The sequence below is a fragment of the Megalops cyprinoides genome, chromosome 5 (genome assembly GCF_013368585.1).
Source record: "Megalops cyprinoides isolate fMegCyp1 chromosome 5, fMegCyp1.pri, whole genome shotgun sequence".
In the NCBI taxonomy this organism is placed as follows: domain Eukaryota; kingdom Metazoa; phylum Chordata; class Actinopteri; order Elopiformes; family Megalopidae; genus Megalops; species Megalops cyprinoides.
The window spans coordinates 19071706-19132057 of NC_050587.1; the positions used below are offsets into that span (position 1 = coordinate 19071706).

At 44.6% G+C, this 60352-nt stretch overlaps 2 protein-coding genes across 5 annotated transcripts; both read left to right on the top strand.

Moving 5' to 3' along the window:
• Positions 1-514: 514 nt before the first annotated feature.
• map3k1 (mitogen-activated protein kinase kinase kinase 1, E3 ubiquitin protein ligase) lies at positions 515-45076 on the top strand. 3 transcript variants are annotated; one of them, XM_036529280.1, is made up of 20 exons: positions 515-1005; positions 24848-24998; positions 25697-25909; positions 26186-26386; positions 27332-27448; positions 27908-28056; positions 28571-28695; positions 29991-30072; positions 32482-32650; positions 32880-33134; positions 35886-36007; positions 36454-36545; positions 36793-36985; positions 37946-39221; positions 39434-39586; positions 39917-40079; positions 40386-40517; positions 40846-40988; positions 42348-42479; positions 43156-45076. In XM_036529280.1, exons 1-20 carry the CDS (start codon positions 515-517, stop codon positions 43303-43305), a joined length of 4509 nt encoding a protein of 1502 aa, XP_036385173.1. In that variant the 3' UTR covers positions 43306-45076. The 3 variants fall into 3 exon arrangements, with proteins under 3 accessions (XP_036385173.1, XP_036385174.1, XP_036385175.1); XM_036529281.1 differs by having other exon boundaries at positions 28574-28695; XM_036529282.1 differs by lacking the exon at positions 515-1005 and adding an exon at positions 22768-22988.
• A 4473-nt stretch (positions 45077-49549) lies between these two features.
• On the top strand, positions 49550-58094 carry hmgcs1 (3-hydroxy-3-methylglutaryl-CoA synthase 1 (soluble)). Of its 2 annotated transcripts, none has more exons than XM_036529582.1 (10): positions 49550-49645; positions 52304-52761; positions 53040-53165; positions 53449-53613; positions 53939-54107; positions 54579-54749; positions 55340-55446; positions 55550-55675; positions 56808-56942; positions 57103-58094. In XM_036529582.1, the coding sequence occupies exons 2-10, from the start codon at positions 52314-52316 to the stop codon at positions 57156-57158; spliced, it is 1503 nt and encodes a 500-aa protein (XP_036385475.1). In that variant the 5' UTR covers positions 49550-49645; positions 52304-52313; the 3' UTR covers positions 57159-58094. The 2 variants fall into 2 exon arrangements, with proteins under 2 accessions (XP_036385475.1, XP_036385474.1); XM_036529581.1 differs by lacking the exon at positions 49550-49645 and adding an exon at positions 50484-50597.
• The last annotated feature ends 2258 nt before the right edge of the window (positions 58095-60352 follow it).

Consider the following 60352-nt stretch of genomic DNA (forward strand, 5'->3'; position numbering starts at 1 on the left):
ACCGCTGCCTCTTACATATTAAACCTATATGGCAATACGCAGAATGATTGTGGGTCTCCTGTGATTTTACACATTGTAACAGCAGAACCTTCCAGAGCAATACTCTTTATATGCCAACTTTTATTTGCTCAGGTTTGCGAACTAGTGATAGTTCAGATGTATTTTTCGACTGACTACCGGCAAAATACCTGCAGAATAGCTGCAAAATAAAAATGCAAAATGAATGACTGTTAACATCCATCTTTAGCTGTGGGGAGACAAAGTAACTTTTTAACGTACTAATGGTGTACTGCTGTGAGGTGACATCTGATCATTTATAACATAACTTACAACAGTCCCCCTTTCGATCAGTCACTTATGAAAAATCTACGCAAAACACGTGTCTTAATTTGCGCTGTTTGCGGTCATATGTAAACACTACCAGGCTCTCTCGCTCCTCCCCTCTGCCCCTCCCCCAATTCCATCCACTCCCTCCTCCATAGAGGCTAATAAGTGATAAACTCCGGGACAGAAAATGGCGACGGCGGGGAGCCGGACCTCGTCGTCGGGAATATCCGAGTCGAATAACGGCATAAATGTTGGAAGCGCTTCTCAGGGCAATTCAGGTTCCCCTGGTCTTCCTAGCAGTCCCGGCACGGCGAAGAGCAGGAGCGGGGAAAACGCGCAATGGAGACGTAAAGACCTGCGGAAAGTGAGAAGTGTGGATCTGGATAAACCTGAGTCGCTGCTCCTATCGCCAGAGACCGGGACGCCTCCGATATCAGCGCAGCTGCACTTCTTGTCCGTTTCATCGCCTGGTGCAGTTCCGGCGACCCTGCTGCAACAATCTCGCCACATTCAACAGAGCAACTCAATAACCGATCACCCGCTTTCAGACAATACGAGTAATAGTTTATCTATAGCCGCTCAGGAATTGTTGAATACTTTTAAAAACAGCAGCGACCATCTCGGTGTCGATTATGGTGCCAGCGGAACTTCTGTGGAAGTAATCGCCACACAAAATAGGTAAGATTACTTTGCAGTAATCAATTTTTTGGCGCTGTTAGACTGTTGCCCTTTGATCACGCATTTTGTGTCTTTCCGAAATTGATTTGGATTTGTTACTTCTAACTTGTTATCTACTAGTAACTTTGCAGCTGCAGCAGCTTGATAACTATGTAGTATTAGTATCATGGTTAACAGTCGATCTTTGAAAACGGGTGAGAGAAGTGGATTATACATTTCATTCCCAGTAATGCAAACTTTCTCCAACTTCCAAAATGTGGAGAACTGTTGGAGCAGTTGGTGTCTAACTGTGTGGTGGTTTAAACTGAAATGCAGTGAAGTGTCTTGCTTTTAAAACGATTTCCCTATAGCTTCAGCTTCTACAAAAAACGGAGCCATGCAGGCGTGAAAATATTATTCTTAAAATAATCATGAACGAGATTTTGTGCTCAGAAGTGGATCGTCCGGTATATAATTTATCTGATTTATCGTTATAAATAAGATTAGGAGTTACTGCGTCAGTTAATACATTTATGGAAAACAGTTGCTATATGAGTAAAAACGAATAACCTTCCATGACATTTAAATATCATGCCTTATCATAATCAGTCCAATAACGTTTTTGTTATTAGATGAGTTTTGTACATAATTTTTGCTTTCACTGGCCTTTTACAAGATCAAACGCACTGCTTTTATTAAAACCATGTTTACATTTAAAACTGGTCACTTACATGAACTCTCTCAGGGCCATTTCCCTGAACTGCTTAGTTTGGCTGCTTCTAGATTATAGCGTCGGAAAATAAAGCAGGCAAAACTGTAAAAAAAAAAATCTTGGATCAAAATGGTGTCGTGTTTAAGATTCCTATGGATTATGCGGCAATAAAAGGAAAGGAAGGCAGGGAAATTGCATGTTAACACGTTGATCGTTTGTATTATTTCATGGTTTAATCTGGGCAGTTATGTGATGGCACGTAAATGTCAATTGTGTATATCAGATATTATTAAGTCGACTGCGACTTTCCTTGCCGTTACTAGTCATACTGCTAGGTATTAGAAACTGAGTGGAACGTTTACACTTTTTGTGTGTGCCTATCGAAATTCCCTGGGAGTTTTTTCAAGTCTTTGGAGACCAAATATACGCGTTGGGTACTCTGTGAGATTCAATTTCGAGGGTGATCATGCATGTATTATTATAGTATCTGAGATCACTGCTGTCTAGTGTGAGTCTTCCTCTCTTTCTTAAGCGTGTCTGTGATTACAGAATGATTAATCTTCTTCAAAAATAAAGGCTCACAACATCTTTTAAAACATCCACCTGATTTAAGCCCCCCACAAAGGACTAGATTTTGAATATTTATTTACATGAACTTTTATATGCCTAAACAGCTGCAGTAGTGAAGGAGTCTTCAAACTTAGTCCATGAAATTAAGCTTCCATTACTCCATTTTAACAATTAGAGCCGTTAAACTTTGGTTTGATTTTCTATAATGTAGTTTATGTGTTCAGAGATCTACACTGTGGCATCAAATGATGAGTTTTCACAGTGCCTTTGGCTGAAATAAGACTACTATAGTGTTGTGAAAAATATTTTTAAGAGGCTTGAAAGAAACAAATGTTTGCAGTTATCATTAAGAGAAATTGATTTATTGATGCCTTGTATGTTTATTAAATAACTTCAAAATGGCTTTCAATGTTTACACATGTTCACTGTATACTTTTTTATTAGTTTCGAAAGAGTAGGTGATTTAAATTGATGGGACAGAAATTATTTGCCTTTATGAACAGAAGTCAGTAAATGTTGACAGATGTAGCATTCAAATGGCAATTGTATTTTTATGCTCAGTCATCAGCAAGAACAAGATTTGCTGGAATGTTACATGCTCAGACTCAATTTCAGCTTCTACATAAAGAACACCTCCTAAGCCAGTATACTGGGGTATAGTGAAGAGATAACCAAACATCATTATGTGAGAAAGTACAGAGTCAGTTGGCATGAGTGACATCTTTAAGAAAAGAAAGACTGCAATCAGATAATTCGTTGCAATATGAGATGTTGGCTTTAGAACTGTACAGATAATGAATGGTGAATAGGCTGTTGAAAGAGAAAGGGTTGAAGGGAAAAAGAGCTGCATTCCATTGTGGTGTTACTTGTCCTGGATAAATGGCATAAGGCAAATCACCAGTGTCCCCTCTCAGCACAAAGGTAGCGAACAACTGACCCTACTTCACACATGAGCAGTTATGGCAGTAAACTTTCCAGACCCAAAGTCCTTCTATACGCAGTAGCTTACCAATTTTTCTTAATAACATAGGCAACACAGATTGTTTCCTTATTTTTTTTTTTAGAAAAGTCCATTATAAACAGGCTACTGGTGTTATGGTGTTAAATTATATTTAAAAAAAGAGCATATAACAGCAGCTATGACTTATTGGGTGGCGTTATGCCCTCTAGTGGTAAAATGTCATTACAGCAGATACTTTCAGTGGGAGCTATGGACTTAAATGAGGGATGTGTGTAAAAGTCTGTTTTGCACAGTAACATGTAGCATATTTTAGCTATCTACCAGCAACATACTTGTCTTTTGCTGGCTAGCTGTCATTAGTATAGATGTTTCCTACCTATCTTCCATCGTATAACTTCATAAAGTAAAAAGCACAAGTTGAACAATGAATCTGGGGCTAAAACGTTCCTGTATTTTCCTCATTACTGAGCTTTTTTGTCATGTACGCTAGTCTAAAATTAAGTTTGGTAGCATGTATAGATGTTCTAGATTGACCTGTCACAAACATTATTTTTTTGTTTAGCTTGTTATAGCCAGGTTTCAGATGTATGTGCATGATTATATGGCAGTGTGAATTTGAAGTGATGGAGTCTCACATATTGTCCAGGTGCTGCTGACCCCAGAGTGTCTTTGCATTCAAACTTTTCTGGTATTGCATTTCCCGCATTTTATGACTAACTGAATGGGATCTCTTGTAAAATATATGAGATTGCTTGCTAGTTCATGAGGTAAGAAGATGTTCTGCTGCATGTGCTGTTTTATCGCTGTTTTGGAGAGATCATAAAAATCACTATGAATAAAGCTGATTACATGCATATCTGGGACACAGTTTGGGAAGTCAGATGTTTTTGTTCATTTTCTAGCAAGGGCTGTCAATAGTATGTGAACAAGACCATGTAATCTAACAAAGAGTAGACACTTAAAAAATTCTTTGGGGCTGTGGTATTTTACTCAGGATAAGCACGCCCACTGCTTCTTGATTCATCTGGGCCTCAGGCCAACCAGTTATTGTATCTGGGCTTGCCCAGTGTACTGCCACTCAAGGTCAGTTTGCTGTGGAAACGCCTCCAGCTCACCTTAGGTAAATCTTACCTGCAGGTAAGGTTGGTCGGTGAAAACATGGTTTATGCTTCACCAGTGCCTGTGCACCAAAGACAGTTTATTTATAAAGTGCTCCATGACAGTATGATTGTAAATGGTGCTATACCATTGCAAATTTGTGCTTGAGATTTTTTTACCTGAGGGATTGATTACCTCAGCCAAACCATAGCATGCCAGTCATGGTGCAGTACTCAGGAGTGAAATGTCTTCTCAGTGTAACTGAGCTCAAAAATAATTACCTCACTGTTGGATTTCCAAAAATTTCCATAATCGAAATAAACTGTTCCATAGACACTTCTGCAGAGGTCAGTCCAACAGACCTCTAAGGCCAGTACCTTATCTGTGTATCTCAGACTGACATGCACTTTGTGGCAGAGCATTCTACTCGTTTGATTTCTCAAGATGTCCTCATTGTGGTGCTCTAGACTGAAATGGCTGGGGTATTATGGATTAGAAGGAATGGTTACTCTTTATTCTACCACCTACCATAGTTTTACAGTTACATAGGGTTATTGAATCAAACATAGCAAACGCCTCTTTTACGTCAGTAACCTGAATCACTGGATGAACTGTCCCCTCAGGTGTGAAGCAAAGATCATCACGCACTTTTGTAGCCTTTCTTTTTTTTGCTGTTGTTGATGACTGTTTTCCCACAAATATTACTACATCACAGGTAATGCCAGCTGACAAATGTTGAAGACATGCAGAAAGCAGATGTTCTTTTTTTGTAGGTGTTCACAACCTCACCTAAAGGTAAATCCGCTGTTGTCCACCTGATGAAAGATCAAAAGGAAATGTGCAAAATCAGATGTTTCCCTTGGCAGCTGCAGTTTTTCAGGGGTTAACTTATTCAGTGTGCTGGCACTTTGTTACATTTTTTTTCCAAGGCTGTCTCCTTTATCTACAGAGTAATGGTTACACATTGAGGTCAGGGGATTCTTTAATCTCAGTGTTTGCATTAAGTCTCTTAAAAGGAAGATTGATTCTTCAAATATTATGGTTTCATATGTTTCACTGTTTTTCTTTATTAAACTTGCTGCTATAGGTAATTTTATCAGAGCAAAAAATATTTTTGAGTTGGTTCTGCAGTATTGCAGTGCTAAGTGATCCATGCCTCTTGAAATGTACATTTATATGGGTCTGGGGTTAAATGGGTTTTTATTGTGTATGGCTACAGTATTTTTTCCTTGTGTTTGCTCTATGCCATGGCATTTGCATTACCTTTGGATCATAAGCTTGAACAGTGGCACGAGTAAATCTGGGTATCAAGGTTCTCTAATAATGAGATTGTAACCCTTTTATGGTACACTTTCTTTGCTTTGTTAAGCTCTTGACCTCCTTGTTTTTTAGCAACCATCTGCTTTACCAGAAGATGTGTGAATTTTCTGTCCAGTGACATTGTGTCATTTATGTAAAGTGTGATCATTCCACTGCTACACATTGGTTTTCTGAATCAATTCGCATAAGGTTGCCTCTTTAACATCTCAGAATGTCCTCCTTGTTAGATTAAATTGAGGAGTTGTCAGTTTAAACAGCTGAAATGCATTCTGGTAATAAGGGTAAAGTAAGTTTGGAGACTTGGGCCTATATCAAAAGTATGCCGTGTAAACATTCTGAGTTTTTATTTACTTTGTTATATTTGTGATCAGCTGCCAGCTGGCCTGTTGTGGTGCAGAGCCAAACGATAATAATCAGTATTTCCTGTCCAGCTCTTTTTTTGACTTGTCAGTGACTTCTTGGAGTTTCACCATGTCTTGTCACATCAGTACACCATTATTGTGTTTCATTTCTCTACTCAGAGACCTAGCGTGTAATTAACACAAACAGCATTTTCTCCATGGCTAAGACGTGGGAAAATTTACAGGACCCATACTAGAGTGACAGAGTTCTTCACACAGAAATACAGTTAGAAATTAGGGTTGCATTCTGATTGGTTGTTGGTTGAAGTCACTAAAACTTTTTAGTTGGTGTTGGTGTTGCTCAGTTGTCCGTTTGTCATATTATGTGCTCTTACTTTCACAGGCGGTTATTTTTGGATTGTTTACCTGCATTAAAGCATAGTTTTCTAAAGACTCTTATGATGCATAACAGAAAGTTCATCCTTAAATTAGACTAAATTCTTGTACCTGTTTGTCAACCCAAAATGGATAATTACTGGCTAGCTGTGGAAACTGATAATGTTAGCGGCAATTCTGCGGTGTACCTGCTATTGTGCGCTAGGCTATGTGGACAGAAGTTTCCTTTGAAACAGAAGAAGCGTGGGACGTCTCCAGTGGGTGTTCCCCGGCCCACAGGGCTGCACTTAATTTGTGTTTGCATTTCCAGCGGATGTGGCGGGAGTTCTGACATTTGGGTTTGAAGTGCGCCGTTGGTCCTGATGCATGATAAGAGCATTTTCCAGGAGGGGTATGTGCCCAGCCTGTTTGTCAAGAGGGAATGGGGGCACATTAAGCAGCTAAAACAGTGTTTTTAGCATTGCTTGAAGTGATTTATTTTTTACCATATTGTATATATGGGTAACCAATCAATAAATGAATAAGCACAGCACTGGGCCATCTGTCTGTTCAATGCATTTTCCACATGAGCGCAGTATGTTTCGCCAGACTGCACTAGGAATGTCAGATATTTGATTGAGTGGTGGGCCTGGAGGCTGGACCGATATATTGTGCGGTTTAGGGGCTCATGAATTTAAGTGCGTAGGTGTCATTCCAGTGCCATTAACAATATCAGCTTATCATCTAAATGGGACTGTGGTTGCATCTGAAGCACTTTTTTGGCACAAATGTTAAGATCCAAAAGCTATGGTTGAAAGGGAGATTGATGTGCCCGTTCAGAAAAATGTTCAGTGAATCCACTTATGCCTAGTTATTCAGTGACTTCTCTTGAGCCATTTAGGATTTCTTATCTATTCAAAGACGGCCTCTTGATGGAGTACTTTGTGATATTTTTTTTCATGACTGTCACAACTGTGAGGATGCTTATGCACGTATGGAGGTTATTTTTGGATGTCCATGTTCAAACAGTAGCTGCTCTGCACACCCAAGCAGGAAAAGAGAAGTTAGAGGAAGTGCAGTGTATGGTCAGTGAGGTTAAAGTTGGTTTGGGTTTGGGGTGTTCATGAAGGGGAAATTTTGTCTGTTGCCCCTTTCAACAGTGCATTGGATGGACGTTCAGGGACAAGACGGCCAATTAGCTGTACATAATTTTTGAGACTGTGTTTGTAGTTCATGTAGTTCAAGTCATGTTTTGGTTTGTCAAACAGATGTGTGGTGTAGTTTATCCACCTTTTCATCTGGTGGTGTTAAAATACATGTCTGCTTTGTCTTATCTGGACCTTCATCTTTATAGCTCTGTCTGAGTGGCCCTTGCATTGTTCTTTCTCAGCAGGTATCATTTGCTTAGCTTCAGGCTGCAGGAACCCTTCACTGAACCTTACTCGGTTCTGACCAGTCCCCCATCCTTGTCCTCTTATTACAGCTAATTTTGGCACTATGATCAGATTAGACTTTATTTGTGTTAACTCACTTCCCTGGAACTGTACCCACCCACTAATAGCAAAATGTGAATTACCGGTTTGTTTTTGGAAGCAAGAAGAAAAAGCCCCAGCATAATGTGTATGTTTGATTCACCTTTGTAAAACATGTTCTTTGACTTTCATTATTTTGGAGTAGATCCTACATTTTAATCCTGAAACTCCTAAATTCCCTTTTTACTGTTGGTTTAGGCTTTGATGTCATGTTAAACCAGAATGAGTAGCCTTATTTATTCTTGAGTTGATTTATATAGATGAAAGTGTAGTGATTTTAAAAAGTGGATATTCCTAATGGAAAGTTCTTCCATTTATCACGATTGGTTTGAATTGTTATCTGTGTCTGTGGAGGACTAACGGAAATAGTTGAATAATCGAAAAACTTTATTGGTTGTTATTTATTTATGTTGCGCCTAGATTGCTTTTCTTCATAGGTTGCAGTTGTGTAGTTCATTGGCTATTAGGGTTCACACAAAATGGTGATACTGAGAAACTCTCATTGTCTCACTGTATTGAGGATGTCAAATTGAACAAATACTTTAAAAAGCTAGCTATCAAACCAATCTGACATCTGTGGTCTTGTCATGAAAGGACTCCACACAAATTTCTGTTATGTTCAAAGTTTATTGTGCCCCCATATATTCATTAGTCCCGTTCTGTTTTACTAGTATTTGTTGGTGCAGTGGTAGTGTTATCCTCACGTCAATTAGTCAGAACATGCATGTCTCTCTAATATTGTTAAACTACCTCTTCAAACTGTAGTGGTTCATTTCCTCTGTAAATGACTGTCCAGTCTGTTTACAACAAAAGCAGACTCTAAGAATGTTGGTGGTGAGTATGTTCAGAAATGGGAAAGTACCAGGATGGAACTGTGACACCTGAGAAAGTAACGCAGCGCGAGAACGAGGGCGTGTCACAGTTGACTTTGGCGAGGTGAGCAGGGACAAGTGGTGTTGCTCAGGTATGTCCTGCCTCATTAAAAACTCTGCTGGCACAAATACGGGCTCGGCACTGCGGCTCTCATGCTCCTGAGGCTCGCCTCTACGTATGGCGGGTGGCTGTTGCAGGTTGCGGCACGTGAAACCTCATCCGGCGCTCAAATGCGCGGGTGTAGCCGTGAGAGGACTTCAGAGAGCGGCGCTGTCCCATGCCTGGGTGTCGGGTCCCTGCCGTACGTGCTCTGTAAGCGGCGCGAGGTGTGGGTGGGGGCGAGCTGGTGTGTCAGTGCGGAATGTGACATTCAGGCTGGCGGGGATAAAACGGATCCCCCCCCCCTCGGAGAGCGGAGGCGGTGTGAGCCGTTTGTCTCATTGCCCCCCCATGTAGGGTCACATGACCAGGCCGCGCTCGGTGAAGGCCATGTTTTACAGGTTCTCGTGTTCAGGTGCCCCCCATAAAACGTGTTTTGACTTTAACTGGCGTGTGTGTGTGTGTATGTATGCGTGTGTGCGCAAACCCTCCCCTGGCTTAAGCAAGCATGAAACAGATGTTGGGATATCTTGTATCGTTGTTTCCATTTATGTATTATGGTAGTGCCGTGATGAGCACCGACTTATTGTTGGCTTGGTGCGTGATTTACATTGCTGTTGGTAAAAAAAAAAAAAGATATTTAGCAGATATTTTTGTCCATTTCAAGAACTTGCATGGCTGCATGCTTTCAGCTGTGCTGTACTGAGATACACTGAAGTCCAGGTAAGCTCTGCTGGATTAGAATAGGGTGCCAGTGTTGTCCTCTGGTCCATTTATTTCTCCATGACCCAGCAAATGTGCAAAGTGCTGTTTTAGCATAGTTGTTAATGGTCTGGTCAACCACTGCATGTTTATTTCCCGTGCGGTGTACTGCTGCTGTACCCTTGAGAAAGGTCCCTGAATTGCATCAATGAATGTTCAGCTGTCTAAATGGATATAAAAAATGTTAGCAAAATGTAAGTTAGCCTGCCCAAGCACAAAAACTGAATTTAGCTCTCTAATATTACAAAAGTTGATATTTTATGATTTGCTTGTCATGCAGGAGTGTTGCCTGGATAATAGCACAGGTTTGACTTTGCCACAGGAACCATTCAAATGCTCAGGTTTTGCCAGATGACCTGTCTTTCCCATAGCATGGTTACCACCAAAATCACAGTGCCCATTTATTATCCTGTGTGCCTTCAATAGGCTAGGCCTAGTAAAAATTGCTTTTGTTTTTCTCATACCACACAAATCCTTGGATGATTTAAAAAAAAAAAAAAACGTATTTTAGGGGACAAGGGGGGGAGCTGTAATCCTTTGAAAGTATTATGAAGAAGGTAAGAGGCTAATGTTTATAATGAGCAGTTGCTTAGGGTTGCCTGAGTTTGAAGTATTTTGAAATGCCCGGTTGCTAGGCAGGCAGGGGGAAGAATGCTCTCAAATGGAATTCCTCACACTGAGGTCAAAAGCCACCCTCTTTGTCTCTCACCGCTCTCCACCTAGTTTTAGAAAAAGAACTAAATGCTCTATGTGGTAATTGGTTCATGGCTAACGGGGTAGAATCTACATGGAATTAACTGGTCCCTTTGTTTCTTTGAGCCACACCATAATTTTTTTTCTTGATTACATACATAGACCTAAGTAAAATGTTTGTGTGAATGGAGGCAATTGAATATAAAATGGCTGCAGTAGAGGGGAAAGAACATTATTGAAGAAAAAATATATTTTATAATTGTGTTATCTTGTATAACAATTTAAAATGTAGTGCCACTTTGTTTTAGATGTGGAAGATTGGTTTGACTTAAATTGCTAATTTCACAATGTTTTGGTAATCGATTCAATTGAAGTAATTGAAAGAGGTGCTTTAAGCCTTAGTTGTGCTTACCTAGAGTTATGCTATTGACCAGTGCATTGTTTAACCACATGTGCATAGTTGGTATGATACACTTAATGTTGCTAGCTAAAGTTTAATAAAATCCTTCACTAGATCAAGTACTGTGAAATATGGCAATATACTGCAATCAAAAATTTGTGTGCTGGCCTCCAGTGTAGTTAGCTTTGAGCTCACTACATGGCAGTGGTTTTCTCTACTGAATTAATGTAATCAAGCTACCTAGCTAGATCACATACTTGCAGCTCAGAGGATGTGGACCATGTGCTATATAGCTAATGGGCATATTAACTAGAAAGGAAGCTGTGTAGCTAGTCTTCTATATAGCTAAACATTCAGAAACTGACATTTTAAGGCAGTAAGTTCACCCGGCTAACTGTCAGCTATCTTTAGCTAGCTTATTCATAGCTCAAGGTATGTATCTGATGGCTACGTTAGTTAATTAGCTGGCTAACATGTTTCTTCCCTCATTGGTAGTCTTTTCTCATATACTGTGATGAGAATATAACACTGGATTAAGACAGATTAACAGTTGTTCCAGGTGAATAAAGCTCAAAGCAAATATGTTAAAATAGAAGGTCAAAAGCAGAAGGAAATCCGCATATTTAAAAATAGAGGGTTAATGGAAAGTCAGAAATAAGAAGTAAGTGGGAAGAAGAGGGCTCATGCCAGGTTGCATCATGTCTTTTCATTCATTTTTTGTGTCCATTTCTTGCTGTCTCCATGCGATCAAAATTTTGCATGTTTTAAAGCCCCCGTCCCTAAAAAAAAAAAAAAAAAAAATCTGTGAGAGCACGGCGTTCCTGAGGCATGGGGAGGGGCATCCAGTGTTTTGTCTAACCAGTCTGCCTGGGCCTCCCCACGGTCACCAGAACTGGCTGTTTAAAGCCCCGGGTGAGCTGATTGCTCATGGCTGGACATCGCCAACAAAGGCCCGGATATTTCCATACCCATTAGCCGTGTCGGCAGGCGTAGGGGTCCCTACCCCCCCGGTTACTGTTTAGTTAGTGGCAGGACGGGGCAAGCTGGAGATTACATGTGAAAAGTAAACACAGGGGTCCCTGCTTAATCAGGCCCAGATTACTAGTTAAAACAACGTGTCTTGCGCAGGACTTGGGGCAGATGCGTTTCACACGTAACGTGCACACTCAACGCGCAGAATGCACTCTTACGGATGCAGTGTGCGCAGACGGTCCAAACCTCACTCTTGGTAACCTGGGAAATGTATTTCCTTGAAACACAACTGGAGACCCACATCATGTTCATGTAGAGGGCAGAGTAAAGAGGCATAAACACACAAAATATGGCAACTGATAACAGCAGAAGGAAGGACATTGTGAACAAACTGACTGTTGTACTCCGCTTTCATATCGCTTTAGGCAGTAGAGGTTGAAAGTGGCACGGGAGTGGAGACGGGCATTATTCAGTGTTCTATTGCACAATCCCTACTATAAAACCTTGTTGGAAATGAAGGGATGAGAGTCCTGCACTTTCCACAGCTGTTTCTGACTAGTGAAAGGACGGCTGATAACCCAGCAAGACAGATAGGGCCATCTCAAGGACTCTTGACTGTTGACTTGGTGTTGCTTGGCTAGCTTGCCGCTCTCGGCGTGGCTCACAGCGTAGGAAGCTTTTTGGCTCCTCCTGTGACCTGCTCTGTTATCTTGGTTACAGCATTGTTTTCTAATGCTTTTTTAATCTTGGAAATTTGCTGACGCACTACAGGAATTTTGGGAGACAAAACAAACAATGCAGTGTAGACCAAAGGAATATCATTGTAAAATGGCTATGGGGGCTATCCTGTGGACTGTACCAGCCCCTCTGCCGGGGGGGCTTATGTTGGGAGGGGAGGGTAAGGGGGAGTATCATTGCTGGCTGAAGTGAAGTGGGTCAGCTCAGAAAAGGACCTTTAGAAAAATTGAGAGTCTTGAAAGTAAAGGCATTTTGAAATTAAAACCCAGGTAAAGTGCTTGGTTGAACATCCCTTGCATTATTAATTTACTGTCTTACAAGGCGTGACTCCCTACTGGCCTGGTATGTGTCATTAAACAATTTCCTTTGTGTTTGTTTTCAGGAGTCCGTTTTCAAAAATTTATTGCCTGCTGCAGGTAAATGTAGTTATTAAATGATAATTGTAAGGTCAAGTACTGAACGCATTTTAGACACATTCGGGTCAATGGCTGAGATGTTGGATTAATGTATTATAATTGAGTATCAACAATAGATTGTGCCATGTGTTCAGTAGGAAAGGCCCTTAAACTTATGTAGGACCGAATTGTAAAAGGAAGTGTGCATTTCCTGCATTTAGGCTAAACACTGGAACAGTTTTGGTACTTGGAGCATTCCGATTGTGTTGTGAGTTCTCTTTTTTCCTGACACACTTATCCTGCAAGACTCCATTGATGTTATGAAAATGAATGGGAAGAGACTTAGAGAAAACTTAAAAATTGGAACGGGTTGTGTGATGAGTAACACAGAAGAAAAGCCTACAAAAAATTCCCCTCCATAAAGGTGAGATTAATTAATTGGATTAAATGGGTGGAAATGGATGGAATGCAATTCAGCCCTCAGTCTACTCCTTCCCCCGTTCCTCTGACTGTACAACAACCACAGACTAGCGTGCAAGGGCAGTGTGTTCCTTACCAGGTGATGCAGTGGGGCAATTCCCTCCTTTATTGTGCATTCAGTGGAAGAATCTGTTCAGGTTACTGCACCCCCCAGTGGGGGAATCAAAACTACAGGAGACAACCAGAATAATTGGATATTCTTGGTGGCGTTATCCTCCCTACCTGTTTATAGCAGCCCTATGAATCATATCATGCAATGTTGTGTGGATCTGTGTTTCATAGGAATTGCAGGTACAGTGTTCATTGAGAGGGGAAGATGCATTGTCTTCAGTCCCCCCAGAAGTACAGTCTGTGGCGTGCTCACGACATCGCCTCCTGCCCGAGCCTTTCTCCAGGCTGTGAGGCCTCCTCGAGAGGCACTCGCGCCGTGTATGAGCGAACATGGGAAAATGACAGATCAAGGGCCGCACAAAAGCCTGCTTTGTGAGTCCCTGACAGAAACAGCGTGGTTCGGTTTCTATCTCCAGTGTCACAGCGAGAAGGATCCCTTGACACAGTTTAACACAGAAACAAAAAGGCAACAAAGGGAACGGTGGACTATCCCACAGGCCGCCCTCGGGTCCCGCTGCCCTCATTAGCTACAGTAGGATCTGTTTTTGGAAGGGCTTGGAAATGTTTACTTAGCCACGCCTTTCTTCCACGGTCGGCTCGTCCGGGCAGCTGGCCCGGAGTCCCAGGGGGTCACTGCTCAGGCAGTTGTTTTCCTTGCGTCCTTGTCTCGCCCTGCGCTTTTGAGGTTAAGGTTTCCTTTTAATGGACTTCTCCTCAAGACAGTTGTCTGAGGAGAGCTCAAGCTCTCCACGACCTCGTTTCTCGTTTTCTCCTCGTTGAAGCCGGCTTGGTACTTTTTCGAGGTACAATTGTTCCGGAGACGGGAACTCGATCCGGCAGCAACGACAATGAGGGGAGAAAGGCTTTGAATTGGCTCTGCTCCTCGGGGGAGGTGGGGGCTGGGAAGTGTAGCAGCCCGTGTGCATACCCTGCTGACACTCCCAAAACTCCCATTGAATTTGCAGCCTCTGTGTGTCCACCTACCTGCTTCAGCAGTTACCTGGCTGCTGTCTCACCAGCCTTTTTCCAAATGGGGCTGTTAACTCTTCAGTCTAAGCAGCTGGTCCAGATTTCAGCTCGGTCACATGGGGGCTTTAGATTGATACAATGTTTCTGTTGTTGTTTTAATGGCTCCCATCTCTGACAGTTGTTTTATTGCAGTATAAATTGGCATGTGAAAAGGATAACATTGCGGGACAGAGACCTTTTGCTAAAAGCATTGCCCTTAAACTTTTGTCGAAAACAACTTTGGTGGCTTTTTTTTTTAAATGCATGAAAAAGCCTCTTTTTCATCCCCTAGGACAGCTTTGCCTGTTGGCTTTCCTCTACTGCTGTTTGTGCAAGTAACTCGGTATGTCATGCGCTTGGACATTGGGCATGAATATTTTCACTGGAAGAATGCTGGCCCCATTGAGAGAGCTGTTCATTCATCTCCTTCTGGGGCTACTTTACATGGCGAAGTTGAATAAAGAAATTTTAAGTTGTTTTTAGGTTTTCTGGAAAGTGTTCTCCACAAGTTACTGGGCGCTTGTTCTCTCTTGATGTGGCTGCTGGAAGAACCCTGGTCTCAGGTGAAGCAGTCGCAAAAAATAATTTGTCAATCAGACTGATCGTGAACAAATGAGTATAAAAAGCATCTCACTGCGCACAGCAGACACTATTTTTCACCTGTGCTTCTCCAAACACTTCCTTCATGATGTTGAGAGAGGCTCTGTCGTGCCCCATAGAACTTGATGTTGCATCTGCCAGCCACACATTAGAGCTGTTATGAGGTTTTATTGGCAGAGCAGGCCAAGGCCACTAAGACTACAACACAGTAAATTGGCCAGTAGACCAGTTGTGTTGCACGCATTTAGTCGGTTAACTTCTTGTCCTTGCAAAAAACCCAGCCGTCATGATTGGCCACACTTGTAGATCTCTGAAGTTTACAAAGCAGGTTGAGGTGGCAGGAAAACTTTGCTGCTTAAACTCCAGCAGTGAATTCCCACCCAAGCAGCGTGCTGCTGAGAGACAGGGAGGCCGTGCATGTGATTGCCAGCGCAGAACTGGCCCGCATTCTTGCATGAGCCGAGGCCTTTCTTGCATGTGATTTGAAGGGCCAGTGACACCCCGGACAGTGTGCTGCTGTGGGAGCAGGGGGTTGGGGGGTGTGCGTAGAGACTGAGCCCAGGATTCCAGCCTGCTGGAGTGTTGAGGGGGTGACCACTCCCCCCACCACCCAGGTGACCTCCACTCCCTCTTGCATAGGCCACGCCTCTCCCCTGACAGGGGCACCATGGCAGCCGAAGGGTTTTTTTTTTTTTTTTTTTTTTTCTTTGCTGGTGGGCCATGAGAGAGGTGCTGGGCCTTTTGTGCGAGTCCCCCTGGGCCTGTGAGGGCAATTGTTTTCCCCCTGTCAGCTCGCATCGCCACCGAGGAGCCTGATGGACACACGGAGGGCAGCGGCAGATGACATCACCTGCTCAGACCCGCCCACGCCGGGCCACAGTGTTCACCCCAGCAGGGAACGTGGCAAGCGGGCAGCATTCTGCCCGCCCATGGGCCGGAACAGCGCTCGGAGTTCATGCGGTCCCCAGATCGCCTGTTCGCTCCGTGCTGCACAGAGGCAGCGAACAAAACCGCAGCTTGCTGGCAGCTAGTTAATGCTTCAGCTGCCGCAAAAACTGGTGGAACGTGCAAATGTGAGCATTTTAAACTCTGGCTCCCGAGTACGTCTTGTGGTATGACAAATTTGCCATAATAAACTGCTTAAGTCAATTCCATGGCAGGGTTATTACAGTTTTCAGACAGTCCAGCAGCTGGATACTTGGTGGGCGTGTTGGGGTGCAGAGAATTAAACATGGGAAATTGATGAAAATGCTGGGTGGGAATAGTTTGTGCAAAATTACAAACTAAAACCTTTGTTTTCCGGGGATTGCATGACACAAATGCTGAGGCAGAGACTGGTTTAGAAAACGTAACATGCTTATTCACAGGGGCAGTGTGCAGTTGGATGCATTTCAGGTTTCAGTGTGTATTCTCTTAAACCAGTTGCACCAGTGAAGCTGCTCAAAGTAAATATCAAGTCAAAAGACTGAGATCCCTCAGGCTGGTAGAGTCCAGTGCTAGTCAGAAATTTTTCTTCATGCAGCAATGTATGGGGTGTATGGGTGTTTTTGAATTGTACGTCTTTGGAAGAAATCACATTTTAGTCTTGAGTTTACAAATGCTGAATTTTATGCAAGTGGATTCCAAATTTTCACTGAACCCCAGATCCACAAGAGTTGCCTGGCCTGAATGGCTCAACAAAGCATTTGGTGTTGGGGGGTTGGGGGGGGGGGGATCCTTTATTATTTAAACCATGATGTGTGATGTGACACTCAGGTTATTGTCAGGCGTTTGACATTCAGGTAACAGGTGTTGCCTGTGGGTTTTCTTATCTCATTTTCAGGAAGCGTGTGGAGCGTCAATTAAAATATTACAGCGCGGTGTTACGTTTTTTCCAGTGCTTCCATTGCACTGCATCTGCAGTTCTGTTCTGTGGGGAATTGATCAATGGAGTTGTTAATTGTTAAAGAAACTTGAGGAAAGCAAGGTGTTATTTTGTTTCAGAAACAAAATGAAATGTAATACATTACAGTGTTTCTTCTGCGTATTACTCTTGAGGAGACGTCATTGTACATTGTCACTTCTGCCAGTTTTTTTCTTCCATACCTCCAGATATCGTGGCAAACTTGGATGATTGGTCTTTAATGTGTGATTTTCTGTAGGGAATCACATCTTTCTCTCTACTTCTCTCATTTAGCGGATTATTTTTTCTCAGTATTGGGGGATGAGAATTTGTGTGTGTGTGTGTGTGCTGGGAGCGAATAGAGAAGCTGTTGTAAGTTGAGGCGTTGCCCCCTCAGCGCACATTAGCTCCTGAAAACTTCTGAAAAAGTAACAGCGTGGTGCTTGTTACCTGCCTGTGCCATGTGTTTTAGGGCTGCCTGCGTTCAGTGGTGGAGTGCTCCCCTCCCCCTTCCCCTCCTCATGGGCCCTTGTTTTCGACCCCCCACCCCCTCCCCCCAGAGGCCATGCTCTAGTTCCATTCTGCTGGCTAGCAGGCCATTAATGGCCTCCACACCAATCGCCCTGACATGCTGGGGGAGTACGCTCCAAGCGAGGGAGGTGGGGTGGGGGGGTTGGGGGGTTATGAGGGACACCTCGTCAGAGTTTGCGTCCACTTCTGCGGTCCGAAACTCACAGTACTGCGTGTGTGCAAGACAACGAGACTCTCCTGCGCTGCTTTCAGAGGGGAGAGGTTATTTCACTTTTTTGGTTTTGAAACGGAATGTCAAGGACAGCAGCGAGGCCGTTCAACAAAAATGCAGTCCCCCCCCCCCCTTCTTGGGTGTGCGTCCGAACGGGGGAGGCCCCGCTGCAGTCCTTCTCCGGCCGCCTTGTTTGAAAGACTGACTCGCGCTCCGCTGGGGAGGAGGCTCGCAGGTCTGCCCATGCTGAGAGGGGACGGTGCGGAGCTGCTGGGGTCGCGATCTCTCGCCTCTCATGGGGGCCGGGCGCTGCGAATGGCTCTGGGTGGGAGGAATTCCTCTGCATTCCAGCCGCATTCCACAGCCAAACACTGGGCCCTGGGTGGAGGCAGAGCCACACACACACACACACACACACACACACACACACACACACACACGCACTCACACGCACGCACAAACACACACACATACACGTGCACTACAGTGTGCTCAGTCTCCCACTTGCTGCCTGTAAACTACGACTGGCTGACCTTTGGGGCGGCAACGTGTTGCTTGTGTGAATAAGTGCATCACAAGCTTGGGAAAATAAAACCCAGGGCAAGTGTTTGGACGGACGTTCCAGGCATTTGCAAACTGGCAATCTGCCTGCTGCGTGTTTGGCGCGTCCAGCTGAACGCTTCCCCCGGGGCGTTCATTTTCAAATCATGTTAGGCCTTTTCCAGAGACGGGATTCAATTAGAATTACACTGGAACAGGACATCGTAATGTAAAATACCGATTTTTCCAACAGCCCGAGGTGCTCTTTAAAGCTGTCCCAAACCCTAGAGCATTCACCCCTGACTCACCAGTCACACTGAGTTTATGCATTAAAAGTGTGGCATCCTGGAAAATGCCTCTCATGGATCAATTTCCCAGCATACAGCATTGAGACATGTGCTTTCATATAATATTAGCAAATAGTGGGAACAACAGACTTAATGTGCACACATGGATCATATTTTCTAGACTTCATTAATAAGTGTGAGCACATGTAATCATGATTTAGAATGTAGAGCAGGAACACGCAAGGTTATATTGAACCCATCTGCTGATTGACAGTTCTGGGCAGTGATGTGTTGATGAGGTTTAGCACCACAATAACTGCGGTATGAGACTTTGTGTTACGCGGGGCGAACGATCTTTGCCAGCACTAAAATCAGAAGCTGGGCTATTTGTAGTAAGATAGAAGTTTCATATTACGTCCAAAAATAAAAGCTCCATCCGGACCACTAACGTGGCAAGTCCCATTTTCAGAGGCGACGGACTTGCGGTGTCAGGATTCACCCAGACAGTAGCTGTGCACTGCTTTGAGTCATTTCGGGTTGATGTTTAAAAAAAAAAAACTGCTACCGTAAGAATTAGCATTAGCTTTATGTCTGTGGTGCGTTTTCATAGGTCAACAACTTGGCAGGTGGCAACTTGTGCAAAGAACAAATATATGGACAGTGTGTAGAAAAGGACAAACGCATTTCAGCAATGGCTTTCACACGCGACAACACAAAGTGATACGCTGTCGACACAACAAAAGTTTCATCCATGGCAATGAAATACAAGTCTGTAAACAGTTGCTGGGACTTGTAGGTGTGGTGAACAACTGTGTTATCTGATGCGTTTGATTTTTTTTATATAGTCTTCAGCAGTGGGAAAGATTTATGCAGGCCTACACCAGAAGAGGTTAATGTGTAAGTTCACTGGAATTGATCCCCCCCAGTGGAGACATTGTGGTCATGCAGTGATGTTGTATATGCAAAATTCCTCTTCAGTTTATAGATAATACATATGTACTGTTAGTCATTATGATTCAACCATTTGTGGGTCAAAACTAAGAATGACTACTCTAACGATCCTGATTGACAATGCTTTCATCTAGGAGATTAAGAAATGGATGTGTGGCTAGTCCCTTGACGTGAAGGACTGGCGGGTGTTCCTTTTAAGGCCAGTGAGCTTCCACTTCAGGACCATCGTTACGCTATGTGATAATCACTGTAAAATAACATGCATTCTCAGTATTTTTACTGATGATTTTATTACATTTGCTGGATGGGCTGAATGGCTTGTTCTTGTGCACTGTTCTTGCAGACATGTTACATTATTATCACCTGTTACCTGCCATTCTCCCGGAAACGGGGGCAATATGGTGTGAATTATCGCCAATGCTAGTTACCTTACACCGCGTAATGTTGACCGCCCCCCGGAACGGAAACGCTGAAAGGTGTGTTCAGGTCGTGTTTCGCCGGTTGCATAATATACAGGAGACTCGACACTATTAGTTTGTGCTTCCTCAAACTGTGACCTGAATACATGGAACACAAGTCTCTGGAGCCGGTTTTTTACACCGAGTGTCGTGTCCGCTCATCTCATAAGGAAGCAGCCAACTCCATGTTATTTATGGCGGCATGTGTTGCGCTAAGTTCGTGCCGCTGTTGACACCGTTTTCAGACAGGTGAACCTGCGCTGCTCTCTCGTTCTCTGTCGACGGACGCTCGATGATTAACGGCAGGGCAGAGATGGTGTCTTTTGCCCTGCTCTGCCCCTTCGTCGGAGTTGGCAGCGCGGCGCTGCCAGTTTCCAGTCAACATGTTGTGAAACGGGCAATGTTGTTGCCTCTCGAAAAAGGGCCCCCGAAACCCTTTTACGCTTTTTGGAATGTTCCACTCGGCCCAGTCGCCGGAAGATTTAAAGGGCTCCTCTGTTGTTTTCGGATGCGGCGCGCTCGGCGGTGCGGCCGCGCGGCAGGATGTGTGCAGCGGCTCAGGCTTCCTGTCAGCAGCCAGTGTTTGTTTCTGGTGTGTTTGCGTTTGAAAGAGGAAGCTGCCGTCGGAGCTGGAGAGCTCGGGCACTGTGCAAAAGATCGAAGCTCCGTTTCTCAGAATTCAGTAGTTAACAGCCTCCCTTCTTTTTTAAAAAATTATTTTTAGAATAAGGAATAATAATTTCTCATGAATTCTCATAATTTCTCATTCAGTCTTAGGATGTGTGGTTCGTCAGCCAGAAATGTACTTCTTCCCATTTTACAGAGACATTCCAAAAGTGTGGCGAATGTTCAGGGCCTGTGTTTCCCTTGAGAAAGAGGGGTTTGTAATGGATTGTAAATGCCCACTTTCACATGACCCCCCCCACCCACTTCAGATAGAGGGAAATATCTCTGGTTACCTGATGCTGAAGATAACATTCAGTGGCGCAGCATTCCCTTCCCATGGTGCACTGCGACACAACATCCAGTGGGTGCTCTCTGGTTGACAGCCCATAACTTATTCATTGTAATGCTGGCTTCCATTATCAAATGGGTCTGTGAGCTCAGAAAGCAAGCTTAATTCTTACATAGAATTGATACTAACATAGGCTTGTTACTGACATCAAATACCGATAGTCAAATGGCTTCATTGATATCAAATGTATGTAAGTACTGAATCGTATATTATGTCTCAGTGGCTATAACTATATTGTTGGTGAGGTATGTCCTTTACATAACTTTTTTTTAACTTTTTAACTTTTTTTTCCGTTTCTGCAGCGTCAGCCTATCCTTTGTGAAGTTTGCTTGAAAAAATGCCTTTTATGCCTAAAAACGGCTTTTAGTTGTGGTTTTGCGGGTTATCTCATGGGATGCACTTGACCTTACGTTGATATTTGTCCAGTGGGTCTGTGGTCTTGGAGCTGAAAACAAAGTGCTTGGTGGTACGGTACTTGCAGGACAGCCATGATGCAATGCAGCTGTAATCACTTAGTCTTTGCACACAGCCCCTAGTCAGGACACCAGCAGCTCTTTGCTTGGCTGAGAGCAGGCTGCTATATATAGAGCTATATGCAGTGACAAAAGTTGTGAGGGGGTAAGGTACTTAAACGCTGGCATTTGTCACATGCAGTTTAAGTGGTGTTATAAAATCTTTCCGTTTCATCTCTTTTTAATCTGCCCTGTTTAGTTGTCCATAAAACACAAAGTCCCATTTGTATTTACAGACAGTCTTTTGTCAGGTGGCTCGCAGCAAACCGTCCCCAATCCCTTCCTCCAGTGTCCTGTTTTCCTATCATATTTTACAGTCAGAACAACTTACCATTGGGTCTCTTTACTTGTTTTAGGCCCTCATTCCTGTCATATATAAACTTGTCTTTGATTTTTGTCTGCTAAAATGGCGCTTATTTTCCTGACCGTGCTTCTCCTAGGGCCAGGGACAGTTTTATCCTTGTCAGCTCCGTGTGGCAGCTGGTGAGTCCGTCTCCGCCGCACCAGCAGTGGCGGGGCCGCCATTATCCTGGGCGTGCAGTGTCCCCTGTCCCCTCCGGCAGTAACCCGAGCGCTGGGACCGTTGTGGCCCATGAGAAAGGGCGTGCACGGGGCCCCGTTCGGAGTGACGCGGTCTCCTCTTACGCTGGAGGTTCGACTCCCGCCCGCCGGCTCTTCCACGTCCCACCTGCGCCGTCCACAATAAACCCTTTGTTCCCAGGCCCACGGCACTCTGGGATAGCTGTCATACGAGAAGCCGGGGATCGCCGTCGCCAACTTTTTGTTCAAGAGTTGATTTTTTTTTTTTTCTTTTTGTTTGGAGTGGCGATTGAAGAACTCTCCCTCTCTCTGTTCATTAGTCCAGGTGCTCTACTTGCTTACTGATAACGATGAGAAAAATGCACAGTTAATACAAAGAAAATTCAAGTATGTGTAGAGCATCCTTTCTCTTTGAATTGAGCAATGATTCTGGAAAAAAGCTTCCCTGTATTGCAGTAGCTGAAGAATGAAAGTTTTTCCTATCTGATTTCAGCAATAATGCATACTTTCATTTTCTTGAAAAATTCAGTTTTGTGGTCCATTTTAGTTGCTTTTGTGATAGTTCTGTGATATGTTCATCTTTGTTGAACATGCCCCCCATGTCAGTATTTGTGTAACTGATTTTATTTATGGAATGGACCAAGATTTGTAAATACCAATGTATTCCAGCTCATTTATTAAAAGAATACTCGATTGATTAGTGATATGACTCATGGATTATAAGACTCTCCTCCTGAGATTTGGCGTGCTGTCCTAGAGTCATGCTGTAGGCGCACTTCCTGGTGGGTGCATTTTTAAGTCCGCTGAAAGCGGTGCTCTTGTGAACAGGAAGTGCCTCTTTCCTCTACATTTCATTTTTTGTTTAGAGGCATCTTCCTTTAGCTGTATCGAAAGGCAGTCAAGCCGGGCGATCAAAGAGGCCTGTGCGGAGGCTGCTTTTGACCGAAGATGTCATATTTCTGGACGGACGGTTACAGTGGCGCCCACAGCTCAGGCCACGGCTCCCCACACACTTTGAGGCATGTCGAGCCAAGCTGGTAAGTCTTTTTCATGTCCAGTTGATTGCCGATGGCTTGAGGCTCAAACGTCTTGAAGTGAGGTCCTGGGTAATATTGATGCAGTGGTTTGAAGTTGACAGTTTCTGTCTCCCATAGAGAGAAGCCAATGCAGCAGATCGAGAATGGTTTGGGTTTATAGCTGATAACCTGTGACTCTCAAAAGCAAGTCATACCGAAATGCTTTTGTGATCAGAAGAACTACTGATCGCATTCATAGACCGTATGAATTGTTTCATTTCCCTATGATGCCACTTTCTTGCTGACAAAGATTGAACTTGTGGATGTTTTCAGTTGGACAGCATCAGGGTAAAGGGGTTGTTGTTGTGGCGGTGAAGTTCTTTGTTGCTGTTGTGACTGAGGTGATGTTGTCGTGGTGACGCTGATATGTTCAGTTGTAAGTCAAACTGAAACGAACACCTGTAGAAAGACTCAAATACTCAAATACTACTTTGAAACAGTTTTTTCTGCTGTTTTTTGTACTTGCAGTGAGGTGCCCTTGTGAAATATTTGGCTGTGCATTACTTTATCAGTCTTGGCTATGCTTTGGTTTCACTTGGCAGTGAGCACCAGAGGTAGTTCCTATCATGTGAGGATGAACTTTGAGTAAGGTCTGACTTTATGGCTCAGCGCTTAGAGACGGCACTCTGATTTTCATAACTCTCACACGGTGAGTAGAGCAGTCTGTGTATTACTCTATCAAGATATTTTATTCTTGTGAACAGATCTTGTGAGCTACATTAAATCCGCATTGGCTGCGCACTCTAGGTGACTTTCTTGGCTTTTTTGCACCACTCACATGTTTTTAATAGCATGCATTTGGTTGCCTTGGTTTAAATGGGACAGGGCGAGCTCCTTGATTCTGGTGTCAGGGTTGACCCAAATACAGGGCCCACGTTCTCTTTCCCTACGTGGCTAAGTCGCTTAAAACGAAGCGCAAAGTGTCCTTTTAAGCTTGCAGCCCGGTCAGGGAACACTTGTGTAATTGGGGGATCGAGGGGGCCGGTTTTTAAAGGCAGACTAAGTGCCCTGCCCTGAAAGGGCTCATTCACGTAGCAGAGTGGGAGCACGGCGAACAATGCTGTCAGCACTCATTTGTATGATGTACTGTAAATCTAACAGACTCAGACCGCTGTGGCTCCTTATCATAACATCCTCTGTCGTCCGAGGCGGGATGTTCGCTCCGGAGCGCTACGGCAGCCTTAAACTCCGCCGGGGAGGAGGGGTGTTTTCTCTGTCCTTTATGTCAAGTATCCGGAATATTGGGGGGGTGGGGAAAAAATAAATAATGTGAAGGACTTTCAGAATGTTTGCCTCAGGTCTTCAGGCCTGTGTGCTCACAGTGCATTTGGCTTTTTGTTGTTAGACAAACCAGTAAAGGGGGGGGGGGGGGGGGGGGGGAGACTTTACTTTAGTGTACACTTAGTTATTTTATACAGTTACATTCATGATTGTGATTGTTATTTATTGTTCTTGTGCAACTTGTGAAGAAAAGGCATATAAAAGGTTAAAGGCTGTGTGGAAGTCTAGCTTTCAACCCATCTGTTTCCAGCAGTGTTTTCAGCTGCACTGAGTTTGCAACAGCAGCCAAACGTGCGCACACCACTGGTAGCCCTTTCCCCCCAAATGCGTGGCAAAAACGGCATAGTTTGAGGGCGACCCCTTTGTCGTCGGTTGGCGTGGAGCTGGCGCCTTGAATAGAAACATATGAGGCGGGCTAACGAGAGCGGCGGGATGGATGCGCCGGGTGGTATGGTGTCCATGGCGATGGCCGAGGGTGTTCCCTGCCCCTCTGACGGACCCCGGTCTTACTGTCTCTCTCCCCCCCTTCCCCGCCGTAGCCGTGAGATGGACAGCAAGGACACCCTGCGGGGCCTGCAGAAGATGGAGGACCGTCCGGAGGAGCGGATGATCCGGGAGAAGCTGAAGGCCACCTGCATGCCCACCTGGAAGCATGAGTGGCTGGAGCGGCGCAACCGGAGGGGCCCTGTGGTGAGCGAGAGCCGCAGCACGCACTCACACACACACACACACACACACGCATATGACACACACGCATGTGACACACACCGCTTCTTCAACAGCATCACCTCAAGACTTTAAAGCGCAGCAACTGCTTCAAAGTGCTGCCTGTGAACAGACAGAACAGAACTCCAAAAAAAACTCACAGAACTCCACAAAGCTCACAGTCTGAGGGACACCACTGGCCATCAAATGATTGGACTGAGACATGCTTGTTGTCTCGGAAAGAGAGGAGCCAGATCCTACTCACACTTGCCAAAAAAACATGTTTTATCATTTCATGAAACAATTGCTGAAGTGGTCACAGATGTGCATGTGACAGTTTATTTACATACAGCACGTATTTGAAAATGCATCAGCAAAAGGTCTGACCTGCATCTGAGCTAAACATGAGTTGCTTAGAGAAGCCCGAATTGGCGGATGGATATGTTAAAACCTTACTAATCTGTAATGAATGAATGAAAAGTCTGTGCTTCTGGCCACTTCCTTTTTATGAACATATTTGCCTTGGAAGGAAAAGGAGAAGTGTGATTATCACATGAGGAGTGATTGGAAGTGTTCAGTGTGTGATGAGGGACTTCCTGCTCTTGAGCCCTGTGACAGCAGTAAGGAGAAGTCTGTCCTCCGGCCGTGCCAGCGGTAACGCCCCCGTCCCTGTCCTCCCTCAGGTGGTGAAGCCCATCCCCCTAAGGCCAGATGGGAGCGAGGCGGGCCGGCAGGGGGGCGAGCCCGGGGGAGACCCGCAGACGCCCACTTCCCCCCAGTCCCGCGGCCGGCGAAGCCCCTCCCCTGGCCCCTCCTCTTCCTCGTCTTCCTCTGGCAAGACCGGCGGGAAGCCCGAGTCTCCGGGGGTGCGCAGGAAGAGGGCGTCCCCAGTTCCGGTGAGTCCGTCACTAAGGAGCGTTTCCACTGCCTTTACATCAACACAAAGGGGCATTTCCACTGCCTTCACAACATTCACTTTCTGGTAGTAAAAAACAACAACAGGTGGGCAGACTACATAACCAAACTGTGTTTACTGTGTTTCTGTGGTTACATATACAAACACAGTGCAGCTAAAACTGTAAGTGCAAACTCCATCATTACACCAGAAGTATAAATGAGATGCCCTTGCATCCTCTGTGACTTGCCCTGACATCAGCGTTGTTGTGTTGTAGTTTCAGAGCGGGCGAGTCACCCCGCCTCGACGTGCGCCCTCCCCGGACGGCTTCTCCCCCTACAGTCCCGAAGAGACCAACCGCAGGGTGAACAAAGTCATGAGGGCCCGCCTCTACCTGCTGCAGCAGATAGGGCCCAACTCCTTCCTGATTGGAGGAGACAGCCCTGACAACAAATACAGGGTGTTCATTGGGCCGCAGGTAAGAATGGCTGTTGTGCACAGTCAAGTAAATCTGTCCTCAGAGTGCACTGCCTCAATAGATTTGCTTACTGCTGTTCACTGCATTTGAAATGACTGCCAAGGAAATGGCTCGGCAGTCATGGCAACCATAGAGTAGCTGAAGAAAGTTTTCAAGCGCATGTACTTCCCCCTCTGGGCTTCCTGTTTTATGCCACCCTTGCTTGATTTGACAACAGCCCTTGAGCCAAAATTGCCTGGCAAGCTGTCTGGCAAGCCATCCTATCTACAGTAGGTGACTGGATAGCTACTTGGTGGTGAATGCACCATTAACCATTTGGATAGCTAGTTAGCTCTTGGACATGTACTATGAAATCTTTTTCATGTTGTTTTAAAAGCTTAATGCTTGTATTTTCTTCAGCTTTAAATGGCTACAGTGTTCATCTGGTGACGAAACACGACTGACACAGTTGGCTGCCCTATGGTGCAACCACCCACCAATACAGAGTGTAGCTTTGTCTCTGCTACTTTGATGGGGGGCTAGGCTTGATCGTATCATGATTCATTGTATTTACACTTACTGCCAGAAGCTGACGTAAAGTTTTGCAAATAAATATTTATGTTCACGGTACATCTCCAAGTAGTCTATTAGATGATGACTAAGTGGACTTAGCATCTCAGAAGGAGCACCGAAAGGACTGAAAGGACTGTGTCATCATAGCCAGGTGTTGGCATTGTCCTTGAAGTGAGCAGGTTGTATATTATAATATATTGTTGTCAATCATTTGTCTTGGTGGGAGCTTTGTCTCAGATTCTGAGATTGTTTATGACAGTGGTGGGGCTTGAAATCCAGCCAGTACTACAGTCCTCCCTGACTAGGACTGGGTTCTGTTTGGTGGAAGTGTGCTGGTGCTTTGTAGTGTTACAGCCTGTGGCCCTAACACATCTCTCCCTATTTACTCCCTAGACTTGCAGCTGTGGCAGAGGCACCTTCTGTATCCACGTCCTCTTCGTCATGCTGAGAGTTTTCCAGCTGGAGCCCTCTGACCCCCTGCTCTGGAGAAAAACCCTCAAGAACTTTGAGGTAACCTGCACAACATCCAGAATTCTAGGAAACCACATCCACCCTGTTCCAGCACCTAGCCAATAAAATGACACCCCAATTTGTCCCATCACAGAGTGTCCATTAAAATTACGCCCCCTCTGTTCCAGAAGCAAGTGTTGAATCAAATCACATCCATGTCCCTCCCATCACCTAGCATCTAATCAAGCCACTCCAGAGTGCATCCCGTCACCCTGTATTCATTCAATCCGCAAGATAATTTCACTCCTCAGACTCATGGTCTTTTCAAAAGGCATGGGCAATGCTTAGGTGACTAGGTTTCCTAATAGACCCAGCACTATGTGTTTAATTGTAGGGCGAATTAAAAGTCAGGTAACAAACAGTGTACGACACGGTAGCTAATTGTTTGCCGACTCCAAAGGATGGGCTATATGCATGAAAGCTAAATGTATGTGTCTCATTCCCCTCACATCCGTACAGGTGGAGAGCTTGTTTCAGAAGTACCACAATCGCCGCAGCTCACGAATCAAAGCTCCCTCTCGCAACACCATTCAGAAGTTTGTCTCGCGCATGTCCAACTCTCACACATCCTGTGCGTCCAGCACCTCCTCCTCCAGCAATGAGAACAGGTAGGCCCTCACTCAGGACCTCGAGGGAACACGCAGCCTCCTAATGACAGCAGTTCCACTTTCACTTTAAAATGTAACATCGCTTCACAGTGAGAGCCTCTCTGTGCAGTTCCTCTGTGAATCACATTTGCTGTTAAATCGTGATATCTTTGTATGTAAGCATGTTTGCTATTGTAGCATCTGATGCAATAGAATATATTGTCTTTGCTGTTCACTCTTAACATCGTTACTGTGTCAAATGACACTAAGTGAACTAGTATTCTTTTTACTCCTGCACAGAGGTGTGAAAACACATTTTCTTTGTTACATGCTTTCTCCCCCACTCACGCTCTCTGCTGTACACATTCTCTCCCACACACCCTCTCTCTCTGACACATTTTCTCTTTCTCACATACACACACACACACACACACTCTCTCTCTCTCTCTCTCTCTCTCTCTCTCTCTCTCTCTCTCTCTCTCTCTCTCTCTCTCTCTCACACACTCTCTCCCTCTCTGTCTCTGCTCTGGAGCAGCAGCATGAAGGATGAGGAGGAGCAGATGTGTCCGATCTGTCTGCTGGACATGCTGGACGAGGAGAGTCTGACCGTGTGCGAGGAGGGCTGCAGGAATAAGCTGCACCACCACTGCATGTCCATCTGTGAGTCCCACCCCCCTGCTTTGCCCGAATCCTACCCACACTAGCTACCCCTGTGCTCAACACACAAGTCCAGGCCCCAGGATCCTACTCTTGCAGTAACTTTGACACAGTCTGTTCGGTACAAAGCAGTAAGCCATCTTTACCTGCAAGAATTAATAGCTATGAAATTTGACGATCTTACTTTTTATGTAACTTTCTCTTTCTATTAAAGTAGGTTTTGTTTAGTAAAATATTATTATGGGTTACAGGAGTTTTGTTCAAATGGCTAACAGACGACATGAACCAATGTTAATGCTGCAGAAAATAAAATTAGGATGAAATCACGAAGGAATCCACAATGGCATTAGTAAACATGGTTTACTGTCATTTGTGATTTGTCTTCCTCATTGCAAATCATTCTGAAAAAAGCAGGGGCTGTATAATCTCAGGAAGTGACAAAGACAAAGTGCATTTCCCTTGCTAGAATGTTCTGGAGGCAGAAATGACATACAGTGGTGGGCAACCATAAAGTATATCACCATGCAATAATAGACAACCATACAATGATAGACAACAATAAGATATATAAAGCCAGTAACTGCTAAAGCCTGCCTAGATGGTCGTTTTACCTCCAGTCTGAGGGAATTTGTAGTTTGAACACTGGAACCCCATCAGCCTTTAAGAGAAAGTAAAGAGGGATGAAGGCAGTTTCAGTGGAATCGCTTTTACCAAGTCAGGAGCTTTCAGTTGCTTTTCGTAGCTTGCAGTGGAATTCTGTTTCTGCAAGCCACCAACCATATCAGTTTATCAAAGCGTTCATGTGCGTACTGCGCCTCATGCTTCACCAAAGCAAACCAATCTTCCTCACACATTTTTGCTGATGTTGCATAAACACAGACGTGTCCTCAGATTGGGGGAAAGAAATGAAAGTGGAAAATCCATAGGCTTCATGGTATTTTGACGAGGGAAATATTGGATTATTCGACCTTGCGTGAGGCCACTTCGGACGGTGGACCATAGACATTTAGTGAGCTGCAGTAATCGGCCATGAAAATTTTTACAGTTGAATAGGTCTCTCTATCCCATGTCATCTGACGTTGTTCTGCGCTATTACCCCACTCTGGACTCTGTGGCGGAAGCTGGAATTGAGACATGGTGGAAGTGAGTTGTTCATGCGTGACCACTCGCAAGGCTGTCTGATTGGAGCGTGAAAGTTGCTTCAGTCTGCATCTCCTCTGACGGGCAGTCAGAAAGGTTTTTTTTTTTTTTCCTCTTGGGAAAACGATCTCACCGTCCGTGTCTTCTTGGCATTACAGGGGCGGAGGAGTGCAGGAGAAACCAGGAGACCTTAATCTGCCCCCTCTGCAGAGCCAAGTGGAAGTCACATGACTTTTACAGGTAACGATACTCTCTTTGTTTAAACTGAGGTGTCGATCTCAAATATGTCCTCTTGGAAAGCCAGACACAATGGCAGCGAACACCGTGCTGCTCTCAGTCATAACCTCAGGAAGCAGCTGGCTTGGTCTGAGCTCACTGCAGTGCTGGCTCTCCAGCTGCACTGCTTGAGGAGGCCTAGGGCTGTTGAAAGATGGCAGGACCGAGGCTAAAAACATAGCTTCAGTTTACTTAACTTCATTTCAAGGTTGTATAGATTACATTTACTTTACATTTGCTTTCCTGATACTCTTAGCCAGACTGACTTATCCATTTATACAGCTGAATATTTTACTGAGGCAATTTGGTTTAAGCAGCAGTGGGTAAGGGTACAGCAGCAGTGCCCCATCTGGGAATCAGTCCAGCAGCCTTTGGGCTATGAGCCCTGTTATCACTATGGCACACTGTTGCCCAGTTTGTGGGGCCTAAATTTGTAGACTGCCTGAACGTATGCAGAACTGAAACTTTTGATTAATATTTTTTTTTTTTGTGAACAAGCTGGAATTTAGTTATTAGCGTATGGGAAAGAGGTTAGTTAGCATTGCTGGGAAAACCCCAGATCAATGGTCCTGACCAGGTTAGTTTCTATAAGCTTTTAAATGATGGACTTAGCCATTAAATGGCAAGATACGTTAGAATTGTACCATTTGATGCACAGAAGACCATTGAAAGGAAAGGGCTCTGATCATGAGGATGTGGGCCAGACATGCTATGCACTAACCGCTACAGGGCTAATGCAGTGTGCTAAGACACCCATATTGAGATTAATTTGACCCACCAACTGAGCCCTCGGTGGGACCTTAGGAATGCCAGAGTCAACAGGACCAAATTAGACCTCTTCCCTATAAGCTCCTGGCCATCGCACAAGCTGACCCAAATTAATTACGCCCCCACTCTACTCCTGGCTGGGCAGCATCGAAAATGCACACGTCAATCAAACATGCAGACGCAAAATAGGATTGGCAGCCAAAATGCATGTAAAAAGAGTGACTTCATCCGTATCCGAGGCGTCCCATGTCTGCACTGCTCTAAGTTCGTCTGTATTCAATATACTGTTTTTTTTTATTTTACAAGACTCCACCAGGTCAAACCCAACTGTTTTATGGCAGCTTTTTTTGTTTTGTTTTGTTTTTTTGGGAGTATCAAGAGTGAAAAGTGATATTGTAGCATTACCAAGCTGCAATAGACAGGCTTAAGCTGAGTTTTTTTTTTCTGCCTTGTATCACATGAGACTTAAGCTATTCACAGCTTTAGAGATCGTGTTAGGGCATGCAGACAGTTATAAAGTTATGCTGAAGTCATATCTGTAACGTGCACATCAAAAGATGTCGCATGTTAAGCCGCCTTTTCATTTTCAACTTTTCACGAAAAGTTGGTTTTGGGTATTACCTGCGCGAGGGCAACATCCTGTTCATAAAAGGCTTTTACAACAGTCTGGTGGCCAAAAGAAAAAGTGCAACAGCAGTCTTGTCAGTACTGTAGGTGAGTGCTTTCCCACAATGCATCAACTGGCACCGCGGTAGGACATCCATCAGCACTCAAGAGTTTAGTCGTCTGCTGGATCTCCTCCACATGGTTACGTGACCTAGACAACCAGGCACCAGTATATGTTTTGTGTGTGTCTGCTTTGGACGTAGGTGACAGCAGCTAGTCACGGCGGTGGTGTTGTTTTTCCTCTCCCGCATTAAAAGTGAGAAATCCCCCACCCCATTCATTTTTTTTTCCCTGAATAATTTTTCCAGTGTAATTATTCAAATCCATTGTGCCAGTTTGCTAAATGACAAGGCTTGGTATTCTACTGTTGCCAGATGAAAAAAAAAAAATGTGGCTGTCCAGAAAAGAGACATTTGCAGAAGCCAGCCTGCATTGATATACAGAAGTCACTATGTATCCCTTATTTTTTTTCACTGGGTCATCACACCAAAAACACACAATTTGTCTATCATAGCAAATTCATGTAGATGTTGGAAGACTTTGGTTAACACCCATCCCTACTGCTGACAACTTCTTCCTTAAAAAAGCAACTTTTAGACAAAGAATAGTGTGACTTGCTTCCTTAAAGAGTGGGGTGCTTTGCATCCAGCTCTGACCTGCTGTGATGCACATAAAAACATTTTCACACACGGTTATGTTACTCTACTTCACATCTCTGTGTTGCTAAGCTTTTCTTGCGTTGTTTGTAAAGTTGTTAAACACAAAGGGGAACAAAATTTGTTGGTCACTTGCACATGTGTATCTGTATTTAGAGGTATGTGTGGGGCTTACGCCTCACAAGAGCGAGGCAAAAGTCAGAGGTTGTGACAGTTGCTGCTGTGTAGGTGCCTGACTGATTTGTGTGTGTGTGTGTGTGTGTGTGTGTGTGTGTGTGAGCAGCCATGAGCCAGCCACACCGGCAGACAGTGCAGTGGGTCGTTCCCAGAACCAGGCATCGTCACAAATCGAGGGACCGAGACCAGCGCAGGAGGGTGACTTCACCCTCCCCCACTATGGGGTCCAGCAAATCCCCCAGACCTACAAGGAGCTGGCTGAGCCCTGGATCAAGGTGAGATCCTCTTCTTGTCGGTGACGGTGAAGTATGTGAAGCATGTGCTATTCTCTTAGGAGCGACCTCTGTGCGTGAGTGTGTCCATGCGTGCATACATGCATTGGCTCCTCTGCTGAATGTGTGTGTGCTAATAAAGCTAATAAAGTGTGTGTTTGCTTGTGTGTGTGTGCGTGCGAGGGAGGGGGGTTTCATGCCAATAACGTGTATACGGTGTGTGTTTGTTCAGGTGTTTGGGATGGAGCTGGTGGGGTGCCTCTTCTCCAGGAACTGGAACATCCGGGAGATGGCCCTGCGGAGGTTGTCCCATGACGTGAGCGGGGCGCTGCTGCTGGCCAATGGAGAGCGCTCCTGTCTCGGGGCGGGGCTAGGGGCGGCAGCAGGCAGCCGGGAGGCGTCCGGGGATGTGGTGGTGGAGTCCTGCTGCAGTGTCCTGTCCATGGTCTGCGCAGACCCCGTCTACAAAGTCTACGTGGCTGCGCTGGTAAGTTCCCCCGTCCCAACGAAAGCAGGACATTTGTCTCTGTTCATGTGCATGATGGGACAGTCTGTCACATGAGCACATTTTGAACAAATTTGTGCCTAAACATTTCACCACGCTCATCAAAATGATCTCTCACAAGCAACTATCCATGGCCTCATAATGTGTTTTTTCTGGCTTGAAAACAAGCTCTTGCTTCTCTCACATCCAGTTTTTTAATGTAATAACTTGAGAGTTTATAATTAAGAACATGTAAAAGTTCTGATAAATTTTATATTTTGTAATGAAGGTATATGTTGTGGCTGAGCTTATATGTTTGTTTTAAACAATCTACATGGTGTTAAACCTACGCAGCCAGAGTATGTAGTGACTGGCTCACAACTCCAGAGATTACTGTTTATCTTAAGTGTGTTGTCACTCGGCTACAGCGTTTTAAGCGACAAGGGCACACTCTAGTCACAAGACTCCAGATAATAATCTTCGAGGAGGTGGGTGGCTTCATATGACTCAGCCCGGCGTTGAGAGTCAGGCTTATGTTGAAACGCTGCACCGAGTGGCTGACCCAGAGGAGTTGGTCTTGTGTAATCCTAATACAACACACATTGTTGTTTTTTTTTTTCGATGTTTTCTTTTTGAGCCACTCTCACTAGAGCTCAGCGGTGGAGTTACCGGAACTGTGCTAAAGTTTAGTCTTGGAGATGGCTTCCTGACTGGCTCTAAAGCTCATTTCCACCAGGGCGACCGCAAAGCGGCCCACAATCTTGAGGCAGACTGTCGAGTTCATTTCCCCCCCCACACACACACAAACCTATTTATTCTTCTTTAAATAAAGAACAATACCACTTGATGTGTTTTAAATTCAGGCTTCTAAGAGCTCGACATACACCCCCCCCCCACCCTTCCTGCCCCTGGCTCTTTGCTTCAGTGAGCGGCATTTATGAAAACAACAAAGTTCTGTCTGCTCGGGGGGTTTCCAGCATATTTAGTACAGACAGGGTTCAGTGTGGTTGTACTCCTCTACAAAGACAGGGGGGGGGGGGGGGGGGGGGGGGTTTGGGCTAAAAATACCATGGCCATCATTGTTAGGGGGAGGGCCCAAGCCAGTTTAATCACGGCTTTGAGGAGCTCCACTCCGTGTGTAGGCCGCCTAGCAGAACTCCGTAAACCCATAGAGGAACCATTTCACACGTACACCTCAGCGATTAAGTCTTCAAGGCTAAGACCGTGTCTACGGCGTGCACACATCAAAAGCTGCAGCGCGTTAAGCCAGGGTCAATGCCTGCACGTCTGTGCCTACGGCAGGTTTGTAAAACGACAAAGGCAAAAGTGCATGCCCTCCTTGTAAGATCACTGTCTCCCGAAGCTGTGCTCGGGTGCGAAAGTTGCGTTTCTCCCATTGCTCGACAGTTTAAAACAGCAGCAGGGAGGTGACAAGATGGCTTTGTTAGAGATGCAGTGAATTCTTCATACTGCGCTCAGTCACTGCTCTCAACTCTAAAGACTGTATCTGGGTTCTACTGACTCAGATCTGCTGCAATCTGCCAATTAACCAAACACATGTCACACATCTGATTGTGGTTTTTTATAGGATTTCTGAACTTTGTCTCCATGTTATCTATGAGATAACTGTATGGTATGGGTGATATTGTATGTGATTATTAGTTTCATGTCATGCACTAAAAATTTTTAATGTACATGACGTTGGGTATAAGAGGATATATGTAACTACAATTAAATACTGCTATTAATACTACTGTTATTGCTGCTACTGCTTATAATGATAATGCTATTGACAATGATAACAATATTATGAAGAAAAAATTTTAATAATTAGTAATTAATAAATAACATTATGAACAGACCCTGTGGATGTGCTTCAGAGTAAAGTGTAGGGCCTGCTCTCTTTGGCTTGGCATGGCCTAGTGCCATATAGCCTGTATGTCAGTCCCCCTCTTGCCTCCTGGCTGAAGGGGAGGCAGACTACTGCTGCACCAAGTCAAGTCAAGAGAGCTTTATTGTCAGCCCATCCATATGCAAGTATACAGTATGGTTGAAATAACGTTCCCCTGGGACCCATGGTGCTACATTTAGGCAGTGCAAGACAAAGACAGCATGCACCGTTACAGTGTGGTGTACTGTTATGCACCGCGCCTAGGAAAACACTGTTACAGTGCAGCGTGCCGCCACCCACCCCTCCCGCTCCAACCTTTGAGACAGGGGCAGAGTCCGCCGCGCTGTGTGTGGACGTAGGCACCGTTGTTTTTCGCAGTAGCTATCTCGGCCGCGGGGGTCTTCTCTGGTCGTCGGCGGCTGTGGTGGTTTTCACGCGGCGCCTCTGATGGTTTCTCAGTGCGGCGCGGAGGCGTCAGGCCTGGGGACGGGGCCGCATTCCTCCGTCTCGGAGCAGCAGTTGCTCAGGACATTGCTGGAATGCCTCTGCCCCGCGTCTCTGATCCAGGCCTGCCCGCTGGTAAATACGCGTCCGCTAAAAGACACGGCGTCCGGCCGGATTCGGCTCCAGCCGCAGACTGTCTGTCGAGAAAGTCGCGGAAGAGACCAGCCGGGGAGGTCGTTTTGGGACCCGATGCTTGATCATTTTGAATCTGGAGCTGTGTTGCAAGTTGACCCGACAGGGGATCGTTCCCCCCGAATAATGTCGGCTGTCCTAATGCTCGGGGAGGTAGGAACGGTTTTGATGTGTCTGAGCTGTAGAGTTCCCCTCTGAAGTGATTGCTGCTCTGTCCCTTTGCACAGAAAACGTTGCGGGCCATGCTGGTGTACACGCCCTGCCACACGATTGCCGAGCGGACGCGTCTGCAGCAGCTGCTCCGGCCCGTGGTGGAGACCATACTCGTCAAGTGTGCGGACGCTAACAGGTAACTTCGCCCGCGACTGTCGGACGCAAGCCGACTGAGCCACCTGCACAGGTGAGCTGAGTGCAGCAAGTCTCCGATGCGTTGACAGTTAGCGAGCGCCATCTAGTGCTGAAAGGTGATATTACATGCAGAGAAGTGTGTTGCTGATAGATATGCCAGTCAGATGAAGACAATATATACAAATTCTATTTATACAATATGTAAATTAATGTTCTTTTCTTTCAGTTTATTAGACCTTTTGTTTTCCCATCTGGGGGGGCGATACTTTGCAGATGCAAGGCTTTTAATCAGTGATATGCTGAGATACAGAAAGAAAGTAACATCATATGAATGTAGGGACTGTGTTAGCGGTTGCTCTGGCTGCCAGGTAGATGTGTGATGTCCTGCTTGCAGTGTTATCTCCACTCTCTCAGCTGAAGCTCATGTCTCCCTGTACTTCCTGACAGTCGCACCAGCCAGCTGTCTGTGTCCACCCTACTGGAACTATGTAAGGGGCAGGTTGGAGAGCTCGCAGTGGGCAGGGAGATCCTCAAAGCAGGTACTGTCTCAATCAGCGTTCTTCCTTAACATTAGTCTTTCAAAAAGTACATTTGCATTTGTTTGTCAGTCAGTCCTTTTGGGCTGTTTCTCATGAAAAGTTCGATGTAGTCATTAAACTCCCACTGTGCACACAATATTTGAATTGTGGCCCAGGCGATCAGGGTCAGAGTGTGTTTGCAGAATGATATCAGACAGACAGGACTTTTGACACTGATGGAGCCCTCTCTTTTTCTCTCTGTTGACAGGGTCTATTGGTATCGGCGGGGTGGACTACGTCCTGAACTGCATTCTGGGATCTCAGACGGAGGCCACCAACTGGCAGGCCCTGCTGGGACGCCTGTGCCTCATCGACCGCCTCCTGCTGGAGTTTCCCGCCGAGTTCTACCCCCACATCGTCTCCAGCGGGGACTGCCACCAGTCCCAAACTCTGGTCGAGAGGTACGGGGAGGGGGACTCAGATGCCCTTCTTTTTGTAGATTGGACCGCAGTGGGCGATTTAAATTTGTGATCAGGATGAGAAATCTTTGAGTGCCACGCTGGCTCAGAGGTACTGCGGAGTTTGAACATAACGTGCATGTCGAGATGTGGGTGCTGTTTGGGGATATGGCCTGAGAGCCAGGATTGGCTGAGTTAATCTGATTTCAGCAAGTGTGTTCCACAACAGCAGGCGAGCGTAGTTCCACAGACGTGGTCTGTAATAAAAATGGCCTTGTTTAGCTTGACTCATTCAGTGTAATTGCATTAAAATTGATCAGTTTTTTTTTTTCAGGGTACCAGTAGTGAGACTGCCTTTCCTCTTCCATGTTTTGTGATTTTCCTAGCAAATAAAAATTGTATCTATACACAATTATTAGAGCAGCAAACTTTAGCAACTTGCTATCTTAGAGTTGTTGACTTGGCACATTTGCTGCGTTTAACATTTTCCGAGGTGTTTATTTTAAAATGTTTTCAGAAATGAACTGCAGATTAATTTCATATTCTAGTATAGTGTAGAAGTAAACAAACCATTGTTAGCTAAGCTACTGCCAATTTTCGAGAGGCCAACCCTAGGTGGTCTTTAAGTAGGCCAGTAAACACTGAGAAAATACAACTGCATTGTTGCTGTGAAGCAGAAGCTTTTCAGATTTAGTTAATTGACAAAACCAATCACAGTGTGACAGCTCCACAGCAGAAGGGAAGGCCACTTCATATGAAATGGGTCCAAGGCTTAAAACTCAAGCAACCTTTCTGACTGGCTGGACTGCTAGTTTTATTCTACCTATGTTAGTTGGAAAGATATCATACAGCGTGATTTTCACACCTTAATTCCTGTTCAGAAATCTGTATTTGTGCAGCATGCTGTCTGTCTGAGTTAACCGTTCTGTAATGTCTTTATTAAAGTGCGGCTATCATTCACAGGTATCAGAAACTGATGCCCCTCCTGAGTTTTGCACTGCAGTCCATAGACAACTCCCACTCCATGGTGGGCAAGCTGTCACGGCGCGTGTTCCTGAGTGCCGCCCGCATGGTGGCCCGGGTGCCCCACGTCTTCGTCAAACTGCTGGACATGCTGAGCGTCACCAGCTCCACGCACTACGCGCGTATGCGGCGCCGCCTGCTGGCCATCGCAGAGGAGATGGACATCCTGGAGGCCATCCACCTGGGCCTGGAGGACATGCACGTCGGGGAGGGGCAGCGCGAGGACTTCCTGGAGCCCTCCGCCCCCAACAACTCGCCCAGCGGCACCGAGAACAACACCCCCACGCCCACCGTGCAACTGCCCGGGAAGGCGGCCCGCACGCACGGCCACGCCAAGCCCGGCGGCAGCCCCGAGGACGTTACGGAGCGGCTGGCGGCCGTCGCGCCCGGGCCCCCGCCCCCGGGGCCGCTCCCCGAAATCCCAAAGCCCCCGGTTCAGGCCCGGAGCAGGCCGCTGAGTCAGTGTCTGAACTCGCCTTCCTCTTCCAGCCACCCTCAGACCCTCCCCTCCCCCTCCGGGTCCCACCCCTCTCCGTTCCCCGGGCCGGACAGCCCCAAGACCCGGCCCCAGGGGTTCGCCCCCGGCAAGCTCGCTGCCTCCTCCCCCGGAGCCCAGCGAAAGTTCCCCCTGCAGAAAGCCGCCGGTGCCGGCAAAGACTGCGAGAAGCTGTCGCCCGTCTTCACCCAGGCCCGCCCCCTCCCCAGCAGCCAGATCCACAGACCAAAACCTTCCCGGCCCTCCCCCGGCGAGGGGCAGGGCAAGGCAGTCTGTCAGGCGACCAAGAGCAGCATGAAGCTGGACCTGCCCGACGTCCCGCACTGCGACAGCGCCTGCGGCCGGACGGGGGGCACGGCCCTCATCCCCAGCGAGGACACGGTCTTCACCCCCGTGGAGGACAAGTTCCGCGGCCTGGACGCCTCGGCCGAGCTCAACTCCAGCATGGAGGACCTCCTCGAGGGCTCGGTCCCCGCCGGTGACAGCACCGTCACCTTCAAGTCGGAGGTGGCCGTGCTGTCCCCGGAGCAGGCCGGCGCCGAGGACGGCACCTACACCGACGACGTCACCCAGAACCAGAAGTGCAAGGAGAAGATGGAGGCCGAGGAGGAGGAGGCGCTGGCCATCGTCATGGCGATGTCAGAGTCGCAGGACGCCCTGCCCGCCATCCCCCAGCTGCAGGTGGACAAGGGAGACGATGTCATCATCATCCAGGTGGATGTAAGTGTGGCCTCTTTTCAGCTAGGTGGCACTGATAAAATGTCATGTGAGCAGATCATTGATAATGTACATCAGTGTTTATCACCTCAGCCTTACTGAAACATCCATGGATGAGAACAATACTATGTAAAGCAGTATTTATGGTGACAGTAACACCATCATGTGTACAGGTGTGCTGTTAGATAATTTCCCATGTTGGTTGTCCTTTCCAGACCCCAGAGACTCTACCTGGCCATACCAAAGCAAAGCAGCCCTACAGGGAAGGGGTGGAGTGGTTGAAGGGCCAGCAGATCGGCCTCGGCGCATTCTCATCTTGCTACCAGGCCCAGGACGTGGGCACCGGCACACTGATGGCCGTCAAGCAGGTAAGGAGATGCTGGCTCCCCCTGCTGGAGAGTGGGGGTATTATTCACACCCCACTGAAAGGTTTTGCAAACAGACCAAGAGACATTTAGAATCACTAGATATGTTGTCAAAAAACAGCATCTTATTTTAGATCTTACCCCAAGTGCACAGAAATGTTTCCCAACTGCCCTCCCTGAAGGTGAGCTGTAGCTCCAGTAGTTTACCCGTAGCTTAGTTTAGCTCTGCACTATTAAGACTTAAACAGTGCATTTTGAACTCTAAATTGATTGTACTGGTCACCGAAAAAACCACCTCTCACCGCTTGTGTCTCTGACCCTCCCCTCCTTCAGGTGACCTACGTGCGGAACACGTCGTCGGAGCAGGAGGAGGTGGTGGAGGCCTTGCGGGAGGAGATCCGAATGATGGGCCACCTGAACCACCCCAACATCATCCGCATGCTGGGCGCCACCTGCGAGAAGAACAACTACAACCTGTTTGTGGAGTGGATGGCAGGTGAGTCCACAGCCACATTACTGTTTCACTGTGGAGCCACACGTCTACAGGGAAGCAGCTCAAGTGTATTCATGTATTATTATTTTTAATAGATATTCTGTTTGTCATTATTCATTGTACATGCATCAGAAGTTGTCTGTATAACAGTAATAATAATAAGAATTATAATTAGCATTAGTATTGTTGTTGTGTGATTATATGTGTCATAATAACAGTAATTGTAGTTGAACCAAGGCTGTTGGAGGATCAAAGCGGGTCCTCCACAGTGAATCCCCCCTCTGAAGTCCTCTTCCCTGCCCTCCTCAGGTGGCTCTGTGTCCCATCTGCTGAACAAGTACGGGGCGTTCAAGGAGGCCGTGATCATCAACTACACGGAGCAGCTGCTGCGGGGCCTGGCCTACCTCCATGAGAACCAGATCATCCACAGAGACATCAAAGGTGAGGGATCAGAAGGCGCTCTGGCCAGGCCGTGCCTAGGAACGTCCCCGCCATTGTGCTGCTCACGAGGGGCCAACCGAAACCTGATGTGGCCTGCTGTGGCCCGGCCAATGGTCTGCCGGCAACCCTCAGAAAGCCTGGCCCCCTCTCGAGGTGTTCCAAGCAACATATGCGGGCAGCCGTTTGTGTGGGAACTTGTTGGGGGGGGGGGGGGGGGGGGGTGTTGTCACTATGAGGGAAGGCATTCTTGTGCACCTGCTGTGCCCTGCACTAACCCCCAGTCCCTCTTTGTTTCTCTCTCTGTCTCTTTTTCCCCCTCTTGGTATAGGTGCCAACCTGTTGATTGACAGCACAGGGCAGAGGCTGAGGATAGCGGACTTCGGAGCAGCTGCCAGGCTGGCCTCCAAGGGCACGGGCGCGGGGGAGTTTCAGGGGCAGCTCCTGGGCACCATCGCCTTCATGGCCCCCGAGGTAAAGACGGATGCAGAGATTAAATGATTTTTAGACCAGGTTTCCACACAAGTCCTGGGAGCTTTCTGTTCATGTGCGGACGCATGCATTACACCCAGGCTACCTGCCACTCTCAGCTGAGAATGTGCCCAGATATGTAGTTTTAACCCGTTGTCTTTCTTGAGAGCTGTAGAATCCTTACGGACCGATTCGGTTAAACCAGTTGGAGTGGTTAAACAGTCTTAACATTGGAGAGCGTTCAAGAAGGTCTCACTCTTTTGTTTCCCGCACAGTGTGGTTAAGTTCTCTTATGGCCAAGCTCGTGACATTCTGTAACGTTACTTAAGAACCTTATTTGAGGTTCAGGCCAAAAATCTGCCTCACTTACTGAGCAGGCTGCCGAGCTTGATGGCTGAAGGGGTGCTGGATCAGGATGGCTTTTTTGTTGTTCCTTCGTGCACATTGCAGTCTGTTGGATAAGCTTGTGGGCTAAACCATTCGTCTGTGGTGATTTAAATGTCAATGGCCTCAGACAAAGCTCGGGAGAAACGCGGCGACCGTAATGTGAGGCGTTCGTCCTCACGTGCCCGCCGCAGAAGTGGGCAAAGTGGATTTGGATTTCTCGGCGAACCCCCCAAATGAAAGAAAATTGTAATCCTTTTGAGGCTGCAACAATGGCTGGCCTCTTAATGCCTTGTTATCTTTGTGGTCCGAACCATGTTTAATTAGGAGGGACTTCAGCTGGCTGCGCCGCCCGCGGCCCCTGCACTTCATTATGTCGGTCCCTCGAAATAGCGCTGCCCGATTCTGTTCTCTAGCCCCCGACTTACCAGCGCACCACAAGCCTGTGGTTTCCAATCTTTAACTGAAGAGACTGAATTCAAACCCGGCTGCCAGAAAGCACTTTTAATCCATTATCAGCATTCCCATTTCATGTGTGGGCGCGTGTACGTACGCCTGTGATTGCGTACTCTGATATTTCTAATTACAGCTAATCAAGTGGCATGATTGCATCTGGTTTGTTCCAGCAAATGTATTTACCCATTGAGAGTTTCTTTTTTCATGTAGGTGTTTGGCACTGTACTGCAAATTATTGTTTTGCGAATTGTGAAGTACATGTGCTTGAGGTTTGTGCTTGTGCCTGGAGACAGTGATGCAAGAAGCACTGATGAAACTGTTACTGTTGAAACCAGCCAAGCGTGTTTGTTTGTGTGCGTTTGTATGTGCGTCCATGTGTGTGTATGTCCAGGATGTTTATCGTACGTGCAGTCGCATCAGTAAATGTCCTTAATAAAGGCAGAGAGCGTGTACACAACAGTAGATGCCCTTGAGAAATGTAATACAGTAATACCTTATCTGTGACCGGCCTGTGTGTGGCAGGTGCTCAGGGGACAGCAGTATGGCCGCAGCTGTGACGTGTGGAGCGTGGGTTGTGCCATCATCGAGATGTCCTGCGCCAAGCCACCCTGGAATGCGGAGAAACACTCCAACCACCTGGCTCTCATATTCAAGGTGGGCAGAGTTGAACGCAGGCATAGGCCATGTTGTAGGCATGGTTTAGGCTTAATTGTGGGTTTCCTCCCTTCAGCTCATAGCTGTCTTATGCTCCCTTAGCTGTTTTAATGCCCCTCCGATAGCTTAATGCCCCTCCCATACCTGCCTTAATGCCCCTCCACATTATTGACAGCAGCTCAGTGTTTGTATTGTCCCATTTAGAAAATTCCCTTATAAGTTCACCTTGTATTTTATAAAATTATAATTTGTGCCTATAGATTAGAATATAGTGGCTGTATTAAATTGTAAATCATTACTTCTGTTTCATTAATTACCTTTGTGTTTCTTGGTTTTTCAGTCTGAGCAGTAGACTGTTTTTTTATTATTTCATGCTTAATGTGGAAGCTACTACTCAAGCTAATCTATGTAGCCAGTGAAAGAGTCCTTTTGATGAGGTGGAAAAGAAGACATTACTGTTTTTTCTGCTAATAGTTTTCATTGTGCATCATGATTCTCATGCTTGGAGCACTGCGTGAAGGCCGTGCTTGGAGAAATCCAAACTGTACGGGTAGTAGTGTGTGGTTTGAGGAGGGGGGTGGGGGGGGGGGGGGTGAATTCATGTCCACGGTTGCCTTTGTCTTAAGCTTTCACGAAAAGTTTTGCACCAGTCTTACCAGTGCTGTCGTCCCCCCAGATCGCCAGCGCCACGACGGCACCGACAATCCCGGCACACCTCTCCCCCGGCCTGCGGGACGTGACCCTGCGCTGCCTGGAGCTGCAGCCCACGGACCGCCCCCCGTCCCGCGAACTCCTCAAGCACCCCGTCTTCCGCCTCAATTGGTAGACCTCGCGTCGCACTTCCGCATCGACATACTACTGAGGGCCCCCCGCGGGCCCGCCTGCTCGCGCCATAGAGCGTTTCCTCAGCGTCAGGCAAGGCACACGACACCCGACGACAAGTGTAGGGCCCGTCTTAGGCCCGTGTGTCCTCATGCAATGGCCACAAACTGCTGTACCTTAGCACATAATGCAACACGAGTCACAGGTTTTTGCTTCTAAATGGTGCCTTTTTTAGAAGTGCGATGCTGGTCCTCTTTTGACCAGCTTTAATTATAGTCCTGTCTTTTTGTTTTTAATCGACTACAATGTTTTGCTCTGTAAAGGCAGTTCTGTGGTAAACGGTTATTTGCTCAGCACTTTTGTAGCCATTTTCAGTGCAGCGAGGTTTGAATAAGATTTCTATTTTGCAAAACCCCGCATGTCAAAAATAAAAAGAATAAATAAATAAAAAGGCAAACATTTGACAATGGAATAAGATACTTATATTACTGCTTTGGATATAACGTCTTGTTGTATGTTCCAGAGTACGTCAGTGTCAATCATTGTCAAAAATCTGTTATGCCTAGAAGAGGAGTTAAATGGCTCTATTTTTTTAATCAGTTGATTTTTGTGTATGCCACGTTTCTACATGCAAGTATATAAAGATGCCTCCGATTTGTGCATTTTACTGTTGGGCCATTTAACTTGGTTTAGTTATCAGAAAGATATTTTAAGTGTTTCAGGGAAAGGTGAAATCTAACAGAAACATTGCTAGTAGACACAATGCTGAATGTGAACACATGATACCGGTATTTCAAAGATTCATCTGGATGTCTTTTTTTATCATGAAAATCCCATACATATATATATATATATAAAACTTGGTTGTGTGTGTAACTGAGATCAAGTCAAACCTAACCATTGATTTTGCGACCTTTTTAATGTGTTTCTAAGAGGTTTCTGGTGAAGGTTTTGAAATCAGATCACAGTAAACATCCTACTGGTTTCTCACTGTTTGAGCCTTTCAGATCTAAGGAAAATGTGTCATTTAGCCGTTGTCATTTCATTATCTTTCAAATCAAGCTGTGTTATATTTCATTGGAGAGGAATATTTCTCCCGCTGTTGATTATTAATCTGCCTTCTTCTTTTGGTGCTGTTCCTTCATACATTGTAATAGTAAATTGTCAATTCCTTTTGATTTAGGAAGTATATATTTTTAAAAAAAAGAGGATAAATGTAATGAGATTTTATACATCTTTTCCACCAGGGATTTTCCATGTAGTAATATTTCAATGCTGTACAATTTATTTCGGTGGAGGGATGCATTGCAAAATTTCTGGACAAGTGGCAGATTTTTCTTTCAATGAGCGTTTTTTTGTAAGAATTCTAGAGCATGTTCCTAAATCATTGTAATTGTATGAACTGTAAGAATTGTAACTCTTCAAGTATTGTTGTTCTGGCTATAATGAGTCAAGAAAAGTAAAACAGAGAAAATGGTTGCTAATCTCTGTTAAATGTGAAATACGAACAAAAATATATATTTTTAAACAGAATACGCAAGTTTATTGCTATCTTTTTCATTTGGAATCCCAGACACAGAAATGATTGGACGTGGGAGGTCAATGCTGACATTGTGACAATTTCAGAAAGAAAATTTAAACAAAATTGAAACTTTATTTAATACAAAGCTCTATTTCTTTATGTGGAGTGCAAGCTTGACAAAGCTTGAAGAGTTAAAATGTAAATAAATGTGAAGTTTGGTAGCTAAATTTATTGTACTTGACCTGTATTTTTATACCACACTTTTTCCATAAATACAGAAATTATTTTTTTTGTTCCTGCTTTGGGTTATTTTTCTTATCCTACTTTCAATGTCTTTTTTAAGAGCTTTAAATTTATGCACTCTTGTCTTTTTTATATACTGGAAATATTCTGTTTCTGTCAGATTCATAAAAGCTAATCAGTATTACTTCAACATGTTATGCCTGTAATTCTTACCAATTTCTCAATGCCTTTTGAGTTCTCTTCTCGTCTGCCTGTCTCTGCCAGCTTGCTGGTCTGTTTTATGTATTTGATTTTTCTTATTTTAAATGCAGATGTGATGTAATCTTATTTCCTTTTTTGGATCGGAGCTGGACTGAAATTGTCAATTGTTTTGTGCTGTTTCCTGTGTCACTTGGTGGTACTTTTTTGTGTAAAGAACGTCTATTGCTGTTTTATTCCAGTCTCTACTACCTCAGGTGTCCTATAGAGTTTTCTTCTACCAAAGTTCACTTTCTCAATATATATTCTATTTGACTGTAATTTGTTTTTGATTTTTTTTTCTTCTTCAAAGATTTCCAGGGCTTAAGGGCTAACTTCTATTAGCGCCTTTATTGTGCAAATAAACTCATGAAATCTCTGGGTTAAGAAAAATAAGATTGGCTTAAGCTGTATCCTTTGTAATTTTAAATATATCAAGATATTTTAATTATTAAAAGTTTTTACCCCATTTGAAGCATTTTATAGCATAATTTGGACTTATTTTGGTGTTTTGTCTTTCTAGTAAATAAAAAAGTTGGGAAAAAAGAATGTGTGGTCTTCTTTGCTTTCACCTTGGACATTCCTGTTGGCTTCTGTGCTTGGTTAGTGTTTGGGTGGGAGACCCTGGGGAAAAAATAGATCGTTCCTGGAAGTGAGCAGTGGTGTTGGTAATCCAGCAGGAGGAAATCTTTCCAGTGGACCAAGCAAAATCCAACACCCCAGTCCAGTAATGATGAAATTGTGCTATAGCAGACAAGCTGTTAAATGCCATGGGATCTCTCTATCACAAAGAGTAGTATTTTCTGTGGTGGCCTTGTCAGATTCCCATTCTGGATCTCTCTGTCTAGTCACCTACTCATTTCTCAGTTTAATCTGTAAAATAAACCCTTCCCTCTCCACCTAAACTGGCATGGTGAACCACCAAAAATTGTGCATCACCCAAGTGGGTGCTACACACTGTTGTCCACCCTCCACCCTAAAACATCTTAAGATCTGTTAGATCACTATGCAAATGTAATTCCCTATTACTACTAATACACCGCTATCACAGTAAGCTATAGAGGTTACCATCACCCTTGGTCCAAAGGTACATTTCAGAACGTCATCAATATTACACAATCAATTACCCGGAGATGTTGATTCTGTCTTTACAATATCCGCAAAATCCGTCCACCCTCACTACTTATACTGCCCAGATCATTGTCCAGGCACTCGTGCTGTCCTGACTGCACTACTGCAGCTCTCTCCTTGCCGGTGTCACTACATGGGGCATCAGTCCCTTCCACCTCACACAAAATGCTGGTACGTATCTATAACCAGCCAAAATACTTGCATGTCATGCCTTTCCTCATCTCCCTCCACTGGTTACTATTTGGGGCCAGAATAAAATAAAATCTATGGCCTCCAATACATCACCAAACCATACACTTCTGCTAGACTACTCCACTCCACAACCTCTGGTCACCTTGTTAACCCTCTCTTAAAGGATCCATCTTCTCGGTCATGTCTGTTCTCTTCTCTGGCCCCCCAGTGGTGGAATGAGCTCCCCGCAACAGTCAGAACTGCCAAGTCACTGTCCATCTTCCACTGCAGAATTAAAACTTATCTGTTCAAACTGCATCTTGACACAACTAACACTAAATTCCAAATATTCATGCTATATCCTAAAACACTTCGCTATATAATCAAACTTCCTCTTGCATCTAAATGACTAAATGTAAATACAAGAATAATACTGACACCAAACCATAAACTCTATAGTATGCTTATTGTTATTAACAGCAATTAACTACTGATCATTAAAATAAGAATTATTATTAGCAACAGTATTCAATATTAAGAGAAAAAAATGTGAAGGAACATTTTGAGAGAACAGACAATCACATCTACCTCAGCATTTCCTTCAGCCATGCCACTGGGAAATGTTCCTTTCCATAATCATGGGCATTACAACATCATTATAAACAAGAAGAAAACTGTTCCAACTCAATGATGAAAAAGTGTGCATTGTAGGGATAATTCACTGTCTGGTCATTGTTGCCTGTATGCTGAAATAGCATAGGGCCTTGTCTACATGGGCAAAACCACTGAATTATAGCTGAATGCCAGGACAGGTGAAAAAAGGGTAAATCTAGTAATTCTGCCCCAAAATCACCTAATGCAAATAATCTGTGTGAGGTCCCAGGGCATTGAGGTGGTAAACAGATCTTTGGCGTAAATATCGATGGTGCAACTGGTGCAGCGCACTGGGGCCCAGACGCTGTCAGGGGCCCATGCAGGAAGGCGATTTTTTGCTGCTTTACTATTGTAGGTGGCCCTCTCGCACATTGACCGTTGATGCTGCAATTATTTTCTACACGACTGTGTTTCAGAAATTTTGCACTTCAAGATGTCTTACCGTATATTATATGTTGGTTTTGTTATTTTGGAGGTATTTGAAAATTCTGTCCCGTTTCATTCATTTTATTCATGTTCTAACTCGTCGTTATAGATTATCATTTCCTACGCAGGACAGGGCTACACTCACAATTTACAGATGTCATTCCGCGAACTTCTTACTCTACGTGCGCCTGCGTAGACGCAATGTCTTCATTTTTTCTGACAAAACAACCAACATCATTTCAGGCAACACTAAATTCGCCTGGCTTTTAATAGTTCCCCTCGAAAAATAATTGTTCTGTTGAATGTTGTAATTACAACTTTCGCCACTAGATGCCCCTGCAGTACACTGATCGATTTAATTTACAGTAGAGGTTACTTGCCTGCGGTTTGTACTGTAGGCCTACATTATTAGTGTCTAAAACTACAAATGATCTCAGCTAAAAAAAAAATCCCCTGATGCTTCCTGTTACACAGTGAAATTAAATACATTAACTGTACCGTTTTTAGACTTTCTCTCATAAATATATCCCATTTACATCTATTCACAGTTATTAATCAAGAGCAGAGAATATCTGGCCTTTCTGTAATATTCATAGGGTACATGTTCACACATAACTTTAATGGGACTTGCGGACCATTCCTGTTAAATCGGTTCAGTTATGGCCAGCACGTCTTAGGGTAAGTTGCATGAACCGTGTATGTAAATTAAAATAGTCATTAGTCAGTCAGTAGTCATTGGGTTATTTAGTTAACCAATTTAAGTCCTTTTGTATCTATCCCCAGTGTATTATCCTGTAGAACTAGTTTTTCATTTCACAGTTTTTCTTGACGCTTAAAATGCTATGTTTGATTGAAATCAGTCCATACTGACAAATTGACCGTAAACTACATTTACACAAAGTTGTTGAATTACATGTAGCACGCGCTCTTGGTCCTGTTTGTAATCATGTGCTAAGATTAGTGAACAGAGCTGTGGCCACGTATGAGGTAACGTCAAATATCGAATTTAGCTGGTATCAGTATTCAGGGGTCAATGCAAGTGCATTTCGAGTCTGTCAATGCATGTCCTTTTTATTCATCTAATTTGTTTTAGCTAACATTAGCAAAATCAGATTTCGACATTCTGCCCCCTGCACCGCTCCTGAATCAGTATAGATCGTGTACACAAAATGGGCTTGGATGTGGATTAAGCATGAATCACTTGATCCTGGATCGGCTGTTAGGCGGCATAAAATAACAACAAGAGGGATCAAGCTTTGCTGATATGAAAAGGAACTTTTTCTGATTAAGCTCACAATCCAGCTAACAAGCCTCCTATCTAACGTAAGCAGTAAATGCATAGCTAATTAATTGGTCAGGCAGCAAAGAATCTTCACATCATTATCTTATAAAACGCGATTTATCTATAGGCATAGAAATTTGGTATTTTGTTAGACCTGGCGTGCCGCTTTTTTTTTTTTCTTTTCTTAAAAAAAGTTCATGGGCAAGGCGAGATGCGCAGATCCTCTGATATGACGAATTTGAATATCCAGCCTCTCGTTGTCAAGGAGACCATCCCCAGCTTCTTCGCGGATTCGAGCGAAAACGGCTCTGACTACCTCGCCAGGAGTCGGACGTCTTCTGTGATTGGCCTCGGTACTCTCACCATATACCGTCATTCACTCACACCATTCGGCGACTCAGAGCGGTGTTCACTCTGGTACCGCCTACCCAGTTTACGATTGGTTGGTGACTAAACGGGGTGGGACGTTTCTAAACTTCAGAACGGTGGTTTACTCACTGTGATTGGTTACGACGCCGTCATTTGCAGGAAGCAGGGCGTAGTCCACAAATGCAGTATTCTCCACATATAAATAGCTAGCTAACGGGGGAGAAACGGTAAAAGAATTGTCAACAAAAAGTTGGAATACTGGCCAGTTAGCCTAATCTCCCTGTCGTAACTTCACACTTGGCTTATACGGTAAGTAAACACAATTAATTTTTTCATTCATTCTGGCATGGTTTTCTGTCTGTCTCACATTTGACACAGCTAACTGTCGTTAGCCAGTCAGGTAGCTATTGACAAGACGAGTGATAAAACGGTGGCTGTTGTGTTAGCTAGCTACCGGTGTATGAATGTCCCTGAAATACATCTGACAATCGAGGTACCTTATTATCTTGCATTCATTTTCATTCACAGACATAACAGCGACTTATTTAACACCATGTATTAATCGCTGCGGATTGGTATCAGATTTTAGATTCCAAACCCTTGATTTAACATTAGCTAGTCTAGCTATGTTATGACTGGAAAATGAAGACTGGCTGGATACCCAACTCTTCCTCCAGATCATTTTCGTGTGCCTGTCTCTCCTCGTTTTACATCTTTTTGGATAATCAAGCGAGTATAATCTGTCGTGTAATGATAACGTTACATGACTATGATATCTAAAAAACACGTTCGGCATCGCTCTACGAAACTGGCTGAAGGTATTGAGATGGATACATGTAGTTAGTTAGCAATTTGTAAAAACCAGTGGATGGAAAACGAGGTAGTTTCGAAATTCAAAGTAAAGAAAAATTGGCACGTGTTTCTCAATTTTAATTGGTGAGCTAGCTTCATATTTTTGTGAAAGTAACTGGCTAAGTACATTCAGTATCCATTCAAGCAGCAGATGTTGATCTTGCTTGAGCACTAATGATTTACACTGGAAGCTAGCTATTTTGCTTGTTAAAATTAAGAGGAACTCAAATAGACATTTTTTTCTTCAGCTACTTCTGTACTTTTGGCTTTGAAACGGAAGTCGGTCCGTCTTTTCTGTTTTGTCCGTGCAGTAACATCGAAAGCTGACCTTATGATCTTAGGAAAGGACAGCTTTCTGTCTTCGAAACTAACACACAGCTGGCTAAGTAACTAGCTATATGATTTTAAGGTAAGTGGGAATATGTCTTTGTTATGGGTATTTGGTGTACTGGTTTCAAGTAGTCTTGTACAATACTAGTTAGCTAAGGTAGTCACTGTGCTGATAAGATTTGTGAAACATAAGTTAGGTGGCTAGATAGATGGCTAATCTTGTTGAATGGGTCGATGTCAGCTCAAAATAGGCTGTTGTCCTCTTTGCACCCTGTAATAGTTGCCAGCGTAGCTACTTTCCATTTCAAATAGCTAACTTTAGCTATCTAGTTATCCGGCAAGTTTCACAGAGATGTTAGAGAGTAGCTAATCAATGTTATAATAATGGTGCTTGTCAGTAGTACATATTCTTGTTAGTTTGCAAGCCACCGAAAAAACACGGGTAAAGAAGGAGCTAAACCAATTAGCTAACTAGCTAACACGGGGAATTAGCTACTCTGGAACTCTTAAAGTCGCCTCCAAACACATTGTATAGTGCATGTGTTAGTGCTAACTCGTAGGATATGGATTCAAAGTACCTAGAACTTTGGAGTAGTTTTAAATGATGTATTCGACAAAGAAATTCTGTATTGTTAGCTAAACTTACACTCTAATGTCAACCCCTTGCCCGATTCCTCTATATTATCATTGGGAACCCGTCCTTAGACGCCAGAATTGCAGACTTAAGGTCCTTTCAATATGTCATTCGAGCCGGTATCACGCGCACAATTCCATAGTGCCGCATGCTCGGTATTATTTATTTCGGACCACAGCAAAATACTTGCAAATCCGGTATCTTTACCCCAACCACAACTTCGCCACGTATAAATGCTGACTGTGTCCCGGTGCCAAACGTTCTTCCTCCGAGCCCCTTCAAGTAAAACTTCTAAAGGGACACGTCTGTGTTGTGCTGCTCGCCGGTTTGTTGGCTAAGTAGGCAAAAGGGCATCGGCCACTAGATACATGCCCTTTACCCTAGTTAACATTTAGCTTGTCCGTGAGTAACTTGTCAGTAGGAGAGTGAATTGTTGTGGGAAGGAGAGCTATACTATTGACCGTGAACGGATAGCGGATTTCTTTGGAGCAGTAGTTATCAAGTGTCAGTATCATTTCAGTGAAGCTGAACTTTGCTTTGTTGTTAGCATGAAAAGAATGATAATATTAATGAGAGGACGTTTAATATATTCGCTTGACACTTAGATATAGTTCGTTTTGTAACCTTCAGAGGACATTTTGCAGAGTTTCAGTGAGTACGTTACAGACATTTTATGTGCTAATAAGGGTTGGTTAACAGTAAACCTACAGATGATGTGCAGTGTCATGGTGACCACGTGTAGGTCCTGATTTGGCTTGCCCCAATTCATTTTGACAGCCACAGCTGGCCGGCCCACCTATTTAAATATGCCACCTGTAATTTCACTTTGCATTTTATTAGTTTGAGATATGGCCAGAAACGGAGGCAGATATGCTCGGTTAGGTTCTGCCAGATAGCAACTATTTGGCTGCAGAACAAGCACTATTTGATTGGGTGAATTGGAATAAAGTCCTAAACCTCACTGAGGAAAATTGTGCATCTAACACTTGCATGTGGCTGAAAATGCGAAAGGGGCCGGTTGTGTTTGCAGCCGTTCAAGCTTTCTCATGTTTTGTGGGAATCAGCTCCGGGGTGTCTGACAGCATCGAAACTTTGATGTCGCTGTTAATGCAGCCTCTCATGAATCGGACCCTCTGCCTCCCACCCCCCAGCTCCGTTAAGATGCCTGGATCGGTTCCTGCAAGTGGCGAGGCCACGTGGCCCAAAGACGTGGGGATCATCGCCCTGGAGGTGTACATCCCGTCGCAGTACGTGGACCAGGCGGAGCTGGAGCAGTTCGACGGCGTGGCGGCAGGGAAGTACACCATCGGGCTGGGCCAGGCCCAGATGGGCTTCTGCTCCGACCGGGAGGACATCAACTCGCTGTGCCTGACGGTGGTGCAGAGGCTGATGGAGAGGAACGGCCTCTCCTACGACAGCGTGGGCCGGCTGGAGGTGGGCACGGAGACCATCATCGACAAGTCCAAGTCGGTGAAGACGGTGCTGATGCAGCTCTTCGAGGAGTCCGGGAACACAGACGTGGAGGGCATTGACACCACCAATGCCTGCTACGGGGGCACCGCCGCCCTCTTCAATGCCGTCAACTGGGTGGAGTCCAGCTCCTGGGATGGTAAGACTCTCACCTGCTGCAGGATGTGGGAACATGTTGCCATGTTGGCTGACAAATGTACTGAATGTCTCTGTAACTATGAACCTTGTAAACATTTCTTCCCATCTGTACAAAATTTACATTTCGTTTTACAATCACCCAGAATGGAAAGATCAAATTAAAGGGATTTGTCCCAGTACTTTGAGAACTGAATGAAAAGTAGTTGTCACTTTTTTTTTTATAATTTTTTTTTATTGCGATAGGCCTCGAGTATCCTTAAATCACTTGTTTTCCCACAGGTCGCTATGCTCTGGTGGTGGCAGGGGACATTGCTGTTTACGCCACAGGAAGTGCGAGACCCACGGGGGGTGCAGGAGCAGTGGCCATGCTGGTTGGGCCCAACGCACCCCTGGCTTTCGACAGAGGTGGGTCACTATGGACAGAGTGAAAGACTATCGTTACAAAAAGCAACAGCCTTGAAAAGGCTCTGTTTTCAAATTCCTGCTTTGTTTGCCAAATGCCCGTTCAAAGTCAGCCCGGAAGCGCCCTGCGATTGCACCACCTTGGCAAACGAATGGGTTTTGTTTATATTGTTACTAGTCTGCTTAACAAAGGAACATCCAGTACATTTCCCTCACCTACACTTCAGTGTAGTAATTGTGTAGCGAGTTGTCTGGTGTTGATCCCATACACTTTGTGGCCTTGCAGGTCTGCGTGGTACCCACATGCAGCATGCCTATGACTTCTACAAACCGGACATGGTCTCAGAGTACCCTGTGGTAGACGGCAAGCTGTCTATCCAGTGCTACCTCAGCGCGTTGGACAGGTGCTACTCGGTGTACCGCAACAAGATCCATGCACAGTGGCAGAAAGGTGGGCAGGAGGTGTCTTTTAATATTTGGCACATGCTGTAATTGGAGAAAAGTTCACAAGAATGTGTACCAGATAAATGCGAAGCACATGCCCTCTGTGTCAGGTTTCCTACATTACAAAAGGTGGGGGGGGTATAACAAGGGATCCACTTATTTGGTTAGAAATTCCAAAAATATGGTGATGTGATTAACATTTTTATGCAGTGTTCTTCAGTCTTTATGAGCAGTTTCAACAAATAAAATCTGTTAGCGGATTGTATCCATGGTTTTCTGTATTTGGTGCATACTGAATGACAACGTTTTTTTTTTTTTTTTTCTTTTCCCAGAGGGCATTGATAAACGTTTCAGTCTGGAAGACTTTGGCTACATGGTCTTCCACTCTCCCTACTGTAAGCTGGTCCAGAAGTCCCTGGCCCGGCTGGTACTCAACGACTTCCTCAATGACCCCAACCCCAACACAGAGAGTGGGTTATTCAGTGGCCTGGAGGCCTTCAGGTGAGCTGGGCGAAGTGCGCGTAGAGCGACAGTCATGTTTTTTCCACTGTTGTAAAGTCCATGCATTGTGAGAATATTGCATCAGTAGCATCTGTCGTAAAACGTTCTTATTGCTAAGAATGCCTGTTTTGTCCTGTGAGAAGAATCCAAGAGCGTTCTGAACATATTACTATAGGGGCTGTGAGCTTGTAGTTAAAAATACCTGTAGAACCCTGAAGGATCAGTTGCTTAGCTGTTTAATCTGTTGCTTAGACAGAAAAGTCTCACTTGGGTTTATTCTAATGAGCAAAGCATGTAAATACAAACAATGGAATGAAAAGGTTTTGCTTGCCACATTTGGTTGCTTACAACTTTGCTTTCATATTCCCTCAAATATAATATTGCATATATCTGTTGATACCGTATCAACTAATACAGGCTGTCATTGCGGTAAGAATCTTAACTCCTCTCTCTGTTTTGGGATGGAATCAGGGAGGTGAAGCCAGAGGAGACATACTTTGATCGAGATGTGGAGAAGGCCTTCATGAAGGCGAGCACAGAGATGTTTGTGCAGAAGACCAAGGCCTCCCTCCTGCTGTCCAACCAGAACGGAAACATGTATACTCCCTCAGTCTATGGCTGCCTGGCCTCTGTCATCGCAGTGTAAGTTAGCTTCTGGTCAATATTGCATTATCTGCTCCTTGGCACATCAGCCTCCTATTGCGAAGTTCTGTAATTTTCTCTGTTTTGAAAAGGAAACGTTCTGAACAGATGGAACTTAATTGTACAGCTTTGTGGTTTGATCTTGAGTTTCACTTCAGAATTTTTAAGGAAGCACTGCTGTTTCATGTTTGAAATAAAAAAAAAAAAAGGCAAACTAGTCTTGGAGAGGGTTGTGCTGCTGAGCACTAGTTTAAATTCGATATTTAATGTATAGGTGAAACTGAAGGTGGAGGACTGAATTCTGTCCTATGTAAAGCTGTGGTGTCAAATGGAGAGAGGTGTCCATTTTGTTAATGATTTTGTGTAACAGGAGAACAGAGCAACCGTTACCTTCTCAGAGGTCATGTTGGTTTCTTTCAACAGCCTCCAATGCTCAAGTAGGATTATGGGAGCATGAAAAATCCCCATATACTCATATATATGAACCAGTGGATGTTAGAGTAATTACCATATTATGGTGATTGGACCTGGGACTATAAGATGAGAAAAGCACTGTGTGAATGGAGTGTGTGCTGTGGTTCTCTCTGCAGACATACCCCTCAGGAGCTGGCAGGGCAGAGGATCGGTGTGTTTTCCTATGGGTCGGGATTTGCTGCCACACTCTACTCCATCAGGGTCACGCAGGATGCCACGCCAGGTGAGCCCGCACACACGTGCGCAGACACACACACCGGGACGCTTGCTGTGCTGTCTAGGCATTCACTGACCCTTACCTCCTCTCTTACCTTGCTCCCTTTAAGGGTCAGCGCTGGACAACCTGGTGGCCAGTCTTTCTGACCTCCTGGCCCGGTTGGACTCCAGGAAGAAGGTTTCCCCAGCCGTGTTTGCTGAGAACATGAAGCTGAGAGAGGAGACTCACCACCTGGGTGCGTGTTACACGCCTCTGTCCGCTTCAAAAATGGCCCGCTCATAGTCACAGGCTGCAGCTTTGTAGGTCAACCTTAAAAAAAAAAACAAAACAGACCAAAAAAAATGGTCTTCCTGACCAACCCTCAGTGGGGCGTTCTTGCTGTTAGTGGTCATAAAGACCTCATGACATGTCAGTGACAGGTCATTAGTTATCATGACCGCAGATCACTTAGTAACGTGACTACTGTGTAAACATTGTAGGTTATACGAGCTATTTTGAGAGTTATCATAAGAGTAGCAGTAATCTCAACAAATAATGAAGCACCTTCTAATCAGGAGAGTGAACAGACAGAACTGCAAGTAAAACAGCAATAAATTACTGCCAGAGATTCTTTTACATAAAACCAGTTTAAGAGAAGGCCCTTCAGCTGTGTTCCAAATGGTCATATACAGCAATGAATAATATCAGTATTGTTAAATGGTTGATGCAATTGGAAGACCCAGGCAATTCTTTAAGTGATCGCTTAACTTCATATCCATTTTCACCATTCATGTCTCATGCTTTCTGTAGAACATTTTTTTCCGTCTCTTTGCAGCTGTAAATGCATCTTTAGCATCTTTAATACCTCTCAGATTTTAAAATCATGACATTTCCGAAATACATATTTCTGCCCACCCCATCTTCTACAAGAAAATAATACACTGTCAAAGAAAATTGAGAGCACAGTTATCCAAATATAAATAAAATGCATAGGGCAGCACCAGTTCAACTGTGTCTGTTCTGTAGAGGCAGCTCTTTTGTAGTGCCCAGTTGCCCAATTCTAATTTTGTTCTCCTGTGCCCTCAGTGAAAGTGTTTTTTTTTTTTTTTTCTTCATTCATTGGACTTTATTCCAACCAATCCTGGAATGTGTTTTTTGAGTAATATCAGCAATAAAGCCAGAAAAGAGTCCATTAAATGTTTGTTCTGAGAGAAACTGAAAACAATGTTGCCCTCCTTTGTGTAAATCTTGGCATTTCTAGATTCTGCTGTGTTTCATTTCTGACTTCACATACCATATTCTGCTTTGATGTAGACCTTTGGCATGCTTAAGTGGGCATTTGACAATAAAAATATCAGCCTTTTAATCAATTCCCTTCTCTCGTACAGCAAACTACACCCCTCAAGGCAGCGTGGAGGATTTGTTTCCGGGGACATGGTACCTGACGCACGTCGATGAGAAGCACCGCAGGCAGTATGCCAGACGGGCTCCCTGGATTGGCCAGTTCCACCATGGTGACAGAGGTAAGCAAGCCCCCCCCCAGTGTGCTGTAGTGCAAATCAAGCAACACCCGATGTCACTTGCTGGCTTTGTAACTGGGAGCGCCACAAGGCGGGGCCTTGTCCCTGAAGGCTCCCTCGTCTCTCTCACATCGGTCATGGCTGGTCTCGTCCTCTTTTCCAGTGCACCCACAGTCCGGCAAAGATGAAGCCGTGACCATAACCAACGGAGAGCACTGATGTCAGCAAGCTGCAGGCACACGCGCCGAGAGGTCACTGAGACACCCGAAAACGAGACAAAGGAATGCAAAACAGGACCCCACCCACCTTTCCTCATTTGCTCAGTGGCACAGCACTGAACAAAACATAGCCTAACAGCAAGGACAGAGCTAACTGACGGATTCGGAGATGGCAGACACTCCTGCACATTCTTCTATTGGCCATATTCCCCAAGCTTCATACTGCTTTAGCGTTGACACACAAGCAGTTACTCCTTTGTCTGGCTGGTTTCTAAAGATGTATTTTGTGTATGTATGTATGTATGTATCTATATTGAAGACGTCTTTAAAACGTTTAAAAAATGTTTTAACCAGCTGGTTAGTGGCCCCTTCTGAGAATACAATGTATGAAATGTGTTTCATATTTTCATAGTTTTTTCATTAAGTTTGTCTGCACTTTTGACACAGTGTCTCCATTGTTAATGGAGAAATGGGTCCTACATGGAGTCAGCTTTGGGAATATGGCCGCAAGCGTCCGGGGACATAAAGGGAAGTGGGTCTCTTCCCACCCTGTTTATTTCATTAAATGCTGCTGTTGCTGATGCTGCATTCCTGTTTCTGTGCTGTAGGGTGTTAACTTTAGTCAGGGCATGGGCATAGGCTACTCTTACCACTAGATGGCGTAGCTAACACTACAGATTGTGACACGTTTTGGTAACTGTTTTGACACCAGCGAGCTATAGGCGTGACCAATGACAGAAGAATGGTACATGAGACTAAGCCATTCCTAATATTATTACAGAACTGAGTTTATTTAAATCGGGCAATTAGTGTTTTTGGGGATGATGGTTGTCTTAAAATTTCAATAGAGAGAATTTTTTTCCTAACTTTGTAGACTGACTGCATTATCTATCAGACTTTGAAACGATAAATGGCAAAATATATGAGGGGGGGGGGGTAACACTTATAGTACTTAAAGTTGACTGTCCATGTGAGACTTCAAAGAGAGAATCTCGCAGGTAAACGCGCCAGTGCTAAATTAACATGGTCAAATTAGTAGTGTAGACCGAGTTTATAGATGTAGGCAAAATGAAATAAGCAAGTAACTAATGTATGTGTCTTGTTGGCATACTGTCTGAAAAGTAACTTAGTGAAACTAAGGGAAAACCTTTCTTTATCAACCATCAACATGCTTTCACTTTAAGTAAAGAAAGCAGGGTGACTTAACTGTCTGTGTACCAACCTTGGACTCTCACAAATATGAAAATGTGAAAACTAGGACAACCCCTTATGCAAATGTTATGCTTTGATGACTTGGCAATCTGCAGTCCAACAGTGCTAAGGAAACTGGGCCTAAGTAAGATTTGACATTGCTGTAGTTGGTGTTCCCCTCCCCTTTAGTTGTGCCAAATTGCTGAGGAGGACTCAGCACACTGGTAGAGACTGTTGTGGAGGTTAAGGCAAAGACTGACTGTACCTTTGTAGTTTTACTCCAAGATTCCAAAAAAAAGTATGTTTTTTTTTGCCTTTTTATATCCATTTGAGAACTGTGAAATAAGTGGGAAAAGGCAACTAGTATGTTGACTTAGGGCCTTAAACTCTAAGGGCTTACGAGTTATATTTGGTGTAAAGGGGTTATATTTTCAGAAATAACAAGTGTGACAAATTAGCTTTATTTGTATATAGAAATATACTGGGGAAGCGAAATGTCCTGTGTTTTCACAATAACACTTCTCTGTATTTTAAAACCAGGGTTTCCAAACGTGTTCCTGGAGTGCCGTGGTGTCCACAGGTTTTCTACTGCTATTAAACCACTGACGGTGGCTGAATCATAAGGGGTGGTTTGTTTTGCGCCTCCAGGGTTATCTTTAGACAAACGGTACGTGCTCGGAGGGGAAAAAGCAGTGGACACTGCAGCTGTCCAGGAACATTATGGGAGGGATTTTTAAAATATCATTATATACTTGAGGTTTTTTTTTTTGTTTTTTTTTGTTTTTAAAGCCCCTGATAGTTTTGCATTTCCTCTGAAATGTTAGCCGAACCACTGGGATTCAGAGCTGCAGATGGGTGTTAGAAACAGAAGGCCAGACAGGTTGCCACATTTGGTCATCGATACAGACTGCTCAAGTTTTGAGAAGCCTTATTTACGCATGTACTAAATGTAAAGAAAATGAGTGTACTCTAAATAATGTACAGATGTTTTTTTTGTTTTTTTTTTTTCTTTTTAATTTTACAGCCAAGAGCATTTCCCTCTGAGGTTACCTTGAATAGGCTGATGTTTACAAATAGTTTCTCAGTTCAGTTAATTATACCAATTTTTGGTGATATAATGTACAGTACTAACTGTAAATCTATTATTTATATATGTAGAGTAAATCGGTGTCTGATCAAGTGGTTTTTTTTTTCTTTTATAGAAAATTGAGAAGGTATAGAAAAAACTGTAGAGAATGAGGATTTGGAAATTGAATTGAGAAACCAATAAATGTCTTCATTCAAAGAACTACTTTCTTTTGTACCTTTGTCCTTTTGTAAATGTATTTTTAAATAATCATTTTATAACAAAAATTGTCTTTTTTGGCTTTCAGCAAAGCACCCTTACTTTCAACCCCAGCACATAAGTTGTACTGTTGTAGAATAGCATGCCATGCCATAGACTGTACACCTCAGTTGCATCAGCTCTCAAATGCATCATTCCCTGCTTGCCCTGTAATTAATCATTTTACCCAAGCTGCCTCCAGATACACTCACCACTTCTATAGTTGCTCTGTTCAATTCAGACTTGACATACAGGGGCAACCATATCACCTCTGTTCCTCTTAGTGTAGATAAGGGTAATTATAGTTTCTTTTCTCTCTATGCAGCATAAATGAGCCTCTGGCTAAAACTACAACTTGCCTGAAATAAATGAATTGCGAATAGAGTCTGAGATGCCCAATGAAGGCTCTGTGTCTATAGGGGTGCAAAAGGTAGGAGGAGATGCACTAATAAGATTTTGTGGAAAAAAGAAAATACTGTTCACAGCTCAGTGATTCTCCAAGGAGAATGAAAGGTGTTTTCAAGAGTGAGGTGAGTGAAGTGATACACATCAACAGTTTTTGTGGTTCAGCCACAGTTATTCCAGACATGACACACAGACCATAATTGGTTCTGTTGCACTTATGTGCATAAGAGACTAGGATAGGAAGACTTTCTGATACCAGATGGTTGTTTTCTTCA

Coding starts and splice junctions, on each gene's coding strand:
- hmgcs1 (XM_036529581.1), top strand. Junction 54,108..54,578: donor AGTGGCCTGGAGGCCTTCAG/GTGAGCTGGGCG, acceptor GGATGGAATCAG/GGAGGTGAAGCCAGAGGAGA. Junction 54,750..55,339: donor CTGGCCTCTGTCATCGCAGT/GTAAGTTAGCTT, acceptor TTCTCTCTGCAG/ACATACCCCTCAGGAGCTGG.
- map3k1 (XM_036529280.1), top strand. CDS start 515: ATGGCGACGGCGGGGAGCCGGACCTCGTCGTCGGGAATATCCGAGTCG. Junction 25,910..26,185: donor AGAGGGCGTCCCCAGTTCCG/GTGAGTCCGTCA, acceptor GTTGTGTTGTAG/TTTCAGAGCGGGCGAGTCAC. Junction 36,008..36,453: donor AAGTGTGCGGACGCTAACAG/GTAACTTCGCCC, acceptor ACTTCCTGACAG/TCGCACCAGCCAGCTGTCTG.